The sequence below is a fragment of the Loxodonta africana genome, chromosome 4, assembly GCF_030014295.1.
Source record: "Loxodonta africana isolate mLoxAfr1 chromosome 4, mLoxAfr1.hap2, whole genome shotgun sequence".
NCBI classification, from domain to species: domain Eukaryota; kingdom Metazoa; phylum Chordata; class Mammalia; order Proboscidea; family Elephantidae; genus Loxodonta; species Loxodonta africana.
The window spans coordinates 120,420,980-120,493,068 of record NC_087345.1 but is presented as its reverse complement, the minus strand read 5'-3'; positions in this window follow the sequence as shown (position 1 = coordinate 120,493,068).

Sequence of the window (72,089 nt, the reverse complement as noted above, 5' to 3'; positions counted from 1 at the left end):
GTGACCTACCAAAGAGATTGGTCAGTTAGTGGACTTGGTGGGAGGACTATACCTTGAAATTGACATGGGGTTTCCTTACATAGGGCCAATCCCACAGAGGTTGAGGAGGACCTCACTACCATACAGAAGAGTCTGGAGCAGAGTACATTCTTTGTATCCTCAGTCTCTGTGCTAAGAATCTCCTAGACACAGAAGAGAGAGAATTGTAAAACTGGACATGGCACAAGATAGCTAGAAGGGTGACAACCACAGCAGAGGCTAGTGGCAGAGAAACTACAGCAGTAGTAAGAGCAGTGAGAGCCAGGAGACCAGCACAGTTGCAGTGGGCTTGCCGATCCAAGGAGCAAGAGAGAGCTGAGCACTTGGAAGAAGGCTTGCTGATGGAGTGGGGTGCCTCTGGGCACTTATTCACAAAGCTAAAGAGCTGTAACCCTTTCCCAAGCAGGACAGAGGCCCAGAGAAGGGCCTTTTGACTAGCAAGGCCAGGAGACGGGCCACCTGTCTGCAGACACAGTCAAGAAGAAGCTGAGAGCTATCTTGGTTGGAAGCTGTCCTGGTTGAAGAACTGTATCCAGTCTCCTGAGTTGTATCCCGTTACTTCCAAGTTGATCCTGTTCCCTAGTTGTAGCCTGTTACTTCTCTAATAAACTATGTAATTATGAATATGGTATGTGAGTTCTGTGTGGCCATTGCAATGAACTATCAAACCCAGCAGAGAAATAGCGCTGTGGGGAGAAGGGGCAGCTGGTGTCAGAAATGTTGAAAAAGTTGGAGAGTGGAGTTATGTCTGACCTCCGCCTCATGGGAATTAGCTTTGTGCTGATCTTGATTCTCATCCCTCCTCCTAAAGTTAGGTGAGGTCTAACACTAGTAGATCTCAGGGGCCAAGTGAACTAGATGCCTAGGGTGGCCCAGTGTGATTATTCATTCAGTTAACTCATGGTGACCTCATGTGTGTTAGAGCAGAACTGTACTCCATAGGGTTTTCAATGGCTGATTTTTCAGAAGTTGGTCACCAGAACTTTCCTCTGAGCTTCCTCTGGATCTATTTGAACCTGCAACCTTTCAGGTAGCATCTAAGCATGTTAACCGTTAGGCCAGTATAACCAGAGTTTGGTCCACCTTTCACACAGGCTTGCCGGTTTCCAAAGAAATGCTTGTCCAGGTGTGTTTTTTGGCTATTGCCGCAGAAGATGATGCATTTGATTGATGGCATGAGGTATCCTCAGATGTACTTTATACAGTGAGCTTGCCAGAGGTGGAAATTTAAGCTATGTACTACACAGTGGTGGACCATTATGAACACTTGTCATGTTTAAGGAACTGAAGAATTACGCTGTTTATACCAGTTAGTGTAGTATAAATTGAGGAGAATTTATAATACATGATGTTGCAAATATAGGAGACAGATTGTGAAAGACCTTGTAGGTTGTAATAATAATTCTGAGTTTTATTTTAAGAAGTATGGGAAGCCTTTATAGAAGACCACTTTTGCTACTGTGTAGTACATACATAACAAAGGGCAAGAATGGAAGCAGAGAGATGAAATAGAAGGTTGGTACAGCAGTCTAGGCCGAAGAGAACAATGGATTAGATTAAAGACAAGCAATAGGAATATAAGAGTTTGGATTCAAAATGCATGGGAATAACATAAATCATATTTGCTAATAAATTGAAGGTAATAAAGAAGTCAAAAGAAGAAACCAAGAATCTTTAAGGGTTTTGGCTTTGGGAATAAATGGGACTGATAGTACCAAGATAATACCACTTTGGTTTATGGAATGGTGGGGCAGAGGGGAAGCAGACAGGGTAAGACAGTAAACCTTTATATTGGGCAACTGGGGCACTGACCTGGGCCTCTTTGTTTTATACTAACTCTCCCTGTGCCCCTTCTGCTGCTGCTGCTTCTACAAGGATCAGGCACAATGATTCATCACCCTGTACAACAAAAGGAGTGGATAGTTTCCACTGAGGTCAAAAGTAATAGTTTACTTATCTGTGTATTCTCAGTACCTGTCTAAGATTTGCACATGAATGTCAGCATATAAATAATTTTCAGGTAAAAGTGGAGTAAATGAAGGCACACAACTAAATCCAGAACGATTTTTTTTAAAAATTAAAACCATAGAGTAGGAGGCCAAGATGGCTGAGTAGGTAGACCCTACCTTGGATCCCTCTTGCAACAAAGACTTGGAAAAACAAGTGAATCGATCACGTACATGACAATCTACAAACCCTGACCATCAAACACAGATCTAAAGAGTTGACCTGAGTCTCAGGTGAGCGAAAAGCTGCACCCTGAACCAGCGACTGCTTCTGGAACCTGTGACCCAGTACACAGCCTTGAGCCCTCACGGTTCCCTGGTGCCAAGTGGTGAGGCTGACAGTGGCTTGCTGAGGCTGGCAGGCACGGGACACAGCCCTAACCCCTAGCCCCCTGGGGTAACCTCCATAGAGACTCAGCCAGCACAAGCAGACTGCACACTGACGCGGCTAAGGAGAGAATGAACAAGCAACCACAGGGAAGCATCAACTGTTTTCAGAGCCTGGAGCCAGCGTCCCAGTCAGAAAACCTTGGCACCAGATTTGGACTGGGCGCAGGGGAGAAGAGCACAACATCCTGAGATGGCGCAAACCTGGGACGCAGCCCTAGCACCCTGAAGTGACCTCAGGGGAAGCCCAGCCAATGCACACAGGCATCGCAGCGATGTGGCTGACAGGAAGAGAAGTCACCGGGAGGCAGCGACTGATTTTGGAGCCAGGAGTGCGGCATCCCAGCCGGGGAACCGTGGCGCTGGGCTTTGGACTGGGAGCTGAGGAATTGACCGCAGCTTCTCAGACAGCACATGCACAGGACCGGGCTTGACCCTCAGGGGCAGTCTCGGCCCAGCCAACGCACACAGGCTACACGCCCCTTGGGAATCTCAGATAAAACAGTCCTCACCAAGTAAGATAAGTAACTTTGTCTATATTCCTGGGTGCTACTGTCTCCTATCTATCTGACCCCTCTCCCCCCTCCCCTTCCAAGGTGGCTTCATTAACATTGGAATTTCCTGGGCCAGAGAGTGAAGTGCTCTGTGGTTTTTTTTTTTTTTTTCTTTTGTCTTATCCTAACCCATTCTCCTGGCCTGAGAGAAGCAGCTACAAGAAACCCAGGGACCAAAAATCCTTCCCTGACTTCCCGAAATTGGACTAAAAATACAGAACCAGCTCCAGCCAAGCATATAAGATCAACAGTCTTGGGCTTTCATCCCTACAGGGAACAAGGTGGCTATTATAATCCAAAGGCAATTCTGATATGGATCTGACTGTAATTGTTTTAGCAGATTACTGGAAAGACAAGTTTCCCAGGTCGGATATCTCTACCTATTAAACATAACCCTCACAGACCCACAACAGGGAACTGAGGGCTGAAGCTCCACCCAAACCACCTAACCTCCAGCCATAGGGGTCTGAGGATACTGACATCTACCAATCTGTAGAGGTACATGAACTGGGTGCCTAAGGTACAGCTGCAGAGCCCACCCACCAAAGTGCTTTAGGAATAGAGACACATCTACCTCACTGGCACCTGGGGGAAGCCTGTCAGCATCCTGCCCCCCCGGAATGTGACCCCCTGCTGCTGCTAGAATCTGGTGCACACAACTATCACCACTACTCCTCTAAGCGAATAGGTGACAGTCTACCCCACACACTTGGTAACACAAAATCAGATTCTACTCAAGAATAGTGAATGGACTCTTAGGACTCTTAGGCTTATATTTCTGGTAACGGCTCTAACCACCTGGTCAGCGGACATAAGTGATTCAAAGGCTACAACAATCAAGACAGCGCAATCTAGTAGCCCATCTACGTATATTGAAAGAAAACAAAACAAGATAAGACTCAGTGAGCAAATATAAACTAAATCACTACAATATCTTATAGATGGCTCGGAGACAGCAGCCGATATCAAATCACATAAAGAAGCAGACCATGATTGCTTCTACAACTCCCCAAATTAAAGAATCAAAATCTTTCCCAAATGAAGGTAAAATCCTGGAATTGCCAGATGCAGAATATAAAAAACTAATTTACAGAATGCTTCAGGATATCAGGGATGACCTCAAAAATGAAATAAGGCAATCTACAGAAAAAGCCAAGGAACACACTGATAAAGCAGTTGAAGAAATCAAAAAGATTATTCAAGAACATAGTGGAAAAATTAATAAGCTACAAGAATCCATAGAGAGACAGCATTCAGAAATCCAAAAGATTAACAGTAAAATTACAGAATTAGACAACTCAATAGGAAGTCAGAGGAGCAGAATTGAACAATTGGAATGAAGAGTGGGGGATCCAGAGGATAGTTGAAGAAAAATCAAATAAAAGAATTTAAAAAAATGAAGAAACCCTAAGAATCATGTGGGACTCCATCAAGAAGAATAACTTGCATGTGATTGGAGTTCCAGAACAGGGAGGGATAACAGAAAATACAGAGAGAATAGTTGAAGATCTGTTGGCAGAAACATCCTTGACATCATGAAACATGAAAGCATATCTATCCAAGATGCTCATCAAACCCCATATAAGATTGATCCAAAAAGAAAATCACCAAGACATATTATCATCAAACTTGCCAAAACCAAAGATAAAGAGAAAATTTTAAAAGCAGCCAGGGATAAAAGAAAGGCCTCCTACAAAGGACAATAAATAAGAATAAGTTCAGACTACTCAGCAGAAACCATGCAGTCAAGAAGGCAATGGGATGACATATATAGAGCACTGAAGGAGAAAAACTGCCAGCGAAGGATAATTTATCCAGCAAAACTCTCTCTCAAATATGAAGGCGAAATTAAAACATTTACAGATAAACACAAGCTTAGAGAATTTGCAAAAACCAAACCAAAGCTACAAGAAATACTAAAGGAAATTGGTCAGAAAATCAATAACATCAGATAACATCATAACACAAGGTCACAGAACAGAACATCCTGATACCAACTCAAGTAAGGAAATCACAAAAACAAATTAAGATTAATTTTAAAAAGAAAACAATAGCCAAAACAGGGAATCGTTGAAGTCATTATGTAAAAGATCACAATAATCAAAAAGAGGTACTAAATACAGGAGGCACAGAACTGCCATACAGAGAGGAAAACAAGGCGATATAGGACAATACAAGTTAGGTTTTTACTTAGAAAAATAGGGGTAAATATTAAGGTAGCCACAAAGAGGTATAACAATTCCATAACTCAAAATAAAAACCAAGAAAAACATAACGACTCAGCAAACATAAATTTGACTACTATGAAAATGAGGAACACACAATTTACAAAGAAAAACATCTCAGCACAAAAAAGCAAGTGGAAAAATGAAATTGTCAACAACACACACAAAAAGGCATCAAAATGAGAGCACTAAACACATGCTTATCTATAATTACGCTGAATGTAAATGGACTAAATGCACCAATAAAGAGACAGAGAGTCTCAGGCTGGATGAAGAAACACTATCCGTCTATATGCTGCCTACAAGAGACACACCTTAGACTTAGAGACACAAACAAACTAAAACTCAAAGGATGAAAAAAAAAGCAAACAACAAGCAAAAAAGAGCAGGAGTAGCAATATTAATTTCCGACAAAATAGACTTTAAAGTTAAATCCACCACAAAGGATAAAGAAGGACACTACATAATGATTAAAAGGACAAGTGACCAGGAAGATATAACCGTATTAAATACTTATGCACCCAATGACAGGGCTGCAAGATACATAAAACAAACTTTAACAGATCTGAAAAGTGAGATAGACACCTCCACAATTATAGTAGGAGACTTCAACACACCACTTTTGGAGAAAGACAGGACTTCCAGTAAGAAGCTCAATAGAGACATGGAAGACCTAACTGCTACGATCAACCAACTTGACCTCATAGACTTATACAGAACAGTCCACCCAACAGCTGCAAAGTATACTTTTTTTCCTAGTGCACATGGAACATTCTCTAGAATAGACCACATATTAGGTCATAAAACAAACCTTTGCAGAATCCAAAACATCGAAATATTACAAAGCATCTTCTCAGACCACAAGGCCATAAAAGTGGAAATCAATAACAGAAAAATTAGGGAAAAGAAATCAAATACTTGGAAACTGAACAATACCCTGCTCAAAAAAGACTGGGTTATAGAAGACATTAAGGAGGGAATAAAGAAATTCACAGAATGCAATGAGAATGAAAACACTTCCTATGAAAATCTCTGGGACACAGCAAAAGCAGTGCTCAGAGGTCAATTTATATCGATAAATGCCACATACATGAAGAAGAAAGAGCCAAAATCAGACAGCTGTCCTTACAACTTGAACAAATAGAAAGCGAGCAACAAAAGAATCCATCAGGCACCAAAAGAAAAGAAATAATAAAAATTCAAGCTGAACTCAATGAATTAGAGAACAGAAAAACAATTGAAAGAATTAACAAAGCCAAAAGCTGGTTCTTTGAAAAAATTAACAAAATTGATAAACCATTGGCCAGACTGACTAAAGAAATACAGGAAAGGAAACAAATAACCCAAATAAGAGACGAGATGGGCCATATCACAACAGACCCAACTGAAATTAAAAGAATCATATCAGATTATTATGAAAAATGTACTCTAACAAATTTGCAAACCTAGAAGAAATGGATGAATTCCTAGAAAAACACTACCTACCTAAGCTAACACAATCAGAAGTAGAAAAACTAAATAGATCCATAACAAAAAAAGAGATTGAAAAGGTAATCAAAAAACTCCCAACAAAAAAAAGCCCTAACCTGTACGGGTTCACTGCAGAGTTCTAGCAAGCTTTCAGAGAAGAGTTAACACCACTACTACTAAAGGCGTTTCAAAGCTACCTAACTCATTCTATGAAGCCACCATATCCCTGATACCAAAACCAGGTAAAGACACCACAAAAAAAGAAAATTACAGACCTATATCCCTCATGAATATAGATGCAAAAATCCTAAACAGAATTCTAGCCAATAGAATTCAACAACATATAAAAAAAATAATAATCCACCACGACCAAGTGGGATTTATACCAGGTACGAAAGGCTGGTTTAATATTAGAAAAATCATTAATGTAATCCACCATATAAATAAAACAACAGACAAAAACCACATGATCTTATCAATTGAAGCAGAAAAGGCATTTGACAAAGTCCAACACAAATTCATGGTAAAAACTCTCAGCAAAATAGGAATTGAAGGAAGACTCCTCAACATAATAAAGGGCATCTATACAAAGCCAACAGCCAACATCATTCTAAAGGGAGAGAGCCTGAAATCATTTCCCTTGAGAACGGGAACCAGACAAGGATGTCCTTTATCACTGCTCTTATTCAACATTGTGCTAGAGGTCCTAGTCAGAGCAATTAGGCTAGACAAAGAAATAAAGGGCATCTGGATTGGCAAGGAAGAAGTAAAATTATCTATTTGCAGATGACATGATCTTATACACAGAAAACCCTAAGGAATCCTCCAAAAAACTACTGAAACTAATAGAACAGTTTGGCAGAGTCTCAGGTTATACGATAAACATACAAAAATCACTTGGAATCCTCTACATCAACAAAAAGAACATCGAAGAGGAAATCACCAAATCAATACCATTCACAGTAGCTCCCAAGAAGATAAAATAGGAATAAATCTTACCAAAGATGTAAAAGACCTATACAAAGAAAACTACAAAATACTAGTGCAAGAAACTAAAAACGACCTACGTAGGTGGGAAAACATACCTTGCTCATGGATAGATAGACTTAACATAGTAAAAATGTCTATTCTATCAAAAGCCATGTATACATACATGCACTTCCGATCCAAATTCCAATGACATTTTTTAATGTGATGGAGAAACAAATCACCAACTTCATATGGAAGGGAAAGAAGCCTCGGATAAGTAAAGCATTACTGAAAAAGAAGAAGAAAGTGGGAGGCCTCACTCTACCTGATTTTAGAACATATTATACCGCCACAGTAGTCAAAACAGCCTGGTATTGGTACAACAACAGGCACATAGACCAATGGAACAGAATTGAGAACCCAGATATAAATCCATCCACATATGAGCAGCTGATATTTGACAAAGGCCCAGTGTCAGTTAATTGGGGAAAAGACAGTCTTTTTAACAAATGGTGCTGGCATAACTGGATATCCATTTGCAAAAAAATGAAACAGGACCCATACCTCACACCATGCACAAAAACTAACTCCAAGTGGATCAAAGACCTAAACATAAAGACTAAAACGATAAAGATCGTGGAAGAAAAAATAGGGACAACTTTAGGAGCCCTAATACAAGGCATAAACAGAATACAAAACTTTACCAAAAATGACAAAGAGAAACCAGGTAACTGGGAGCTCCTAAAAATCAAACACCTATGCTCATCTAAAGACTTCACCAAAAGAGTAAAAAGACCACCTACAGATTGGGAAAAAATTTTCAGCTATGACATCTCTGACCAGCGCCTGATCTCTAAAATCCCTGTTAAAACTCAACCACAAAAAGACAAACAACCCAATCAAAAAGTGGGCAAAGGATACGAACACACACTTCACTAAAGAAGATATTCAGGCAGCTAACAGACACATGAGAAAATGCTTTCGATCATTAGCCATTAAAAAAAAATTAGAGAAATGCAAATTAAAACTACGATGAGATTCCATCTCACTCCAGCAAGGCTGGCATTGATCCAAAAAACACAAAATAATAAATGTTGGAGAGGCTGGGGAGAGATTAGAACTCTTATATACTGCTGGTGGGAATGTGAAGATGCTTTGTAATATTTCGATGTTTTGGATTCTGCAAAGGTTTGTTTTATGACCTAATATGTGGTCTATTCTAGAGAATGTTCCATGTGCACTAGGAAAAAAAGTATACTTTGCAGCTGTTGGGTGGACTGTTCTGTATAAGTCTATGAGGTCAAGTTGGTTGATCGTAGCAGTTAGGTCTTCCATGTCTCTATTGAGCTTCTTACTGGAAGTCCTGTCTTTCTCCAAAAGTGGTGTGTTGAAGTCTCCTACTATAATTGTGGAGGTGTCTATCTCACTTTTCAGATCTGTTAAAGTTTGTTTTATGTATCTTGCAGCCCTGTCATTGGGTGCATAAGTATTTAATACGGTTATATCTTCCTGGTCACTTGTCCTTTTAATCATTATGTAGTGTCCTTCTTTATCCTTTGTGGTGGATTTAACTTTAAAGTCTATTTTGTCGGAAATTAATATTGCTACTCCTGCTCTTTTTTGCTTGTTGTTTGCTTGGTATATTTTTTTCCATCCTTCGAGTTTTAGTTTGTGTCTCTAAGTCTAAGGTGTGTCTCTTGTAGGCAGCATATAGACAGATCGTGTTTCTTCATCCAGCCTGAGACTCTCTGTCTCTTTATTGGTGCATTTAGTCCATTTACATTCAGCGTAATTATAGATAAGTATGTGTTTAGTGCTCTCATTTTGATGCCTTTTTGTGTGTGTTGTTGACAATTTCATTTTTCCACTTGCTTTTTTGTGCTGAGATGTTTTTCTTTGTAAATTGTGTGTTCCTCATTTTCATAGTAGTCAAATTTATGTTTGCTGAGTCGTTATGTTTTTCTTGGTTTTTATTTTGAGTTATGGAATTGTTATACCTCTTTGTGGTTACCTTAATATTTACCCCTATTTTTCTAAGTAAAAACCTAACTTGTATTGTCCTATATCGCCTTGTTTTCCTCTCCATATGGCAGTTCTGTGCCTCCTGTATTTAGTACCTCTTTTTGATTATTGTGATCTTTTACATAATGACATCAGTGATTCCCTGTTTTAAGCATTTTTTTCTTTTTAAAAATTTTAGTTTGTTTTTGTGATTTCACGATTTGAATTGATATCAGGTGTTCTTTTCTGTTACCTTGGTTGTGCTCATATCTGATAGTATTGATTTTCTGACTAAACAATTTCCTTTAGTATTTCTTATAGCTTTGGCTTGGTTTTTGCAAATTCTCTAAGCTTGTGTTTATCTGTAAATGTTTTAATTTCACCTTCATATTTGAGAGAAAGTTTTGCTGGATATATGATCCTTGGCTGGCAGTTTTTCTCCTTCAGTGCTCTATATATGTCATCCCATTGCCTTCTTGACTGCGTGGTTTCTGCTGAATAGTCTAAAGTTATTGATTCTCCTTTGTAGGAGACCTTTCTTTTATCCCTGGCTGCTTTTAAAATTTTCTCTTTATCTTTGGTTTTGGCAAGTTTGATGATAATATGTCTTGGTGATTTTCTTTTTGAATCAATCTTATATGGGGTTCAATGAGCATCTTGGATAGATATCCTTTCATCTTTCATGATGTCAGGGAAGCTTTCTGCCAACAGATCTTCAACTATTCTCTGTCTATTTTCTGTTATCCCTCCCTGTTCTGGAACGCCAATCACACTCAAGTTGTTATTCTTGATAGAATCCCACATGATTCTTAGGGTTTCTTCATTTTTTTAAATTCTTTTATCTGATTTTTTTTCAGCTATATTTTTTTTTATATTGGTGTCAATTCCCTTATCCTCCAGATCCCCTACTCTGCATTCCAATTGCTTGATTCTGCTCTTCTGACTTCCTATTGAGTTGTCTAATTCTGTAATTTTACTGTTAATCTTTTGGATTTCTGAATGCTGTCTCTCTATGGATTCTTGTAGCTTATTAATTTTTCCACTATGTTCTTGAATAATCTTTTTGATTTCTTCAACTGCTTTATCAGTGTGTTCCTTGGCTTTTTCTGTAGATTGCCTTATTTCATTTTTGAGGTCACCCCTGATGTCTTGAAGCATTCTGTAAATTAGTTTTTTATATTCTGCATCTGGCAATTCCAGGATTTTACCTTCATTTGGGAAAGATTTTGATTCTTTAATTTGGGGAGTTGTAGAAGCAATCATGGTCTGCTTCTTTATGTGATTTGATATCGGCTGCTGTCTCCGAGCCATCTATAAGATATTGTAGTGATTTAGTTTATATTTGCTCACTGAGTCTTATCTTGTTTTGTTTTCTTTCAATATACGTAGATGGGCTACTAGATTGCGCTGTCTTGATTGTTGTAGCCTTTGAATCACTTATGTCCGCTGACCAGGTGGTTAGAGCTGTTACCAGAAATATAAGCCTAAGATTCTTATATTGTCACCAAGTGTGTGGGGTAGACTGTCACCTATTCACTTAGAGGAGTAATGGTCATAGTCGTGTGCACCAGATTCTAGCAGCAGCAGGAGGTCACATTCCAGGGGGGGCAGGATGCTGACAGGCTTCCCCCAAGTGCCAGTGAGGTAGGTGTGTCTCTATTCCTAAAGCACTTTGGTGGGTGGGCTCTGCAGCTGTATCTTAGGCACCCAATGCATGTACCTTTACAGAGTGGTAGGTGTTACCATCCTCAGACCCCTAAGGCAGGAGGCTAGGTGGTCTGGGGGGAGCTTCAGCCCTCAGTTTCCCGTTGTGGGTCTGTGAGGACGCTGTTTAGTAGGTAGAGATATCTGACCTGGGCAACTTGTCTTTCCAGTAATCTGCTAAAACAATTACAGTCAGATCCGTATCAGAATTGCCTTTGGATTATAATAGCCACCTTGTTCCCTGTAGGGATGAAAGCCCAAGACTGTGGATCTCATATGCTTGGCTGGAGCTGGTTCTGTATTTTTAGTCCAATTTCGGGAAGTCAGGGAAGGATTTTTGGTCCCTGGGTTTTTTGTAGCTGCTTCTCTCAGGCCTGGAGAATGGGTTAGGAAAAGACCAAAACACACACACACACACACACACACACACACACACGTACACACAAAACCGTAGAGCACTTCGCTCTCTGGCTCAGGAAATTCCAGTGTTAATGAAGCCGCCTGGGAAGGGGAGGGGAGGGATCAGATAGATAGGAGAGAGTAGCACCCCGAATATAAACAAAGTTACTTATCTTGCATGCTGATGACTGTTTTATCTGAGATTCCCGAGGGGTGTGTAGCCTGTTTGCGTTGGCTGGGTCAAGATTGCCCCCAAGGGTCAGGCCCGCGTCCTTTGCTTGTGCTGTCTCAGAAGCTGTGGTTAGTTCCTCCGCTCTCAGTCCAAAGCCCAGTGCCAAGGTTCCCCGGCTGGAACGCCACACTCCAGGCTCCAAAACCAGTCGATGTCTCCCGGTGACTTCTTCTGTCAGCCGTGTTGCTGCGCTGCCTGCATGCACTGGCTGGGCTTCCCCCGAGGTCACTTCTGGGGGCTAGGGCTGTGTCCCGTGTTTGGGCCGTCTCAGGATGCCGTGCTCAGCTCTCCTGCACCCATTCCAAAGCCCGGTGCCAAGATTTTTCTGACTGGGACGCTGGCTTCAGGCTCCGAAAACAGTCGTTGCTTCCCCGTGGTTGCTCTTTCTCAGTCTCTCTCACACAGGTCAACTCTTTAGATCTGTGTTTAATGGTCAGGGTTCGTAGATTGTCATGTATGTGGTCGATTCACTTGTTTTTCCGAGTCTTTGTTGCAAGAGGGATCTGAGGTAGCTTCTACCTAGTCAGCTATCTTGGCCTGCCTCTGGCGTTTTCCGAAAAAGTTAGAAATAGAACTACCATACAACCCAGAAATCCCACTCCTCGGAATACACCCTAGAGAAATAAGAGCGTTTACACGAACAGATATATGCACACCCATGTTTATTGCAGCACTGTTTACTATAGCAAAAAGCTGGAAGCAACCAAGGTGCCCGTCAATAGATGAATGGTTAAATAAATTATGGTATATTCACACAATGGAATACTACGCATCGATAAAGAACAGTGACGAATCTGTGAAACATTTCATAAAATGGAGGAACCTGGAAGGCATTATGCTGAGTGAAATTAGTCAGATGCAAAAGGACTAATACTTTATAAGACCACTCTTATAAGTTCTTGAGAAATAGTATAAACTGAGAAGAACACATTCTTTTGTGGTTACGAGAAGGGGGAGGGAGGGAGGGTGGGAGAGGGTTATTTACTGATTAGGTAATAAATAAGAACTACTTTAGGTGAAGGGAAGAACAATACTCAATACAGGGAAGGTCAGCTCAACTGGACTGGACCAAAAGCAAAGAAGTTTCCGGGATAAACTGAATGCTTCGAAGGTCAGCGGAGCAAGGGTGGGGGTTTGGGGACTATGGCTTAAGGGGACTTCTAAGTCAATTTGCATAATAAACTCTATTATGAAAACATTCTGCATCCCACTTTGAAGTGTGGCATCTAGGGTCTTAAATGCTAACAAGTGGCCATCTAAGATGCATCAATTTGCCTCAACCCACCTGGATCAAAGGAGAATGAAGAACACCGAGATCACACGATAACTATGAGCCCAAGAGACAGAAAAGGCCACATGAACTAGACTTACATCATCCTGAGACCAGAAGAACTAGATGGTGCCCAGCCACAACTGATGACTGCCCTGACAGGGAGCACAACAGAGAACTCCTGAGAAAGCAGGAGAACAGTGGCCTGCAGACCCCAAATTCTCATAAAAAGACCATACTTAATGGTCTGACTGAGACTAGAAGAATCCTGGTGGTCACGGTCCCCATGCCTTCTGTTGGCCCAGGACAGGAACCATTCCCGAAGACTATTCATCAGACATGTAAGGGACTGGAAAATGGGCTGGAGAGAGATGCTGATGAAGAGTGAGCTACTTGTATCAGGTGGACACTTGAAACTATTGGCATCTCCTGTCCAGAGGGGAGATGGGAAGGTAGAGAGGGTTAGAAGCTGACAAAATGGTCACGAAAGGAGAGACTGGAAGAAGGGAGCGGGCTGACTCATTAGGGGGAGGGTAAATGGGAGTATGTAGTAAAGTGTATATACAGACTGACTTGATTTGTAAACTTTCACTTAAAGCACAATAAAAATTATTAAAAAAAATAAGAAGATTAAAAAAAAAAACATGGCATGTTTAATTAAGGAATATCTCAGAGATTGTCTAAGTCAGTCCTTTTAGCTAATATGTATTTTAAAGGATTACTCTTTGGCAGAGTTTTCCTCTCAGTTTTTCATTTTGCTCTTAAAAATATATAGTATTTTAATTCAAACTACTCATTTCTTCTTAGTTACCATTTTGGAGTTTCATGTTTCATAAAGTCAACATGTTTCCTGACCTGTTATATCATTCCCTATGCCTAATGAATTTATCTTATTATTATTTTTTATAAATTATAATGTAGGTTGAACTTTAAATTTTCTGCATATCTTTTTAAGTTAAAACTATCCTTTTTAACTAGAAGTGAGTCTCATTTTAAGACTAAATGACTCTATGGTGTATTGGAAGACTGGCCTGGCAATCTGCTTCTGAAAGGCCACAACCTTGGAAACCCTATGGAGTAGTTTATTCTGCACACAGAGGGTCGCCATGAGTAGGAACTGACTTGACAGCAACAAATAACAAAAACCTGTCAAAATATTTTCTAGACTAATCTAACTAATTTAAGAATGTTTATAAATTGTTTAAAAGATTTTATTCATAAATAAGTGTTGCTGTCACCTCGTAGGAGCAGGATGGATCCCACACCCAAAATTTGGTTTGAATATAGAGACTGATGACACACACCAAGAGAATATGAAAAATGTATTACTCATAGAATGAAAGAAGAAGAGAGTAGGCTCCCAAGCAGATCTGAAAATAGCTTAAGAGCATAGGAAGGATAGTATTTTGGCCTTTATTGTATTTAGGGGGTAGGGTTGGGGTAAGGATCAGGACTTTATAGATTAAACTTCCCACCAGTACCAAAGGAGGGAACTCCCAGGCTTCCTTATTAACTTATCTGCAAAAGGGAAGGGGAGTGGTGAAACTTGAAGACTGTCAGTAGTTGGAGTCTTTATTACAATGAGAAATTCATATTTTTATGTATTTAAATATGGAAATGGATAGGTAAACTTATGGAAAGAATAATTTTGAGAATATCTTAAAAATATATATCATGTATTTCCCAATAATCAAACTAAATGGAATTAGTGGCTACTTAGGATTTCAGAAAGTTAGTTTAAGTTGCTGACCATTCTTTGAAAGTTTCAATCTTTTTTCCTCACAGTTCAGGATTAAAAAGAGACTAATTTATAATATGAAACATTCTAAAAGATATACCAGTGTTTTATATTAGTTTAAATGGTTTAATTTATATTTCATTAAACTACTTTAACTATTTTCCATCTTAAAAAAAATCTTTTACTCATTTTATTTAAATTGGACATTGGTACTAAAGTAAAATCACAAATTCACAAGAGTGTATTCTAAAATATATGAGGTTTTATTATAATTAAGAAATATGTTATATGACTTCTCTTTTTAATATTGACTCTAATCTTCTGACCTGGGTAAGCCCTAACTATATTAGCAGAAGTTAATCCTAAAACCTCAGCATTTCTACCGTAAAGAGAGAACAGAGGTTGAAAAGTTCCGAACCTACTCATGAGTTTACTGTTTCTACTTTTAGTGCAGGCCTGACCTCTCCCAGGCATAGGTTCTGAAGAAAACATTCACATGACTTCAGGGCTTTTAAAAACTTAGGAACTTTAAACCCTTGAGTTTGAGATGATTGATGGCCACACATTTCTTATTTTATAACCATGGTATAATGAAAATTGTGTTATTTTGACAATTTGGTGGTAAAACTCTAGAGAATGATCTTCTCTTAAATTAGTATAAACGGTCTGTTACGGGTTTAGGGTGCTGGTTAATCAAATCCTGGCTAACTAGGAATATACAGCTGGTGTGTGTGTGTGTATGTGTGTCTGTGAGTGTGTGTGTGCATGTGTGTTCTCTCCTGTTAGGATTGTTGCAACTTAAAAAAAATACGTGAAAAAAGTGATTTACAGGTGTAAACTGGCATGTATTGAAAGAACCTCGTGAAACTGGAGTTGGTATTGTTAGGCATCATTGAATTGGTTCTAACTCATAGCCACTGACTCGTAGCCACCCTAGGTACAACAGAACAAAACATTGTCCTGTGCCATTTGTATGATCATTGTTATGCTTGAGCCCATTGTTGCAGCCACTCTGTCAGTCCATCTCCTTGTGGGTCTTCCTCTTTTTTGTTGACCCTCTACCGAGCATGATGTCCTTTTCCAGGGAATAATCCCTCTTGATAACATGCCCAAAATATGTGAGACATCTTGCCATCCTTGCTTCCAAGAAGCATTCTGGCTGGACTTCTTCCAAGCCAAATTTCTTCATTCTTTTGGCAGTCTATGGTATTTTCAATATTCTTTATCAACACCATAATTCAAAGGCGTCAATTCTTCAGTCTTCTTTATTGCCCAGCTTTCGCATGCATAGGTGATTGAAAACACCATGGCTTGGGTAAGTCTTTAAAATGACATCTTTGCTTTCTAATACTTTAAAGAGATCTTTTGCAGCAGATTTGCCCAATGCAATATATCATTTGATTTCATGACTGCTGCTTCCATGGGTGTTGATTAGGGATCCAAGTAAAATGGAAATCCTTGACAACTTCAATCTTTTCTCCTCTTATCATGATACTGCTTATTGGTTCAGTTGTGAGAATTTTTGTTTTCTTTATGTTGAGGTATAACCCATACTGAAGGCTGTGGTCTTTGATCTTCATCAGTAAGTGCTTCAAGTCTTCTTCACTTTTAGCAGGCAAGGTGGTGTCATCTGCATATCGCAGGCTGTTAATGAGTCTTCCTCCAATGCTGATGTCCCATTCTTCTTCACAGAGTCCAGCTTCTCAGATTATTTGCTCAGCATACAAATTGAAAAAGTATGGTGAAAGGAAACTGGAGTATATACTGGTATTTCTTGCCCATAAGAAGAGGAAGAATATTTTCACTGTTGTATTGTTAGTACTTACCAAGCCCATTTCAAAAGATAATTTTTCCTTCAAGTTTTCCCTAATATATCCAAATAAAATGTTTGCATTTTATTTATCCCTCATTTATAGCATTTTGTCACATTACACCTTGATTACTATTATTTGAATTTATATAACTCTTTTTTTACTAAAGTTTTTAATACGATTCATTTTTAGATTTATATAATCTTCAAAGAAATACATATTAATTAAAATTACAATCTTCACAGCATTAAAAGATATGTAAGAAGGTGATCTGAGGAAGATGTGACTAGACCTCTGGGAATGAGAATAGTGTATGATAATATGTGTGTCCCATGATATGCTGACCAGAAGCCACCCATTGAAGAGGATACTCTTAATATTGAAGTGACTAAGGTGACCCAGCCTGTGGATTTTAGTCAAGCATCATCCATGTGCATTACATCCCAGTACAAAGAGTCCATGGCTGTAAGGACAAGAATTTTTCTCATCGCAACTGATCTTCCAATTACCAACGTTGAAGTTCCAGTTGACAATAGCAAAGACAAATACTGAGCTTCTGACCTGGCACAATTTCCTTGCAGTATTATCCATGGTGGCAGGTTGTTTCCGGTATCCTTTTGCATCATGGAGATCAGTGACTTATCCTCAGAGGAATAGATTCATATTACAGATATGGATTTGCCTTTCATGTCTGAAACATTTCTGTTAACACCACTATTTATGTCTTATTCTTTTCTATGACATTCCACACAATATTGGGGAACTTATTTCATGGCAAGATAATGGTGGAGTAATCTACTGAAGGCTCAATTATAGCCAGAATATACAAACTACAGGTCTGGGATGTTGTCCTATAAGATGTGACAAATGCCTCAAACCAGAGGCAAATACATGGTGCCGTCTAGTCCAGTAACAAAGGAACAGAGAAGAAAATGACCCCTTTCAATGATAACGTTTAATCCACTTACCTATATCTATAAATTTGGTCAGTTGGTTTGAAGCCCTAAAAAGAGAAGTGTTTCCATCAGGGCAGACAGGGAATAGAATTAATCAAAAATCCTATCAACTATTATTGAGTAATTTTATTATATTTATTTTAATTGTTATTTATTTGTGAATGATTTCCCAGATGGTTTGAAATATTATATTTATTATTTACCAACTTATATATTGTAATGAAGTAAAAAAAAAAAATACTATTTTGGCTGCTGGTGGCAGAATTTCTTTTATTGTAGAACCTTATCCTTGAGTTGGAACGTACTATGACAATTGCTTAGAGGAGAAAGATGATTCCCTGAGGGCACAGGGCAGGAGGTACACGCTCTGAAGAAGGAGGAAAAAAGATTCAGGGAGGGAATGAGGAAAAAGAGGGTAGTAAAAAGAAGAGGAGTGGACAATGTCATGTCAAATAACCCAGAGTAAAGCACAGATATAAAATTAAGATCGATTGCCTGGTGCCTGAAAAACTTTTAAGAATGGAGTTGTTTTTTTTTTTAATTCAGCAAGTACTTATTGAATCCTTATTGCATATGTACCTGCCGTTATTCTAGATACTAGAGATGCAAGGCTATAAAGCCCATAATGAAACTTACATTTTAGTTGAAGAAAAAGATAAATATGAAGAAAAATGAATAAAAAGAATTTTAGAAATCAATATTTACAAAATGAAACAACAGAATAGAGAATGATAGGATGTGTTTGATAGGAAAAATGGGCTGAGATGAATGGACAAAAGTGGTATTCTAAATCATTTCCATTGCTGCCGTGTAAAAGCCCTCTATCATCCTCACATTTGTATATCCTGCCATGGATTCTGCCACAGTATCCCAACTACGGGGATGAGGAGTGTCTAAAAGAGAAGCAGTGACAGCAAGTCTGAGGCTGAACTGATTGTGTAACATAAGCTCTTGGAATATATAGAACAGCACACACTCCCAACTGAATACTGACCAAAAGAAAGAATAGTTGGCATGCCATTTATGTGCATATAAAAAAAAAATAGTTCTTATGTATTTGTATTCTGTCTTATTAATCTTTTACCTATTTTATATCAATATTATACTCTATTAATATAAGCAACTTATTTTATAATCTGTTATAGTATTTGGTAATAGGTCTCCAAATATTTTATTCCTTCTTAATTTCTTGCTTATTTTTTCATATTAACTTTAAAATACTGTGTCATGTTTCAGATGTAATGCTGCTGGGATTTTAATTGGAATTTCATTATACCTATTGTAACAGAATATTTTGACTGGTTTAGTTAGAGTCAGGATGCTACTCAGGGAATCAATGCCCTCTCTTCAATAGCTATTGGTATCCAATGACCTGTGAAGTAAACAGGTTTTGATTTTATAACTGGGAAAGGTGAGTAGTGGTGAAGTGGAGCAGGGTTTGCAAAACAAGAAAAAATAAAAAATAAAGAGAAAAGACTCTGTCTGCCTACTCATTTGTTTACTGATTGATGACAAGAACCTGATGGAAATGATTCTTGAAATAATCTGAGAGGCCCTAGCAACATGTAGAGTTGCTTTGTGTCTTCTTTTCTTCTTCACTCTAAATTACTGCCAGGCCAGTTAGATGAAATTTTGGCATCTGTTTTCTATTTTAGAAACATAATTTGGCGTTTTCTTTTTTTGTTGGAGTTTTAGTTTGCCTTTTAAGAAGTTCCATAAGGGCAGCTGCAATATTCTAATAAAAATTATATTTCAACTGCTGGCAATTAAGGCTAATTAATATGGTTTGGGTTATAAAGAGAACTTATTAATTTTTGCCATCTGGCCTGTTTAATCATCCATGGCATCCTAGGCATTGTATTAACCTTTTATTAATATCTTCTCATACTTCCACATTTTTGAAGAAACTTGGAAAACTATGACACATAATTCATACGCTCATATGACAGCATTAAAATGTCATCTCAAATGTTGCCATTAAAATTCAATTTAAATCTTAAAAGACTGAATTGAATTGATTAAACTGATAAAATGGCTTAGTAAACATAATATGGTTAGCAGATGGCTTGACACATAGTAAGTGCTCAATAAATGGAAGCAATTATAAATAATTTTGAATGGGAAATGATACTCCATTTTTGCTGAGTATGTGATTGTTTATAATCAAGTACAGTTTTCAATTGGACTCTTGAATTTTCACATTTACAACTATTTGAAGTTATAAAATCTCTCACAAGACAGACTGTCAATGTTAAATGACACATTAGGAAATTAATAAGTAAAATAAGTCATGTTCTTTTTAATATTGGGAAAATGTGTAGTAGTATTGATTATTCATTTCTCTTCATTGGCTTTAGAGTTGTTTCTCCTACTCAGGTATCTATCCATCCCTTGATTTATCTAATATTTGTTCAGTGACTCCAACATGCCAGTGCTCAGTCCGAATAATGGAGTGAATCTCTATGAACTTGGCTTTTCTTCGTCATGATTTTTTTAATCAAAATATCCCAATTCTCTCTTATTCTTTATATATGCCCCCCTCATAATTCCTTCCTTATTGCTCTCTAACTTCTTTTCCCCCAAACCTGGCCTAATAAAGAATAGACTGTGATGGCATCATGTATACCTTCTTTCAGATAAGATCTGTAAACTTACTTTGCCCAGAGTGGCTAATCTGTAAATTGGGATCATATATTTGATAAATTAATTAAATGATGTCAAAATTTTGGTGGTTAAAAGTCAGAACAGATGAACAGTTTATGACAAGCCAGTGCAAATATTCTCACTTCCTTTTTTTCCCATCGTCCATTTGTGTATGTCCCCTGCAAATTTCCCATTTCTCTTGTTCATTCTATTGATCTTTTATGTTGTCCATTAAAATGTTACATTTTACACACAGTATTGTTCACACTTTACAAGGTTTTTATCACTTAGATAAAAGCAATCTACTGGATGCACAGCTGGTTCCCAGTATGATCTAATTGCTTTTGTGATATGTCTCAGACACCTAATGCCACACAGAACACTACTGAGCTTTTTCACATAAGTAAATTAAATTACTGGCAGATGAACTTGTTTTATAACATGTACCTGAAAAGAGCTTCAGCTCATTTAATGAGATGTCTAACATCAAATTCAATTGAAAGTGTGCCTGCAATCACTGGATACTTTCCATTGTGTATCTTATATCCCTGATTTGTCTTGGTTTATCACATATCTCTAAACCATAATTTTATGAATACTGATGTTTTAAATGTTCATGCCAAATTTTATGCCTTTATTTTAGTCGTTGAATTTTATTTTCGTTTCCAACATGCTAATCAAAATTTATTCTCAAACAGGTTTAACTGAGCTGTGTTTTTTTGTTGATGCTTTGCATGGTTATTTTATTGTTATTAATATATACTGTATCACTTAAAGACCATGAACCTTGATTTCTGAGAATTAGCAGAATGGTTTTAATTTCACATACATGCACCCTTTTCAAGGAATCATATTTTGTCATCTTGCTTTAGATCATCTTTAATTTCAATTATAAATTTAAATATTCCAGGTCTTATGCCATATTTTTAATTAAATATTTGCATAGTTTTACAAATGAGTGAACTCTTACTGAGTTTAATCATGTGAGGTATTTTGAGGTAAAAAGAAGATATATGTAGGCAAAGGGAGGCAGTAAAATCAAGTAGTGATCCCACCATAACGTATCTTCCGTCATCTTTCATTTTAAAAATTGAGATCTGTGGTGAAAATAACCATATTTACTACATTCATTATTTTGTATTATCATAGTCTAATGAAATATCAAGCAGAAACATGGATTGGATGGAAATTGAGGGACTGTGATCCCTGAAACAAAGGAAACAAGCAAGGCAGGCTCCACATTTACCTAACTGTCCCTGCAGCCACTTTCCAGTTTACTGCATTGTACAGAATTAAGTCCCAGCCAGAAAGAAGTGGCCTTAATGGCCTGAGGACACTACAGGCCAGAGTCTACAGTTGTCAAAAAACAGACCAAAAAATGTTGCTGACCAGTTAATCCTGACTTGTGGCAATCCCATGTGTTGTGGAGTAGAACTATACTCCATAGAATTTTCAATAGCTCTAATCTCTACAGAGGAGCTCTGGTGGTGCAGGAGTTAAGCACTCAGCTGCTAACCAAATGGTCAGCAGTTCAAACCCACCAGCTGCTCCCACATCTATGGGAGAAAGATATATGACAATCTACTTTCAAAAAGATGACAGCTTTAGAAACTGTTATGGGGCAGTTCTTCTCTGTCCTATAAGGTCGCTGTGAGTTGAATCAACTCAGCAGCAATGGGCTTTAATCTCTGTGGAAAGGAGCCCTGGTGGGCAACAGTTTAGTGCTCGGCTGATAACCTATAGATTGGCAGTTCAAACCCACCGAATACCCAGAAGCTACATGGAAGAAAGACCTGGCAATCTGCTTTTATAAAGATTACAGCTAAGAAAACACTCTGAGACGGTTCGACTCTGTCACATGGGGTTGCTGTGAGTTGGAACCCACTGTACAGCACCCAGCAATGACAACATCTTTATGTGAGTAAATCACTAGGCCTTTTTTCCGTAGCACCACTGAGTGGATTCGAACCACTAGTCTTTCAGTTAGTAGCCGAGCACAAACTGTTTACCCACCCAAGGGTTTCTAAGGTAAAGATTTTAGAGTGTGAGTGACTGCAGAAAGGTACTATCACATATTTTAAACTTATCAGGTGCAAATTTTAAAATTATGGAGAGAAAAATACTGAGGACTATAACAGGAACCTCATCTGTATATATGCCAGTAGGGATTTTTAGCTATCTCATCTTCCCACGGGGAAAGTGTTCTGTGTTTATAGCTCGCAGCCATGGAGCATGATCTTATTCAGGCCACCCAGGCTCCCTTCCTATCATTTCTTTTTTTTTTTTTTTTAATTTTTATTATGCTTTAAGTGAAAGTTTACAAATCAAGTCAGTCTCTCACACAAAAACCCATATACACCTTGCTACTCCCAGTTGCTCTCCCCCTAATAAGACAGCCCGCTCCCTCCCTCCACTCTCTTTTCATGTCCATCCCGCCAGCTTCTAACCTCCTCCACCCTCTCATCTCCCTTCCACAGAGGAGATGCCAACAGAGTCCCAAGAGTCCAGCCTGATCCAAGAAGGTCACTCCTCACCAGCGTCCCTCTCCAGCCCACTGTCCAGTCCAATCCCCATCCAAAGAGTTGGCTTTGGGAATGGTTCCTGTCCTGGGCCAACAGAACGTCTGGGGGCCATGACCACCAGGGTCCTTCTAGTCTCAGTCAGACTATTAAGTCTGGTCTTTTTACGAGAATTTGGGGTCTGCATCCCACTGCTCTCCTGCTCCCTCTGGGGTTCTCTGTTGTGTTCCCTGTCAGAGAAGTCATTGGTTGTAGCTGGGCACCATCTAGTTCTTCTGGTCTCAGGCTGATGTAGTCTCTGGTTTATGTAGCCATTCCTGTTCTTGGGCATGGAATTACCTTGTGTCCTTGGTGTTCTTCATTCTCCTTGCTCCAGGTGGGTTGAGACCAGTTGATGCATCTTAGATGGCAGCTTGCTAGTGTTTAAGACCCCAGATGCCACTTTCCAAAGTGGGATGCAGAATGTTTTCTTAGTAAGTTTTATTATGCCAATTGACTTAGGTGTCCCCTGAAATCATGGTCCCCAAACCCCTGCCCCTGCTACACTGGCCTTTGAAGCATTCATTTTATTCAGAAAATTTCTTTGCTTTTGGTTTAGTCCTGTTGTGCTGACCTATCCTGTATTGTGTGTTGTCTTCCCTTCACCTGAAGTAGTTCTTATCTACTATCTAATTAGTGAATACTCCTCTCCCATCCTCCCTCCCTCCCCCCTGTCATAACCATCAAAGAATGTTTTCTTCTCTGTTTAAACAATTTCTCAAGTTCTTATAATAGTGGTCTTATACAATATCTCTCCTTTTGCAGCTGACTGATTTCACTCAGTGTAATGCCTTCTAGATTCCCCCATATTATGAAATGTTTCACAGATTCCTCACTGTTCTTTATCGGTGCGTAGTATTCTTTTGTGTGAATATACCATAATTTATCCATTCATCCATTGATGGGCACCTTGGTTGCTTCCATCTTTTTGCTATTGTAAACAGTGCTGCTGTAAACATGGGTGTGCATATATCTGTTCGTGTAAAGGCTCTTATTTTTCTAGGATATATTCCAAAGAGTGATATCGCTGGATCGTATCGTAGTTCTGTTTCTAGCTTTTTAAGGAAGCACCAACCCAATTTCAGAAGTGATTGTGCCATTTTACATTCCCACCAGCAGTGTATAAGTGTTCCAGTCTCTCCACAACCTCTCCAGCATTTATTATTTTGTGTTTTTTGGTTTAATGCCAGCCTTGTTGGAGTGAGATGGAATCTTATTGGTAGTTTTGATTTCCATTTCTCTAATGGCTAATGATCGTGAACATTTCCTCGTGTATCTGTTAGCTACCTGAATGTCTTTAGTGAAGTGCGTGTTCATATCTTTTGCCCATTTTTTAATTGGGTTATTTGTCTTTTTGTAGTTGAGTTTTTGCAATATCATGTAGATTTTAGAGATCAGACGCTGATCAGAAATGTCATAGCTAAAAACTTTTTCCTGGTCTGTAGGTAATCTTTTTACACTTTTGGTGAAGTCTTTGGATTAGCATAGGTGTTTGATTTTTAGGAGCTCCCAGTTATCTACTTTTTCTTCCGCATTGTTAGTAATGTTTTTTATACTGTTTATGCCATGTATGAGGGCCTTCAACGTTGTCCCTATTTTTTCTTCCATGATCTTTATTGTTTTAGATTTTATATTTAGGTCTTTGATCCATTTTGAGCTCATTTTTGTGCATGGTGTGAGGTATGAGTCTTGTTTCATTTTTTTGCAGATGGATATCCAGTTATGCCAGCACCATTTGTTAAAAAGACTGTCTTTTCCCATTGAACTGCTTTGGGGCCTTTGTCAAAAGCAACTGCTCATATGTATCTGTTGTTGTACTAGTACCAAGCTGTTTTGACTACTGTGGTGGTATAATAGTTTCTAAAATCAGGCAGAGTGAGGTCTCCCACTTTGTTCTTCTTTTTCTAATGCTTTACTTATCCGGGGCCTCTTTCGCTTCCATATGAAGTTGGTTATTTGTTTCTCCATCTCATTGAAAAATGTCGTTGGAATTTGGATTGGAATTGCATTAAATATATAGATCGCTTTTGGTAGAACAGACATTTTTATAATGTCAAGTCTTCTTATCCATGAGCAAGGTATGTTTTTCCACTTATGTAGGTCTCTTTGGGTTTCTTGCAGAAGTGTTTTGTAGTTTTCTTTGTATAAGTCTCTTACATCTCTGGTAAGATTTATTCCTAAGTATTTTATCTTCTTGGCTCCCTCCATATCTTAATGAAGGCACCAGGAATGTAGGAGAGACACTCTACCCTGTCTCCTACTTTTGTAAAATCAGGATGTAGATTGCCTAGCTGTACTCTGCAATTGGATATATTTGTGTTATAATTATTTAGCACCGCGGTTTTAAAATTGACCATTAAACAGCCATAACTCTGTAAGTGTAAGGCCTTCACTATCATTAACAGATTGTAATTTTGTTCTTGAAAGGGTGACTTGTTCTTACTTGTTCAAGAGAATAATTTTTTCATTCTTAAACACACATCAGCTTTTTCTGTGCTGAGAAATATCAAGCTTTCCCTTATGTATGAATGTTGGTCCAAATGTTCCATTTACAGATGTTGGTGTTCAACTATAAAATGTTTTCATTTGCAGGAGCACAGAAAGAACTACCCTCTGATTAGTCAAAACCCAGTAATCCTACCATTGATTATGTTGACTGCTTTAGTTTTATGTTGCATTTCAGTGTTTATGGTAAGTCCACAAAAAGTATGCTTAAACTTGAGGACCTTTTACACTAACGGGATATTATTAAACTTGAGGACCTTTTACACTAACAGGATATTAGACTGTTGTTTTGGTTTTGTTGAGATAAGTAGACCTTTTCTACCATGACTTACTTCTGTCCAAAATTTCTTATTACCCAACTTCCTTTAACCTCATTTATGGGTCTAATTATCAGAAATATATACTTTTTTGTGTTTTTTTTTAATCAGAAATGTATACATGGAAGAAATTTAGTGCAGCCTATGCTCAAATTTGGTCTTATTGTCTAAACCGCCAGAAAACCCAGTGCCCTCGAGTGTAGCTACCTTAAATTATGTTGGGATCAATATGGAAAAGCAAAATACAAGAAGAGAGGGACGGTCCTAAGATGACGGTAAAGATGGTTTCAGTGTGAGTTAATATTATTTTGAAGACTTAGGATCATTTCATTAAGTTTCCTTATCTTTTGCCTTAAATTCTTGAAAAGACAACCATATTAATTCAGCCAAATAATCACTTCAGAATTTTAAAAGTCTATTGATTTTTTTCCCCTTCTAAAATCTCCCCAATAAGACATGTCTCTGGAGAATTCTATAAAAGGGCAAAAGATATCTTTGCAGGCTTGGTCTCTCAGACACTTGGCAGTTTAATGACTCATTGTGCTTATAAATGTTCCTCATTAAGCCTTTTTATTTTTATTCTGGAATTTAATTTATATCATTACGTTTCACATAGAATTTTCTCATTTATGCGACCCGATTCACACATCATTAAGTGTCCACTTATGCTGTTGATAGTCTTATAAACATCAAGTATGTTTTCTCTACTTGGCCTTTGATAATCTTCTGCAATAGACGTCTTCCTTCATATGAACAGAAATTATTTTTCACATGTAAGGTATCATTAATTTGGTGCGTGAAATCATTTATCATAAAATCTAACTTCAATTGCAGATGCACTAATATTGAGAAATAAGTATTATATTACCAACAGATAATACTAAAAATTAATTTTGTCCCTTAGATAGTTTTGCCCATGTCTTGTAAAACAACGTAACATTGAAGAGGCTGTTTGCTTACTGGGGTATTGCCTGAAGTTTCCCACAGCACAGCTTAATAGCTCAGAGCATAAAGATGTGCAATTCAAGGTTAACATATAATTTTAACTGCAACAGATACGAAATGACAAAGTAAGTTGTCAGATCAAAATGTAACCTTTCAAAAGAAAAGCTATGAGAACCAGTTCTAGGGGTTCTTGAACCATCTCATCTGCTTTGAGAATGTAAAATAATCAAGTGAAGCTTTCACAAAGAAATCTTGTCTGGCAAGGGACTTTGCCTCTCAAAGAGCCTTTACTTCTGCCAAGGATGAAGATGTGGGCTCCTCTCTCCTTTACTTCAAGCTCATAGACCGAGACTTCTGTGGTACATCTCAGTTAGAAATATACTCTCTAAAATTTTCAGACACAGGACACTGGGGCCTGACTAGTGTCTGAGAAGGTCAAAGCCAACTTTAAGCTGGGATATGACTTCTTCCTGGAAAATCTAGAGAGCATGCAAAAGGATAATGAACTGTATTTTTGTGGCAAATCCAAAGAGTACTATTGCTATGAGACAGGTCTGCATTCTGAGAGTTTTCAGACATGAGAGGCCTAAATGTTTCACGGGGATGAGAGTCACATGCAATTGGGCCACTGGAAAGAACCTGGAGGTGTAATTCCTGTTACCTGGGGCTAAGGAAGGACCCATGGTCATCCATGTCAAGGAACTTCAAAGGAAAACAAAATAATAACCCTGGAGTCCTGCAGAGAGCTAGCTTTAACCATCTGTTAGGGCTGGGAAACTGGAAATGGTCCACAAGTAAGTATGATTCCGTCACCTTACCTCTCCCCCTTCATCTGCTCTAGATCTGGTGGAAGGCAAAATTACAGCTGACTGTGGAGAACCTGAAACAATTCTGAGCCAAGAAAGGCAAATCCAAAGTCAAGTTTGGTGTTTTTATTTCTGTACAGAACTTGACATTCTAACTGCTCAATTATGATAGCATTTAGAAATTAAAATGTCTTGAACAACTTAGCTTTAAGCAAGCAGAAGAAACATGGAACCCACCAGAGCTTTCATACAGAGCCAAAACATTTTTTACTCCCAACTAACTAAATTTTAAAGAGGTAATTTTTATGTTGTCATGAGTTCTGTTTATTCAACATGATCATTACATAATTTTTGGAGGATTAAAGAATAGTACTTTGAATTACTGAAAATATATTGTACTTTGTGGATAATAATGGTATTAATTTCTCATATTACAAAGTTTTCCAACATTATAATATTAAGTAAAAAATTTTATTTTAATAAACATCAGAATTTGGACTTAACTGCAGCCTCAGACCAGAATCAATAATATTAGTTTTGTTGTTCCTAATTATTTTGATTCAACAAGTATCAGATACAAACTTTTGAGAAGAAGGACTATGTCTTACATTTTGTGCTTCCCCAGAGTAGACCTAGCATGATACCTGACAAAATATATGACCTTTCAATGTTTGATAATTGATTCACTTATGAAATGCAGCCTGTTGGTTTTGATTAATCAAATATTCAAAATAATAAACATTCATGTTTCTTGCTTACGTAGTATTTTTTAATCTTCTTAAGAAGCTATGAGGGAGGATTTTATTATCTCCAATTTCAGAAATGAAAACATAAGATCAGAAAGTTTAATTAATTTCCCCAAATCACACTACTGGAAGATCTAGAAGTGGAAACTGGTCCAATTGACTCCAAAGACTACATTCTTTCCATTATACTGTATTACATATAGTAAGCCAAATTGAATCAGTAACAAACCTACATATTATAAATATAGTGAATTTAAATAAAGTCAAGCCTTCAATATATTACCCAACTAGATCACCTTACGAAATTAAAAAAAAAAAAAACTAAAACCTCTCGTAGCTGTCAACTTTGTTTTTTGAAATGGACAAAAACTTTAAGTTCTGACTTGCACAGTTTAGTACAAATGAAGGAACATTCTGGAACACAATTGTCTTGGAAGATTTATAAAAGATAGAAAACATCCATTTATTCACGTACACATCGATTAATTTATCAAGCATTTTTTGGGCCAACTGTGTGTCCAGCAGTGTTCTAAGCTCTGGAGTTTTCACTGTGAATAAGATGAACTCCCTATTCTCATGTAACTTAAAATAATCACAAAGAAATAAACCAACAAAAATGACTTTAAAAGAAAAAACCAAACCCATTGCTACCAAGTCGATTCTGACTCATATTGACCCTAAAGAACTTTAGGTGATATTAAACTTACTAAAACCTTCCATGTTACAGGCATTTTCTAAAACAGAAAATGGTATTTAAAAAAATGTTTGAAGCGAAGTTATTTATTTAAAGATTGAAACAAAACTACTAATGCCTTGGCTAAGTGGGTTTCATGTAGTAACTACTTATGACATAAGACTAAAAAGTGGTACTTTTATATTAATGGTATGTATTTTTTATATTATGAAAGTATTAATATTCTTAGCAGCAATACCTCAGATCACCACAAGATGGTGATATTACTCTATAAAAACAAGTCCTGGCTTCAAACATTGTTTCCCAAAGCAAAACTGAAGGTTTGCTTTTTACTATCTGAAAGCAAAGATGGGGTTTCTAGAATATTTGACTGTTGACATCACATTAAAGAGTGATTATTCCAAATTAATATATATTTTTTAAATCTACGAGTTATTTTAAAACAGCAGTGTGAAAAAATGAATCAACTAGAGCTTTGGCAAACCTTGAAGTTTCTTAAAAGTTTTGATCCAACATGATTGTAACGTATCTGTTATATTTACACAGCAATTTTTTTTTTCTTCTTTTTAAGGAGTGTTCACCATATCTGTTTGGCTGCTCTTGATAACAAGTAGTGGTATGGGTCCTGTGTCCATATGTTCTTCATGTTTATATGTCAAAATAAATATTTTTGTACAAAAAGAGATTATCTTGATGGCTTCTAATTATATTGAATAGGTTATTTACTTCAGGCTGATATTTATAAGTGTCAACAGCTATGAACAGAACTTGGAAAACATTCCAAAGTAATCGTATGTATCTTTCCTGGACATTAGATTTAGTGCCTCTTTGTCAGATGGTGTACTATCAACTCTACATCCTGCTCACTCCTTCCTACATTCTCTTCTCAATCATAAGAGAGAAGTGTGGAACTTTATTTCCTAAAATTCCTTTCCAGGGTTGTCCTAGGTCAAAATCTAATAATGAGAGGCTGTGCCTTGAGATTCGAAAGCCAGAAAAGAAAAAGAAACCATTATTTTCTGGTGACAGTTGCAAGCAGGCAGATGGGCAAGCAGCAGATGCGAGGTTTGCAGTAGCTTCCAGAATGAGTTTCTGCATTCCACCTATCTCAGCGCTACAGGCAGTTGGAATCAGCTGGTTGACTCCCTGAGATTGTTCCTTTTGACAGCATTTTTTACGTGAGCTTCTGTGAATTACCCATTTGAAGACAGCTGCGACCATTGACTGCAACATGATTTTTGTAACCTCTAGCAGCAACTTCCCTGCCTTTTACTCCCCAGTCACTTTCAGTGGATATGTAAACCTCTGATTACCTGTTTTAGTACAGGTCCCTCTTGAAATGCATAGAGTGATATCTGCTTTCCTGATTTAACACAGACTGACATACTCCTATAGACTCCAAAGAAATAAAATGAGACCAGACCATGTGAAACTGTGTTGATATTGAATGTGGTATTAGATTACCAAATTTAAGTATATGAGGTTACATGACAACCTCAGAAGTGCAGTTATAATAATCAAAACAAACCTTCACATTGAGAAAAAAGAAAGGGAGGCACACTGAACCAAAGCAATTGGAAATTTCCTTCTGGGCAAATGTTGCAGGAGTGCTTATCCTAAGATAAGGGACACTCCTCATTTAGGCCTCTGTGCTTGTTTCGGAGAAGTAGCTCCTTGGCCCTTGTTCCTTTGATTTAACTCTCCAGCTGAGTATTCCTTCATTTTTCATTTGCCTCTTCGGGCACATTTGAAGAGATCATTAGAGAACATACTTGCTGCCAGCAGAAATTTAGGAAACCTAAACTGAAGAGCCTCACACTGTTTTTTTTTTTTTTAAATTGAAGAGCCTCACACTCTTTTATTTTAGGTTGGTTGTACTTTTACCTGTATAGCCTTCTTAAATACTTTATTGGTCTTCTGTTCATTTCTCTTTCTTTGCATGAAATTGCCTTTATTGTACTCTTCTTTTTGAAGAATATTTTCACTAGGTATAAAATTCAGTGCTGGTGGTTGTTTTGTTTCACACCTTGAGAATATAATTCCTTACCTCTGACTTTCATTGTTTCTATTGGAAAATCAGTTATCTTTCTTAGTATTGCTACTTTTAATACAGTTTGTTTTGTTTTTCTGCCTGCATTATACAGTATTTTGTTTGAGTTTAGGGAAGTTTATACTATATTATTATTCTTACATTTTATGGCATTTTTTCAATCTGTAGCTTGAAGTATTTGTCAGTTTTGGAAGTGTGTCAGTCATTATATCTTTAAATATCCCTTCCATTTCATCCTTATCCCGTCTCTGGGATTCACATTACTTGTGAATGTTATACTTTTATTTTTTAATGGTATCCTCTTTGTTTCTTTTCTTTGTGTGTGTGTGTGTTTCCTTGTCCTTTTTACTTCTCCATGCTTTATTTGGATATTTTCTTCTGGCTTCTCTCCCATTTTCTAATATTCTCTCCTCCAAAGCCCACCCAGTGAGTTTTTAATTTCAGTTATTTCCTTCCCTGTACCCAGTTGCAATTAATTTTTGTTCCCATCTCAAGCGCCTTATAACAGCTAATATACCATTTATCTCTACAGAATTGGTTTATCTGGTTATTTCATATAAATAGAATCATATAACATGTGGTCTTTTGGATCTGGCCTCTTTCACGTGCCAAAATGTTTTTGAGGTTCATTCATGTTGTGCATCAAACATGTATCAGGACATCTTTTTGTTGCTGAGTAGTATTTCATTGTATGGCTATACCACAATTTCTTATCCAATCATTAGTTGAGGGACGTTTGGATTGTTTCCACTTTTTGACTACCTTCGTTATCTTTGAGCCCTGGTTGCACAGTGGTCAAGAGTTTGGGTGCTAGCCAAAGGTCAGCAGTTAAAACCCACCAGCCGCTCCTTTGAAACTCTATGGGGCAGTTCTACTCTCTCCTATAGGGTTGCTATGAGTTGAAATTGACTTGATGGCTATAGGTTTGGTTTTTTTTATTTTCTTATCTTAAACCTTTGCAGGTTTGAATTTTATTGTTGTTGCAAATAACTTTGCAGTGTTTCACGAAGTATGTTCTATGGATGGCCCGCATCTTATTTTTCCTACTTTGTTTTTTGAAATGAAAAATTCCTAGACTTCCTTCACTTCAAATTTCTGAGCATTAGCCTAGATATCATAATTTTTAATAAGTCATGTAGGTACTTTTGCTCACCAAAGAGTAAAAATGTTTAGTTTTTCCTAAATACCTTTGCTCTCAACCAAATGCTGTAAAAAGTATTCCCACAGAGAAACCAAAAACCAAACCCACTGCTGTCAAGTTGATTATCACTCATAGCAACCTTATGGGACAGAGTAGAACTGCCCACATAGAGTTTTCGAGGCTGTAATCCTTAAGGAAACAGACTGCCACATCTTTCTCTCACGGAGCAGCTGGTAGGTTCTAACCACTGACCTTTTGGTTAGCAGCTGAGTGCTTAACTATTGTGCTACCAGGGCTCTATCCATAAAGAAGAGGTACTTAATTTCTTATTTTTTCATGTACTCCTTAGCTATCTAGTCAAGCTTATGGACACCTTTTACGTATAATACTTTTCAACGCATACAATAAATCATGTAGTATTACAAAGAAAACGAGTTATTTTTTGAAACCAAATTATCAAAATGTTGAAAAGCAAGTCTGTGATATAATGAAATTGTTGCTCCTTCCATCTGCCATTGAGTTTGACCCCTGACTCGTAGTGACTCCATGTGTTACAGACTAGAAGTGCTCGATAGGGCTTTCTTGACTTATCTTTATGGATGCAGTTCACCAGGCCTTTCTTCTGTGGAGCTGCTCGGTGGGTTCAAACTAGAAACCTTTATGTTCACAGATGATTGCAACTCCTTATGCCACCCAGGCTCCTTTTGATGTAATAATACATGTCCTTTTTTTTATTACTGTATTAACAAAGAACTGTAATTTTGAAGGAATGCAAGGGATAAATAATATTATGAGACAACTGCAGTAAGAATTGTGTGATATGAAAATATTCATGATTTTCTATTAGAGATAAAGTCACTGGTTATGGTAATATTGTACCACAATAGTTTGTTGCCTGTGTTCATAATTGAAGTAAATGTATTTTACCTACTATAAAAACAATTACACACATATATATTTTGCAGTCCAAGTTCATAAGTCACTTTGTATCCATGGAGGCAAGAAATTGAACTGTAATACACAAATTTTACATTATCTGTTAAGATATTACATGTGGTTAGGGGCTTGAGCAGAACACAACATATGTTCTTCATTTTTATTTTTCACCCAATCAAAAAATACATATTTGACAGGCCTTTCCTGTGCCAAATACTTTGCACAGTTATTTAGATAAAAAGTGCAGGCTCTGCCACTGAACTGACCTCAGTTTTCTCCCCTTGCTGCCACTAACTCACCATGTATCTTTGAGTAAGTTATTTAAACTCATTAGAGCTAATTTTTCTTATCTGTAGAATGGGAATGATAATCACAACCACTACTTGAGATTTCAGCAAGGATTACGTAAAATAATGTGTAAGTATGTAAATTGCATAAAATATTCCCTGGCACATAGTAACATTCACAAATATTAGCCATTATCAGCAACATCAATTTATCTTTCCCTGGCCAAGAGGGGATTGTAGCAACTGAGAGGATGCTAAACGTACGATTACCAAATAAATATATAATTATAAAGTAGCATAACTGTAGAAACTTATACATGGAGTTTTGAGAAGGCAAGGAGAAGAATGTGAATCAGAAGAAAATAACCCCAAGAAGCTGTTGGTTGAATGAGGACAAGATTTTTTTTTTACTTGTTTTATTTATTTATTTTTTCAAAATTAAAAACTGCCGTTAGAAGTTTTGTTGTTGTGGGGGCAGAGCCAACATGGTGCTTGCTAAAGACAGAAGTACCACAGCAAAGATCAGAAAAACTAAGTCAAACAGAGACAAACAATGCAAGAACCCAAAGCATCAAATAAAGCAATAAAGAACTCAACCAAGCACCAAATGGAGTAAGAAACTACACAGAACAGAGAGAGAAGAGAGATACGGAGTGGAGGTCCCCTATGAGCTAACACAGCTCAGATTCGCCATCTTGGACTCCTTAGCCACCAAGATAGGCAGACAGAGAGTACGGAAAGGCAGCTTCACGGAGCCCCCAGCAGGAGACAGAGCACCCGGTAACCAGGGAAACATGCTTTCTCAGCCCCCTTCCTTCTTTCTCCTGCTCGGCCTCCGCCACTTCCCAGCAGGCTGCAGTCACTTGGCTGTGGAGGTGCTGGCTCCCTGGACCGCTTGGATTTGCCCGACCCACATTGGCTAGCTCCGTTAGTACCATTTTCTTGTTGCTGCTGTTGCTCTTTTGGCTTCTTTTGGTTTGTTCTCTCTCTTTCACCTCTTTCCGTTCCTTTCTCTCGAACACCTGGCTCCATGTGCCATCTCCACTTCTTCTTAGCAGTGAAGCACCTCTCATCTGGGGAATGCTTCCCACACTGCCACACTGGTGGCATCTCTGGGGGCATTTATTTCTTTTTCTTCATTTCTCAGTTTCCCGTCTCTCTCCACTTCCCTTCTTTTTCTGTCTCCTGAATATCTGGCACTGTGTGCCGTCTCTGCCCCCTCTAGATGGGCTGTGCCATGCGGCTTGGGAACCACTTTCTAGTTCTGCACTGCCACGCAAGTGGGATGCCTGAAGGCATTTCTTTTTATTTTCTTTCTTTTTTTTTCTTTTTGTTTTTCCTCATTTCTGGGTTTCTCATGAGTCTCTACTTTCCTTTTTTTCCTGTTTCCTGAATACCTGCTGTATGCCATCCCTGCCCCATAAAATGGGCTGTGCGGTGCCTAGTGGCTTGGGAACCAGTTCACTGGTTCACGCTGCCAAGCCAGTGGTTTCCCTTGGGGATTTTTGTTTTCTTCTCTTGATTTCTTGTCTCCCTTTACCATCCTTCCCTTCTTTTCTCCTGAACACCTGGCACTGTGTGCCATCTTTTCCCCTTCTGTATGGGCTGTGCAGTGCCACATGGCTGGGGAGCCACTCCCCTAGTCCTCGCTACCACACTAGTGGGCTCCCTTGTGGCATCTTGACGGGCTCTGCCTCACTGCCTGGCTAGAAAGCCACAAGTACAAAGCTTCCCTGGGTCTGCGCCACTCCAACAGCAGGCTCCCTCATCACTTTTTTTTTTGGCTCCTGTTTCTCTTTCCTCTTTCTCTTTTTCCCACACTCACTTAGTTCCACACATCACAACCTCCCTGCTCTGTCCTGCCTATCTGCACCATGCACTGAACATTGCACCCCCGAGAAGCACAGGAATAGTCTACCAGAACCTGCCCTGCACTCACCCTCAGCCCAGCTCTGTTGGGTCCAGTACATGCCACAAATAACCCATCCCAGCACCCCCATTCTGCTGGACCTGCCCTGCTGCATGGTAGCTGAGTGACTGGCCCTGTCCATTGAAGAAGAGGGTGAGAAGTATAGTGCCCACAGATGAGCAAACAACAAAGAACGCCCAGCCTACCTGCACAGACATAACCAAATAAAACAGAAAAGCAGGATGAAACAAACAAATCTACAGTCAATAAATGAAGAAAGTAACTACTGAATATACCAAAAATAACACAATATCAAAACATATATAAAAAAAGGATTCTTCTAGTAAAAAAAAAAAAACCAGTAGGCATCCAAAATAAAATACCAGATGACCTTCCAGTAGAAGAAGAGGACTGGAACTTACCTGATAGGGAATTCAAATCTCTACTATTCAGAACTATCCAAGAGTTGAAGGAAAAGCAGACAAAAATGAGGAAAAAATAGACAAAATCGTGGAAAAGGCAAATAAAATCATGGAAAAGACAGACAAAACAATGGAATAATTCAGGAAAATAATACAGGAACCAAATGTTGAAATAAATTCACAACTAGAAATCAAATAAAAATAGCAATTAGAAATCCAAAGGATAAACAGCAAAAGTTCAGAAATGGATAGCATCATAAAAGGTCTGAGGAACAGGTTTGAAACAATGGAAGGCAAGATCAGTGAAATTGAAGACAGATCCTTGGATACCACTTTGAGGAAAACTCAGACGAAAGAAAAAAGAAAAATGAAGAAACCCCGTGAATGAAGTGGGAAACAATCAAAAGCAAAAATTTATGAGTTATTAGAGTTCCAGAACAGGCCGAGAAAATGGAAAATACAGAGAGAATCATTGAAGAATTGTTGACAGAAAACTTCCCTAATATCATGAAAGATGAAAAGCTCACCATCCAAGAAACTCAACAAACCCCATATAGGATAGACCCCAAAAGAAAATCACCAAGGCATATAACAATCATGCTTGCTAAAAACAAAGACAAATGAAGAATCCTGAGAGCAGCTCAAGAAAAACAAAGTCACATTCAGTGGGGAAACAATAAGACTAAGCTCTAATTACTTTGTAGAAACCATGCAGCAAGAAGGCAATGAGATGACATATATAAAACCTTGAAAGAAAAAATTGCCAACCAAGAATAATATATCCTGCAAAACTCTCACGCAAATATGATAGAAGTATTTTCTGTTGCTGTTATAAAAATATGTGGCCATTAGGAGCCCAATTTAAATATCCAGGACTGTGGGGGAAATTAAAAGGCTACTAAACCTCATTCAATAAAGGTAACTAGCACCCTTTAACTGAACTAAGTTTTGAAAAGCACGTGGGCATTAAGAAAAAAGGAAGTCACTTTCAGGTAATAGAAATACTATAAGCAAAGGCAACAAGACATGAAAGTGGCAGAGGAAAATGAGGAAATACTGTGTGCTCTACTTGTGAATGGAGAATATAGTTTATATTGCACAATAAAGGATATGTGGTTGATATGATGAGTAAAGACTAAATCAAGGACATTTTACTGTGCTCTATGCATTCTGACCCAGGGTAGTGCAAATGGTTAACACATTCAACTGCTAACCAAAGGTTGGATGTTTGAGTCCACCCGGAGGCACCTTGGAAGAAATGTCTGGCAATCTACTTCCAAAAAATTAGCCATTGAAAATTCTGTGGAGCACAGTTCTATTCTGACACACATGGAATTGCCATGAATTAGAATTGACTCAATGGTAACTAGTACTATGCTTTCTGAGATCAGAGACCATAATGTATTCATTTCCACATTCCCAGTGCCTCGCAAAATATGTTCAATGATTAATTATTAAAATATTTGAAAAGTCACAGATACCACTTTAGTTAGCAGTCTATTGCACTGTTCCAGGCAGGAAATTATGAAGGCCTTATCCACGACTTCAACTGAACCCATTGCCATCAAGTCAATCCTGACTCATAATGACCCTTTAGGGCAGAGTATAACTGCCTTATAGGGTTTCTAAGGCTGTAATCTTTATGGAAGCAGACTGCCATATCTTTCTCTGACAGAACAGTTGGTGGGTTTGAACTTCCAACCTTTTGGTTAGCAGCCAAGCAATTAATCACTGTACCACCAGGGCTCATTATGACCTTAACCAGTACCTTATAATCGTACTGGAAATATAGATGAGGGATGAGTATTAGTGACTCACTGACTGTAGGGCTGAATGCAAGAAAGGATTGAAAAATATTTCCAGTATTCTTTCGAGGAGTAGCCAGATGGATGGTGTTTCCATTAAGTTAAACAAAGTTAAACAGAAAAATAAAAAAGAGAGAGACAGGAAAGAATTGGTGGTGCTGGGAACAGGAGTAGTTTGAAGTTATCTTTTCAATCCTGATCATGTTAACTTTGATCCATTAAAAATTCAGATGTGTAAGGGAAGAAGTGTAAACTAGGGGCAGTGATTTAGAAGTCATTAGCATAAAGTTAGTAAATAAAGTCCTGTGAATGGATGTGATTTGTTAGTTTAACCATATAAAGTGAGAAAAAGATAAAAAGAGTAGGGATTCTGGGGCCCATCAACATAAGAGAAGTAGCTGATGAAGTAGACCCAGCCGAGAAGACAGTAATAAATGGCCAGAGAGTTCAGGAAATCCAAAAGTAAGAGTCACAAAAAATAAGAGCTGTCAAAGATAAAGAGTGATGGAGTAGGAAATAATGCTGAAGACATCTATTAAGATAACAAAAACCCTTCAGTGGATTTGATAGTCAAAGTCAAAGAGCTGTGGCTTAAGAAACATTTTAATGAGATAAATAAAACTTTACTAGTGCTTCTTTTTTATCTTCAGATTCACTCTCTTTCTAAAAATACAGCTGTCCTCATTAAATAGGAAATTCTTGAAGGCTGTAAATGACATAAACATAGGCCAATCCATTAATTTTGTTAATGCTTGTTTACTACCATATTTCTACGTGATTTGGATTAATTCATCTGGCATAGGATTTTGTGATACAGAAGAATAAATCAATGTAATTTTCCACGCATGTTGGGAATATTCCCAATAAAAAACCCTCAATATATTCAAACCCTTTACTCAAAAATTTTAATTCTGTGATGAATTAACAATACGATCAGAGTCATCTGCAGCAGTTTATGTGTAAGAATATTTCTTGCAACTCTATATTAATGAAAATTTCTAAAAAATATTAGAGTTTAGAAAGTGATAATATAGCAGCAATCAAAATGTAGAATATTTAATGATATATAAAAATTTCATGATAATCTATTAAATGAAGTAGCATGTTGACTATTCAAGGTATTCAAAGCCACCATAAAGAGACCTCACCATAAAAGCACTTCAGGTTATTGTAGCAGTACCTTTTCACTCTAATGCAATCTCTTTCAACTTTTCTGGAAAATATTCATGGAGTTATAGGAAAGAAATATATTAGTAATACTAATATTAAAAGAATGATATGGACAAACCTAATGACAGAATCAAGAAGGAAACTCCATTAAGTACTTCAAAACAAAAACAAACAAAAAATGACTACTTCACTTTGTGAAACAGACTTTTTTTCATAAACAAGTTGTCAAAACCTTTCACAAGTTCCCTACTCTATGCTCTTGAACTCAGAAACTCAGGGACTATACAGTTCAGAAATATGGGCCATGACTTGAATGTGTGAAATCATCTTATTCTGGAGATACCCAGAATTCTGCCCATCACTATCATTTATTACATTTAAAGACAGTAGAACAGTAACAAGGATGGTGGATTGGTGCTTTGGTATTGTGACAAATGTTCAACAGCTATTTATTGAACTCCTATTGTGTGCTACACACTATTCTGGGCGCTGCAATAAAATAGCTAAAAAAAAAAAAAAACTTCCCTGAAACCTATGTTATAGTAAAAGGAGACAGGCAATAAGGAAAATAAATAATACGTGTATCTGTAGGCAGTACGCTGTAATGAGAAATAATAAAGAATGGGTGATACGTAGATGGGGGGTACATTAGAGTCCAAATTATCTACTTGGAAATATCTTCAGAGCAATATTGGATTAAATAAACAAATTGCAGAAGATTAAATAGAGTATAATAACAAAGTTTTAAACCTGCAAAATTATTTATTTATGGAACTTCTAGGTAGAGAAAACAGTTATGTGTTGCAAAAATTTGAAAATATTCATCAAATTGGTAAACATTGGATCCACAAGAGTTATTATTTCTAAGAAGAGAGGTGTGTGAGGTTGGGGCAGCCCAGGAGAACTTCAAGTGTATCTGTTGTGTTTGGCCTGTGTTCAAAAATATCTGAAGGAAATATGACAAAATCATTAGATAATGCTTAGTGGAAGATATGTGAGTGTTCATTGCATTATTCTCTATTCCTACAGGTTTGCCCAGCTTCGTAGTGAAAATAATTACAAGAACTAAATTTACTTATGCTTTCATCCAGATAGCAACATCATTAGACATTGATACTTGTGATTGTAAATTTTAAAGTTTGCACAAAAATGAGTTCCGTTATATCATTTAGAATCGCAAACTGGTTGAACTAATCAGATTCTAAGAGATGTGGAGGTCAGATAGTTCCAAAATGAATAGATCAAAACAATTTAACCATAGTAGCACTAACACTTGTATAGTGCTTACCATTTACCATGTTCTATTTACTTTACTCATGTTAACCAATTTAAAAGTCCCATAACCTATGAAAGGAGCCCTGGAGCCCTGGTGTCACAATGCTTAAGCACCTGGCTGCTAACTGAAAGATCCCTGGTTTGAACCCACCAGCCACTCCATGGGAGAAAAGACCTGGTGATGTGCTCTTAAAAGATTACAGTCTATTCTGATCAGCACCTGATCTCTAAAATCTACATGATACAGCAAAAACTCAACTACAAAAAGACATATTACCCAATTAAAAAAAGGGCAAAAGATATGAATAGACACCACTAAAGAAGACATTCAGATAGCTAACAGATACATGAGGAAATGCTCACGATCATTAGCCATTAGAGAAATGCAAATCAAAACTACAATGAGATTTCATCTCACTCCAACAATGCTGGCATTAATCCAAAAAACATGAAATAATAAATGTTGGAGAGGCTGTGGAGAGACTGGAACACTTATACACTGCTGGTGGGAATGTAAAATGGTACAACCACTTTGGAAATTGATTTAGTGCTTCCTTAAAAAGCTAGAAATAGAACTACCATACGATCCAGCAACCCCACTCCTCAGAATATATCCTAGAGAAATAAGAGTCTTTACACTAACAGATATATACACACCCATGTTTATTGCAGCACTGTTTACAATAGCAAAAAGATGGAAGCAACCAAGGTGCCCATCAATGGATGAATGGATAAATTATGGTACATTCACACAATGGAATACTATGCATCAATAAAGAACAGTGATGAATCTGTGAAACATTTCATAACATGGAGGAACCTGGAAGGCATTATGCTGAGTGAAATTAGTCAGTTGCAAAAGGACAAACATTGTATAAGACCACTATTATAAGAACTTGAGAAATAGTTTAAACCGAGAAGAAAACAATCTTTTGTGGTTATGAGAGAGGGGAGGGAGGAAGGGTGGAAGGGGATATTCACTAATTAGAACTACTTTAGGTGAGGGGAAAGACAACACACAATACAGGGGAGGTCAGCACAACTGGACTAAGCTAAAAGCAAAGAAGTTTCCTGAATAAACTGAATGCTTCGAAGGCCAGCATAGCAGGGGCAGGGGTTTGGGGACCATGATTTCAGGGGACATCTAAGTCAGTTGGCATAATAAAATCTATTAAGAAAACATTCTGCCTCCCACTTTGGAAAGTGGCATCTGAGGTCTTAAACGCTAGCAAGCAGCCATCTAAGATGCATCAACTGGTCTCAACCCACCTGGAGCAAGGAGAATGAAGAACACCAAGGACACAAGGTAATTATGAGCCCAAGAGACAGGAAGGGCCACATAAACCAGAGACTACATCATCCTGAGACCAGAAGAACTAGATGGTGCCCAGCTACAACCAATGACTTCTCTGACAGGGGACACAACAGAGAACCCCTGAGGGAGCAGGAGAGCAGTGGGATGCAGACCCCAAATTCTCGTAAAAAGACCAGACTTAATGGTCTGACTGAGACTAGAAGGATCCCGGTGGTCATGGCCCCCAGACCTTCTGTTGGCACAGGACAGGAACCATTCCCAAAGCCAACTCCTCAGACAGGGATTGGACTGGACAATGGGATGGAGAGGGATGCTGGTGAGGAGTGACCTTCTTGGATCAGGTGGACACTCGAGACTATGTTGTTATCTCCTGCCTGGAGGGGAGATAAGAGGGTACGGGGGTTAGAAGCTGGCCAAATGAACACTAAAAGAGAGAGTGGAGGGAGGGAGTGGGCTGTATCTATCATTAAAAAAAATTAGGGGGAGAGTAATTGGGAGTATGTAGCAAGGTGTGTATAAGTTTTTATGTGAGAGACTGACCTAATTTGTAAACTTTCACTTAAAGCACAATAAAAATTAAAAAAAAAAAAAAGATTACAGTCTAGGAAGCCCTATGGGGGCAGTTTTACTCTGTCCTGTAGGACCTCTATGGGTTGGAATAGATTCAAAGGTACACAATAGCAACATAATCTATAACATAGTTGCTATTCTTATCCCAGTTTTATAGATGAGGTCGCATAGCTAATAAGTGGCTGACCTGAGTATAGATTTAGGAATTTTGCCATACCCTATTATACCTTACTACCTATTATTATGTATGTAAAACACCCACTAAAATCCTTGGAACATATTAGTTGCTAAATAAATGATAGTATTTATCATTTTTTATTGTTACTGATCCAAGATGACATATTCTTTAGCATTGGAGTTTTGGGTGGTGGGAGAAAATAAAGGGTGGTCGGTCTGATAGAATTACAAAGTAAATCTCTTTCTCCTTCACCTTGGATTCCTGCTCGTTCATAAAATATGTTATTCCACTATTTTTGGATTTTTGGAAAGAAAAATTTTCTTCTCCTGTCCTCTCACTAGCCCTTTCTGTGTCTACCAGTTACTCAACTACTACATCCTAATCCTTCTCCAGTCCTTTTTCCACATTGCTATCAAGTACCCTTCTGTAATGAAAATCTGATTAACATTCTCCTTCTGAAAACCTTTCATTTGTCTACTGGATAAATGTCAGACATTTTGCAAAGCATGCACAGATTTCCATGAATTTATTTCAGCCTGTCTCTTCAGCTTCATTGCTCATGGATACCCTTTGGAACATACTTCAGATATATCAAAGACTTAAATTGCTCACGTTTATAATGCTATTTATAACTTCTGCCTTGGCAAAGTTTATTCTCTGTCTGAAAGTTATAAATGCATCTTTCAAATATCCATTTAAGTGTCTTCACTGAAAATCTGAAAGAGAGTTAATTAACGTTCTCCATGATCATTTACATAGAAAAATATTGTAGCACTTACAATACTTTTTCCATAAAATTTTATTGCAAGGATGTCTCCTATATTAAACTGTGACTACCTTTAGGGTAGAGAAAGAGTGTACTCATAGGTTAAAAAAAATTGAAAGATCTTTCCAATTAAAAGGATATTAATTTCTGACTATATTAGTAGAAAGAAAAGGGAACATGTGAAATCACATAAATGATTCATTCATGAAATCAACATGTAATTGTGAGTGCTATGCACTGGTGCGATTTCTCACCTGGTCATATTATACTGAAACTACAGATCGTCAAGAATTAAAGGTAAACAATTATAAATTCTAATGAGAGGAAAGCCAGATTATAAATATACATATATATAATACATATATTGACAATATATAATCAGCAGTAATAGATGACAAAAGGCAATGGTATGCTATTTTTAAAGTGCTCAGGGAATATAGCTTTCAACTGAATTTTTATATCCATCTATGTTATAATTCAAGAAAGTTAATGAAATAAAGATATTTTCAGACAAAGTAAGTTTAATTCACAGATCTACAGTGAAAGACTTATTAAAATATGTACTTTAGAAGGGAAGATATTAAGCCCAGATACAATAGCATTACATGAAAAATAGGGTAGATTGAATTAACTATTGATCTGTAAGACACAGAACAGCTAGTTGGGGAGTGATTAAAATGGTATAACTAGTATTCTAATTGGTGGTAACAAGAAGCATGAAGGAAATAAAATCTCTATTCTTTTAAAGAAGAAATAATGGTTCTGTATAAATTCATATTTTCTCAGAAAAATTATGTATGTTACATATTCAAAGATAACTATTGAAAGAATAGATGTGTACTCTATCAGTTCTAAAACAACAGGGACATGGTAATAAGATAGAAAGTATTTGTCCAACAAATGCAAAAAACAAGAGTGAGAAATATAAAAAGATAAAGATTAGGATGGATAAGTAGAAAACACAAAATAAATCCAAAGAGATGTATAATTGCAGTAAATAGGTCATATTTATCTATTTAAATAAAAAGATTTTAACAAAAATCTAGACTTAACCTGCTCACAGAACATATGGTAAAGCCATACCTCACAATAAAAAGACCAAAAAAAAAAAAATCAAAAAATTCAGAAAAACACTTTTCAAAAGATACCTAATATAATAGCAATAAAACCAGATAAATTTGAAAAATACATATGTACTAAGTACAAAAAGAGATACATTTGAATTTAAGGTAAAAATTAGAGAAGTAGAGTAGGAAAAAAGGCATACTTCAACAAAAGATTGCAGTAGGCTTCCTCGTGGTCACAGATAAGTCGTCCTTTCTGAGTACCTGGAATTTTGCACTTCTTAGCTCCATTGGTAGGATGGAAGGATGGAACTAATTCTGGGTAATGAAATGTATGCAGAAGTGACCTGTGTTCATTCTGAGCGGAAGCAATGCAAGGCCAATGCGTAATTCTCCATCCTGACTGTTCTCTGTCACAAGACTAAGGAGACTGTATGTTCTAGGTCAGATCATTCCAATAGAAATACAGTAGATAATTTAATTTTCTTGTGTAGTAAAATTAAAAAAAAAAGTAAAATGAAACCAATCAAATTAATTTTAAAGTTATGTTTTATTTAAGCCAAATATTTCCAAAATATTATCATTTTAACATTATCAATATAAATTATTGAGTTATTGGGTTTTTTTCCATAATAACGTTGAAATTCAGGGTGTCTTTTACACTTAAACCATATTTCATTCAAACTAACCACATTTCAAGTGCTTAATAACAACATTAGTTGCTATTCTATTAAACAGCATAGTTTTGTGTGGTGGATCCACCATGCTGGTACCACTACCATCTGGGATTGCTGAGTTAGTTTACAGATGATAGTTCCCCTGAAAAATCCACTGGTTCCACAAGAGATTTTATATGAGTAAGAAATAGCAACAGAAAATTTTTGAGTTGTTTTTACTGCAGCATAATTTATACTACCATAAAAATACAAAGATAGTAACAATCATGACCTGTGCACATAAATATATAGCCTTAAACTATATAGAGCAAAAAGTGGCATAATTCTAGGAATAAATCATCAAACTAATCATTCCAGTAGGTTTTTGTGCATCTGTGAAAAAATTATAGATCAATAGCTGAAAAAATTAATAAAGTTACAGAAGATTTACATGAACAAAGTTGTATATATATATAACTACACCTCACAAATAGAGAATACTCATTCTTTTTAAGCATACATGGAGCATTTGCTTATAGTTTTCATATGCTACTGTCAAAGGAAATATCAATACATTTCAAAAATTCAATTTATATAGACTGCTCTTAGCACATGTGATTTTATTGTGGTACAAAACCAAAGAAAGACAAAAGTGTTATAGGTTTGGAATCTCAAAATCTTATATAAATTCCTCCAAGAGGGTAAAGAATAATTATAATGTATTTTACAAATTCAGAATGGAAGAAAACAATTAGTGCATAATAATACATGCAAGATGCATTAAGCAGTTTTTAGTGGAAATTTTACCATCTTCAATGTATTTATTAATAAAACAAGAAACCTTGAAATAAATTATTAAGCAGTCAACTCAAAAAGCTTAGAGAAGAACAGAATAAACCTAAGCTTACTAAAAAGGAAGATAGAATATTTAAAAAAAAATAGTATAAATTAATTTAAAAAAGATTGAAAAATCAAAATCCTAATTACTTTCTTCACTCTTAAAACATATTATTCTGAAGAAAGATAAAGAAAAATTATATCAGCTGTACTGTGTGAAAAATGTCTTGGAACATACAGTATAATTTTTATTATATTTGATGTATGCCTGCTGGCTTATTGTGTATAAATATATTCCCATACATGAATGTGTAAAACTCAGCTATGCTTTTATGTTTATATGTGAAAATGTGTTTTAATTTTGGAACATATCAAATAAACTCTAGTGATGTTACAAAATACTCCCATACAACCCCCTACATCTCACAATATTTAAACAGTACCAGATATAGAATGGGTTGGTTACATAAGCAAAAAATTACTTCTTTTAGTTCTAAGATGGATTATAATTATATTGAAATGAACATTTGGTACCAATGTATAAAACCTCTCTTATCAAAAATTTGATTATTATTGACTTGTTTTTGGGGGGGTGGTAGGAAAAGTAGAGTCTAAAATTAGAAACTGGAGCTTTTCAAAAGCTAAATAGTCATGACGATAAAAATAGTATAATGCATCATAAACATTTTCCTGCTAACATACAGAAAATATCCCTGGGGAATTGCTACCATTTTATGTAGCTTTTGCTCTGTAATATTCTACAAGCAACCCAGTGAACAAGCTTGCAAAATTAGCAATTCCACAGTAGATGAATACTGCACAATCCCTAAGATACGTTATGAACTAAATCCGCAACATAGAATTTGAGTCGTTTTAATGGATGAACTAGATATTTAAGGCACAACATGATGAAATGACAAGTTCCTTGCCTTAGATATCAGTTCTTAACAAGGCTGATAAGTTGATATATTAATTTCAACCAGGCAGAGAGATAGAGCAAGGGGAAATTGGAAAAAAGAAATGTCAAGACTTCGAATTATCAGATACAGATACTTATGAATAAACCAAGATATCCTCAAGTACATAATAGAGAGAAACAAAGGAAGCTATCTAAACATGAAGTGGAACTTGCCATTTACCATGAAAACAAAGATGTGTGATGTCTTTTAATCAATACGTAAAGTGTGATAGTTCTAAATGCCCTGGTTATTTTCATTTCAATTCAACACACATTTCTAAGTAGCTGTTAGTCTCCAGGCGTTGTGAAAGATACTGTAGGGGCACAAAGATACAGAGTTGGAATGAGAGTCCCCAAAAGTTTCTAGCCAAGTAGAGAAGACAAGTATGTGAGCTCATAAAACCTGAGAGCATGATGATAGCACAATTGAAATATGTATGTGGAATTATTATAGAATAAAAAGAAATTTACAGTCTAGGAATCAGGAAAGCTTCCTGTATGAGATGACATCTGATCTAGGTTCTACTCTGGGTGCTGAGCAAAGAGCTTGTCCAAAGACCAGGCAGGGTTCAGAGAGTGGCTGAGTTACTGACTGTAAGCAGCTAGGTGTTGCACCTGACGGATCCTGATTGTTCAGTACTCTTTGGACCACGATCTTGAGTAAGGTGACAACTTATCTGAGCTTTGGTTACCTTATCTGTAAAGAGAGGATTGTTGATACTCGTACACCAGTGTTCATTGCAGTGCAATAACCAAAAGTTAGAAACAACCCAACAATCTTTTCAACAGATGATTGGACCAAAAAAAAAAGGAAGATTATTCATCCATAAAGAGAAATAACGTTCTGATATATGCTACATGGATGAACCTTGAAAACATTATGTTCAGTGAAATAAGTCAGACAAGAAAGGACAAATATTACATGATCTCACATATATGAAATATCTAGAATAGTCAAATACGTAGAGACAGAAAGTAGATTAGAGAAAGGGAAATGGGAGTTACTGCCTAAGGAGTACTGAGTTTCTACTTGGGGGGATGAATGATTTTTGGAAATGATGGTGATGGTTGTGCAACATGTTGAATGTAGTTATTGTCACTGAACTGTGCACTTAAAAATGGTTAAAATTGCAAAAAATTTTGTTTTATATATACATACCTCCACAATAAAGCAAAACAAATACATAAAACACAAAAACAGTGCTGCTGTGGTAGCAATCAGGCTTTTAGAAATAGAGTTTAGGAAAATGATGACTCCGCTATGAATAACTAAAAGGTAGAAACATTTGCATGTAGAATTAGGGCATAAAGTAAGAGAATAAGAGAATGAATGTTCAAAGATAAAGACAGTGCAATAATAGGAGACTCCTGAGATATTAAGGAGCCCTGTTGGCACGGTGGTTAAGCACACAGCTGCTCTGTGGATGAAAACCTGGCATACTGCTCCCATAAAGATTACAGCCTAGGAGAAACCCTATCAGGCAGCTCTACTGTGTCCTACAGAGTTGCTGTAAGTCGGAATAGCCTTGTTGCCAAAAGGCACAGTAGCTCCACAGTCTCAGTATTGACATTTTTTTCTTCTTTCTTTTCCTTTTGTAACAATTTGGTAGTTGCGTACCAAAAACAAACAAAAAAACTTATGTGTTGTAGTATCTAATTGTGGTTTTATTTGCATTTCCCCAATGGCAAACAATATTGCCTTAGGCTGGGTTCTCTGGAGAAGCAAAACCAGCGATTCTTATGAATAAATATATAGAGAAATTTATTTCAAGGAAATGGGTCACGCAATCGTGGAGGCTGCCAAGTCCCAGATCTGTGGGTCAGGTGATGGGCTGCAGGCTGATCCTGACTTACGTAGTTGCAGGGGCTGACAACCCAAAGGCTGCAGGTCAGGCAGCAGACTGCTGGCTTCTGAAGTCCCAAGAACTGGAGGTCAGAGGATGACGAGAAGAAAGCAGGACAGAGAGCGAGCGAGTCTCACTAGAACATTCACTTACATCATGAATTCAGGCCACATCCCTAAGGAGACACCTCTTCCAACTGATTGGCTGCTCACATCAGATCACAAAATGGGAGATGCATAGTGCCTGCCAAACCACTGAAAATTATAGCCTAGCAAGTTGACATGTAACGTTAACGATCACAAATGTCAAGCATCATTCTTGAGATCACTGCCATGATATATATTTCTAGGTGACACTTCTCTTTAAATATTTTTGATGATATATTGGCTTGGCTTGTTAATAATGAGTTTGGAATGTTCTTTATATAATTTAGACTCAAAGCCTTGTTGCATGTGTGATTTGCAAATATTTTATTTTCTCCCAGACTCTTGCTTGTGTTTTCATTGTCTTAATAGTGTTTTTCACACAGGAGAATTTTTATTTTAAGAAGTTCAACTATTTTTTTTGTAACTAGATCATGTTTTTTTGTGGTGTATCTCAGGAAGCTTTACCTAACCCAAGATCACAGAGATATTCACCTGTGTTTTCTTTCAGACATGTTAAGATGTTATATTTTACATGCAGATCTAGAATACATTTTGAGTTAACTGTATTTCTTGTATAAGGTACAAGGTATGCTTCAAGATAGTGATGATGATTATTACTATATTTTTGCATAAGGGTTTCCAGCAACATTTGTTGAAAAGGACTACCTTTTCACCCTCACTTACCTTTGCATCTCTGCTAAAACTCATTTGCCAACATGTCAGATCTATTTCTGAGCTGTCTGTTCTCTTTCATTTGATCTATGTGTTTGTCCTTTCACTAATGCAATATCATCTTGATATTTGTTGCTTTATATTAAGACTTGAAATCAGGTATTGTGAGTTCTCCAGTTTTGTTCTGTCTTTATTGGCACATAATTCAAATATGAATTTCACACTTTAAAGTGTACAATTCAGTGGGGTTTTAGTATATTCACAAAGTTATCCAACAGTCACCAATTTCTGAACATTTTCATCTCTTCAAAAAGAAGCTCTGTACCCATTAGCAGTCACTCACCATTCTTCTTCACCTACCCCTGGCAATCACTTATCAAATCTTAGTACCTATGTGTTTATCTACTCAGGACGTTTCATATAAATGGTTTCATCCAGTATGGAGCCTTTTGTGTCTGGCTTCTTTCACTTAGCATAATGTTTTCAAAGTTCACGCATGTTGTAGCATGTATCAGAACATTATTCCTTTTATGGTTGAACAATTTTCAATTGTATACATCTTAGTCCCCCAAGTGTCTGTCAGTTTATAGTACTGTGGGGGCTTGTGTGTTGCTGTGATGCTTGAAGATATGCCAGTGGTATTCAGAAACCAGCAGGGTCCCCCATGGAGGACGGGTTTCAGCTGAGCTTCCAGGCTAAGACAGACTAGGAAGAAGGACCTGGAAGTCTACTTCTGAAAAGCATTAGCCAGTGAAAACCTTATGAACAGCAGTGCAACATTGTCTGATATAGTGCTGGAAGATAAGCCCCTCAGGTTGGAAGGCACTCAAAAGATGACTGGGGAAGAGCTTCCTCCTCAAAGTAGAGTCGACCTTAATGATGTGGATGGAGTAAAGCTTTCAGGACCTTCATTTGCTGATGTGGCTTGACTCAAAAAGAGAAGAAACAGCTGCAAACATCCATTAATAATCAGAACCTAGAATGTATGAAGTATGAATCTAGGGACATTAGAAATCATCAAAAATGAAATGGAACGCATAAACATCGATATCCTAGGCATTAGTGAGCTGAAATGGACTGGTATTGGCCATTTTGAATTGGACAATCATATAGTCTACTCTGCTGGGAATGACAAATCGAAGAGGAATGATGTTGCAGTCATTGTCAGAAAGAACGTTTCAAGATCTATCCTGAAGTACAGTGCTGTCCGTGATAGGATAATATCCACACGCCTACAAGGAAGACCAGTTAATATGACTATTATTCAAATTTAGACACCAACCACTAGGGCCAAAGATGAAGAAATAGAAGATTTTTATCAGCTGCTGCAGTCTGAAATTGATTGAAATGCAATCAAGATGCATTGATAATTAGTGGCGATTGGAATGTGAAAGTTGAAAACAAAGAAGAAGGATCAGTAGTTGGAAAATATGGCCTTGGTGATAGAAACAATGCCGGAGGTCGAATGACAGAATTTTGCAAGACCAACAACTTCTTCATTGCAAATACCTTTTTTCACCAACATAAACAGTGACTGTACACATGGACCTCGCCAGATGGAACACAGAGAAATCAAATTGACTACATCTGTGGAAAGAGACAATGGAAAAGCTCAATATCATCAGTCAGAACAAGGCCAGGGGCCGACTGTGGAACAGACCGTCAATTGCTCATATGCAAGTTGAAGTTCAAACTGAAGAAAATCAGAGCAAGTCCACGAGAGCCAAAATATGACCTTGAGTATATCCCACCTGAATTTAGAGACCATCTGAAGAATAGATTTGATGCATTGAACACTAGTGACCGAAGACCAGACTAGTTGTGGAATGACATCAAGGACATCATCCATGAAGAAAGCACGAGGTCACTGAAAAGGCAGGAAAGAAAGAAAAGACCAAGATGGATGTCAGAGGAGACTCTGAAACTTGCTCTTGAGCATCGAGCAGCTAAAGCAAAAGGAAGAATTGATGAAGTAAAAGAACTGAACAGAAGATTTCAAAGGGCCTCTCGAGAAGACAAAGTAAAATATTAGAATGACATGTGCAAAGAGCTGGAGATGGAAAACCAAAAGGAAAGAACACACCAAGCATTTCTCAAGCTGAAAAAAGTGAAGAAAAAATTCAAGCCTCGATTTGCAATAGTGAAGGATGCCATGGGGAAAATATTAAACGACGCAGGAAGCATCAAAAGAAGTTGGAAGGAATACACAGAGTCATTATACCAAAAAGAATTAGTCGATATCCAACCATTTCAAGAGGTGGCATATGATCAGGAACTGATGGTACTGAAGGAAGAAGTCCAAGCTGCTCTGAAGGCATTGGTGAAAAACAAGGCTCCAGGAACTGATGGAATATCAATTGAGATGTTTCAACGAACAGATGCAGCACTGCAGGCGTTCACTCGTCTATGCCAAGAAATATGGAAGACAACTTCCTGGCCAACTGACTGGAAGAGATCCATATTTATACCTATTCCCAAGAAAGGTGATCCAACAGAATGTGGAAATCATAGAACAATATCATTAATACCACACACAAGCAAAATTTTGCTGAAGATCATTCAAAAACTGCTACAGCAGTATATCGACAGGGAACTGCCAGAAATTCAGGCTGGCTTGGAACCAGGGATATCATTGCTGATGTCAGATGGATCCTGGCTGAAAGCAGAGAATACTAGAAGGATGTATACCTGTGTTTTATTGACTGTGCAAAGGCATTCAACTGTGTGGATCATAAAAAACTATGGATAACACTGTGAAGAATGGGAATTCCAGAACACTTAATTGTGCTCATGAGGAACCTTTACATAGATCAAGAGGCAGATGTTCAGACAGAACAAGGGGATACTGCATGGTTTAAAGTCAGGAAAGGTGTGCATCAGGGTTGTATTCTCTCGCCATACCTATTCAATCTGTATGCTGAGCAAATAATATGAGAAGCTGGACTGTATGAAGAAGAACGGGGCATCAGGATTGGAGAAGACTCATTAACAACCTGCATTATGCAGATGACACAACCTTGCTTGCTGAAAGTGAAGAGGACTTGAAGCACTTACTAATGAAGATCGAAGACCACAGCCTTTAGTATGGATTACACCTCAACATAAAGAAAACAAAAATCCTCACAACTGGACCAATGAGCAACATTATGATAAATGGAGAAAAGACTGAAGTTGTCAAGGATTTCATTTTACTTGGATCCACAATCAACAGCCATGGAAGCAGCAGTCAAGAAATCAAAAGACACATTGCATTGGGCAAATCTGCTGCAAAGGACCTCTTCAAAGTGTTGAAGAGCAAAGATGTCACCCTGAAGACTAAGGTGAGCCTGACGCAAACCATGGTATTTTCGGTTACATTATATGCATGTGAAAGCTGGACAATGAATAAGGAAGACCGAAGAAGAGTTGACGCCTTTGAATTGTGGTGTTGGCACAGAATATTGAATATACCCCGGACTGCCAAAAGAATGAACAAATCTGTCTTGGAAGAAGTGCGGCCAGAATGCTTCTTAGAGGTAAGGATGGAAAGACTGCGTCTTACATACTTTGGACATGTTGTCAGGAGGGTTCAGTCCCTGGAGAAGGACATCATGCTTAGCAGAGTACAGGGTCAGTGGAAAAGAGGAAGACCCTCAACGAGGTGGATTGACACAGTGGCTGCAGCAATGAGCTCAAGCGTAACAACGATTGTAAGGATGGCGCAGGACTGGGCAGTGTTTCGTTCCGTTATGCATAGGGTTGCTATGAGTCAGAACTGATTTCACGGCACCTAACAACAACAACGACATACCTCTTAGTTATCTAATGCTGTTATAGCAGTAACACCACAAGTGGGTGGCTTTAACAAGCCAAATTTTTATTTTCTCACAGTTTGGGAGGGTAAAGGTCCAAATTTAGGGAGTTTTTTTGAACAAATATCTGTTCACATAATATGCCCATTTTTAAATTGGGTTGTTTGCCTTTTTTGTTGAGTTGTAAGTGTTCTTTATATATTTAGGACATATTTAGGATGCAAGTCCTTTTGACACTTATAATTTGAACATACTTTTTCCTATTTGATGAGTTTTCTTTTTACTGGTTTGACAGTATCCTTTAAAGCACAATTTTTTGTTGTTTTGATGTATTCGAATTAATCTATTTTTTGTTGCTGTTATTGTTGATTGTGCGTTCGGTGTCGTATCAGTAAAACCATTGCGTAAATCAAGGTTATGAAGGTTAACCCTGTACTTACTTTTAAGAATTTTTATCTTTAGGTCTCTCACCCACTGTGAATTGCTTTGTATATGATATGAAGAAGAGGTCCAACTTCATCCTTTGACATGTAAATATGCAGTTGTCCCAGTACCACTTGTTGAAAAGACTGTTCTTTTCCCAATGAATTGTTTTGGGCACCCTTATCCAGTATCAGTTGATCATAAAAAAAAAAAAAAATTTTTTTTCTAACTGTGTTTATTTCTAGACTCTCAGTTCTATTCCGTTGCTATACATTTCTATCCTTATGCTAACCCCATACATTCTTGATTACTGTATATTTGCAGCAAGTTTTGAAATCAGAAATTCCAATTCTTCCAACTTTTTTGTTCAAATTCGAGTATTTTGTCTTTTCATGATCCCTTGGATTTCCATATAAATTTTAGAACCAGCTTTTCAATTCCTGTCCCCCCCCAAAAAATACAGGTGGAATTTTCATAGTAATCGCATTGAATTTGTAGATCAATTTGTGGAGTATTGTCATCTAAACAGCAGTAGTTCTTCCAATCCATGAACATGGTTCTCTTTCCACTTATTTACATAAAAAAAAATTTTTTTTAAGATTCATTGTAATTTTTAGTGTACAAGTTTATCAGTTCTTAGATTAAATTTGTACCTTAGTGTTTTATTCTTTTTTTTTGCCATTGTAAAGGGAATTTTCTCAATTTTATTTCAGCTTTTCATTGTTAATGCATAGAAACACAATTTATTTTTGTATATTGATCTCATATTCTGCAGCCTTCATGAACTGGTTTATTAGTTGTTTATTTATGGATTTCTTAGAATTTTCTATACACAAGATCATGACATCTGTGAATAAAAATAGCTTTGATTCTTTCAATTCCAATCTGGATGCCTTTCATTTCTTTTTTCCTCTTCCATTTCCCAGGCTAGAACCTCCAGTACAATGTTGAATATTAGTGACAAGAGTGGACAGACTTGTCTCCATCCTGATCTTGGGGAGAAGGCATCCAGTCATTCACCATTAAGTATGAGGTTGTTTTATAGATGGCCTGTATTAGGTTGGGGAAGTTCCCTTCAGTTCCTAGTTTTTCTAGTCTTTTATCATGAAAAGTTATTAGAATTCATCAAATGCTTTTTCCGTCTCTGTTAAGATGATCTGTTAATAGGGCACATTGCTTTGATTGATATATATTAAACCAGCCAGCATCCTGGGATGAATCTCACTTGTTCTTGTCGCATAAGTCTATTTATATGATGTTGGATTTACCTTGCTAGTATTTTATTGAGACCTTTTGCATCTATGTTAATAAAGGGTGTTGGTCTGTAGTTTTCTTGTGATGCCTTTGTCATGTTTTGGTATCAGGATTAATACTGATGTCTTAGAATGATTTGGGAATTGTTCCCTACTCTTCTATATTTTGGAAGAGTTTGTGAATGAATAGTGTTAATTCTTCTTTAAATGTTTGATAAATCTATCCATGAAGCAGTCTAGGCCTGGGCTTGTTTATTTGGGAATGTTTTGATTACTAGGTCAATCTCTTTACATGTTATAGGTCTAGTCACACTTTTGTTTCTTCTTGAGTCCTTTTCAATAGTTTGTCTCTCTCTAGGAATTTGCCCATTTCACTAGGTTATCTAATTTGTAGGTGTTCAATTGTCCATCATATTCCTTTATATATGTATTTTTCATTTCTGTAAGCTCAGTAGTAATGTCCCATTTTTCATTCCTGATTTTATTAATTAGAATTTTCTCTCTTTTTTTCTTTAGTAGCTCAGTTAAGTTTGTTAAGATTGATGATCTTTTCGAAGAATCAACTTTTGGTTTCATGGATTTGTCTCTATTGATTGTCTATTCTCCATTTCATTTATTTCTGTCTGCCCTACTGAATGTCTTTGGGTTACTGATTTCTAGTTTAATTCCATCATGATACAAAAACATACTTTGTATAATTTCCATTATTTTAAAGTTTTTTTTTTTTTTTTTTTTTCCAGTGGCTCATTTTATGGTCTATGTCCTGGAAGTTCCAAATTTACTTGAAAAGATGATGTATTTTCCTGTTGTTGTATGGAGTGACATATAAATATGAATTATGCCAAGTTGGTTGATAGTTGTTCTGGCCTTCTGTATATTTTCTGTCTACTTTCATATCGATTGTTGAGAGAGAAATGTTGAAGTTCTAAGTATAATTTTTAATTTATCTTTTTCTCATTTTAATTTCATCAGTTTCTACTTATGTTTTGAAGAGGCTTTGTTTACTGTATACATTTATATATCCTCTCAGTGAATTTACTCTTTTATTTTTCTGTAATTTCCTTCTCGTTCCCTGATAACATTTGTTGTTCAAAAGTCTACTTAGTTTGATATTATTATAGTCACTTCAGCAGTATTTTCATTAACATTTGAATAGTATGTCTTTTTCCACCCTTTTACTTTTAACATATTTGTGTTTTCATATTTAAGGTAGTTTTCATGTGGGCAACATACCATTGGGTCTTGCTTATTTTTTTAATCCACTCTGACAGTTATAATTGGTGTATTTAGATGTGTTCAGTTCCTAAATCTTTAGCTATGCTGCTTTCTATTTTTCCTGTGCATGAACAGCTACAGTTTCATATATGGAATTAGGGGATCCCTTTCTTCAGCTCAGTCCTCCACAGGATGCTTCCTACACTTTCTAGCCTCTGAGACCTCCTTTCCCATTCTTTTGGCCAGAATCAGGACTTCTCTCAGAGTTTTAGATGCCTGACCTCCTGCTACACATTTTCAGAACTGAAGCATCAATTCAAAAATAGCCAGGAGAAAAAATATAAGAGATAAAAAGAGACAGAGAGACAGAGAAGCAGAAGAGAGATAGAAAGGTTCCCTCCTCCCCCTCCCCCCGCCCTTACCCACTGGCCCACAGGGACTCATTTTCTCAGTTCCACCTGCCAACAAGATTTGGTTTCTTTCAGAGTGTTTGCCTCATGCCATGCCACACAGAGTTGGGCCTGCCCTCAAGTGAAAACTAGAAAAAAAAGGAGGGGCGGGGAATTGGGAAATTCACCCCCACTAGAGTCACTTCTCAAGTTCGTAATATTTTCTAAAATATTTTTTTCTGTGATAAACATGTCAGTGCCTAAGTCAAGGAAATCATTGTTAATACATAGTACTTCAGCTTCTAAAAAATAAAATCCTTTTGTTAAGTAATAAAAAGTAATAAAAACCCCTTTAGTGAAGTAAACAATAGCTCTTTTATATATTTGCTTTTAAAGTTTGCATCTTCCTGAAGTAAATTTTTTTTTTTTCAAGAAAAATATTCATATTTTCTTTCACACTCAGGCTACCAAAAACATGCAATATATTTCAGGCTCTGCATCATTAGGACTAGGTAGCGACTTATAGCATCTGTTTGTTATAAAGCTCAGTATACCCTCAAGACATACTCTTCGTAAACGTTGAACACCAGCAATACTGTTCATATTAAATTGGGCTGCATGAATAATACAGAAGTCATGAATTTAAATTATTACTGGTATTCACAGAAAATGGTAGTATTTCAGCCTTTGAATAACAACTGAACTTTACTTCTAGAAACTGAAGTTGTTACATTGTAAATCAGAATCATGCCAGGGTTCCAAGTTATTTCTGATATTAAAACCACTCTAAGGTATTTCAGAAATACTGTTCTATGTCATATCTCCCCTCAGAAAAAAAGTGAAGTTTACTTTTGCAAGACAATGAAAACCTTTTAAATGGTTTGTTTTGCACATTCTTAATTTTCTAGGCAGGGAGAATAAAATATGTAGCAGACACTGAAATATGCACCTGACCTAGAATATATGAGTAGATGGATTCATAAGCCACCATCAGGCATTATAATTCAACACAGCCTCAGGACAAAGTATGCTTTTTTCATGAAGTTGCCTAACAATTTTTTTCTCCACCTCCAGATTTTCTCTCTATTCTTTTTATTACCCAGAAAGTGGGGTAAACAAGATATTGTGAGCTGAATTTATGAGAAGTTATCAGTCTGAAAAATTTGAAGTTTAGAATCATTGTTTACGTTGTTAACCTTGCCTGTGAGGCCCCCTTCCTTCTTGATATCTAGACTGTACCCATCGCATCACAAGTTCAGTTCAGTGTAGGGGTATCGAAAGCATAGGGGCTTTAAGGTCAGAGTAACTTGAGTTTTGATTACCTCTTTTCTACATGCTTATCCAATACAAACTTTGATGTGTTGTACCTCTCAGAAACTTAGTATTCTGACTTAGGAAGATCAACCAACACTCACTTTCACAAGTAGGTATCTAAAGCCCGCAAAACTTAAAATCTGGCTTATTCAGACTCACAAAACCCCAATTGCCTGAATCCGTTTTTCTTTTATATTCCCCTGACTTACTCACTGATCAGATACAGAAAGAAGTAACCAAAAGGATGAACTTTATCACAACCATTGGAGAGTCTGCTTGAACGCTTGCTGCTTGTGATTAAGCTGAGTCTAGGTGAGATCAAAGGAAGATTTTAAGAGGCTCTCCTAACCTGGGGTCAAGGCCAGCATGTTCTTCTATCATATTTTAAATAGCCCTTCAAAGTAAACAAAATTTTTCTTTCAAAACATACTTACTTTATACCCCAGAGGTGGTTTCTTCCCGTTTGCCAATTCCATTTATAGATCAATATGCTTCCTCCTACATAGGCTCGCTCTTGAATTTCATGCTATTTGTCCATAAAATACTCTCCCCTGCTAGTACAGTCATCTCTTGATCTCATAGGTTTGGTCCCTCATTCAGGGGTTCACTGAAGACTTAACCCTTGATTAACAGTTTTCCTTTCTATATCCATTTCTGGTATAATTCACTGTTAGTGCAACTTTCATATAGATGACACAACCCACCCCACAATCTACTTCAAAATTCATTAATATCCCTCCTTCCAATGACTTTTGACCCCAATTTATCTGAGAACCCAATTCTCATAGTGACTTTTAGATAGACTTTGATGTTAGAAAAAAAAAAATTAACCTATGAGGAAGCGGTTTTAAACATTCTACTCCCAGATCACTACTTACCATATTTCCAGTTGTCTTTCAGAAATAATTCTTCAACTGCATTTCAGCCACCAATCCATTCATCCTACTGCTTTCTTACTATTCATAAGACAATCCTGTCCTCACATCAAGATCTGAGAATTTTTAATATAATTTGTTTTGTTTGTAGAGATATTAGTAGAAACATATGTAATTGATATTAAATATTAGAGCAATGCACAAAGGAATATTTGTATCCTTAAAAACTTGAAATTCATATCCTTAACCCTGAAGAAGAAATAAACAATATGACCCAAATGATTAAAAAAAAAAAAAAATGAATAGCAAAAGAAATTGAGGAATACAAAGTAGTAACTAAAAGTAAAAATAAAAGTTTAAATATAGTATTCCATGGTGGGGTGGGAGATGATAAATTTAAGAGTTATTTGGACTATTAGGTTAGCTGGATAAGCTGTTAGGTGAGTTAGTAGTTTATCAATTATATTTGCTCATAGAATAAATAAAGTATTAGCTAACCTATTCCACAAAGAAAGGAGAAAAACAAAAGTATAAAAAAAAAAAAGTTAAACTAGGAAAATTTTAAAAAATCACAGAAAATTAAAAGAATTATAAGAGACTACTGTGACAATGCTGTGTAAATAAATTTTAAAACTTGAAATAAATGAATGACTTTTTAGAAAAATAAATTACTGTGACTAAGCCAAGATAAAAAGAACACCTAAAATCAATTTATCCCTATAAAAGAAAATTGAAAAAAAAACTTTCTAATAGCTATATTGGTATCTCCTCCAAATATAGTTTCTACCAATTCTCAAAGAACTGGCAGTTTTTTAATTATTTCAGTTGCAGAGCACAGGAAAAGAAGTAAAACATTCTAGTGCTTTTTATGAAATCACTGTAACATTTGTTATGACACCCAGCAGAGCTACCACCTAAAAATCTACTATAGCTCAGTCTTACTTATGCATTTAAATGTAAAACTCTGGAATGAAATACAAGTATTACCACTGTTTTATTCCAGGAATGCAAAGATAGTTAACTATTGATAAATATATTAATATAATGTACTATATTAATAGATCAAAAAAAGAAAGCTTATATGAAAAGACATGTGAAATATTTAAATATTCTATCTTGATTTAAAAAAAAATGATCTGGCAGACAGATCTAGTTGTCACCCAATATCTGCTCTCCCATTCACCCTCAGGGTAAGAGGATACCTGATTTGTGTTTAGGTCCATGGCTTACCAGAATAAAGACAACATATCCCAGCCTCCCTTGCAGGTAAATGTGGCTATGTAATTATGTTTGGGTCAATGGAATATGAGCAGAATGTTGTGTGCAGCATATGGCATGTGCTCTTAAAAAGAGAGTGTGCTCAAACCCCTTCCGCTCTTCCCATTTCTGAAATATGGGTATGATTTTAAAACATCTTGCATCAGAGAAATGAGGGCAATACTCTAAGATAAATAAATAAAAAGACAAAAAAAAAGAAACCAGTTTAACCAGACAGTGTCCCATTTCCCTACAGTGTCTCAGAGAATAAACGAACTTTTATTGTGCTTAAACCACAGCTATTTAGGATCTGGCACTGGGCTGGGTTGGGATGTTCCAATATCTGAAATTAGATTGTAATTAGTATGCTTATATGTAGATGTATTCATTATGTAAGTTCATGTAAACACATATAACGGAAAAAAAACTAGAAGCGCTTCCATTAAAGTCACAGACAAAACAAGAATGTACCCTATCAGCACTACATTTATCATTGTTGTAGCAATAATCACAATTTGCAATTATGCTAGAGCAAAATATTCAAAAGCAAACTGTCATGGATTGAATTATGTCCCGCCAAAAATGTGTGTATCAGTTTGGCTGGGCCAGATTGCTGGTATTATGTGATTTTCCTATAAATTGTTAATCCTGCCTCTGTGATAAATCCTGCCTCTATCATGTTTAGTTGTGTTAGTGAAGCAGGACTCAGTCTACAAGATTGGATTGTGTCTTGAGGCAATCTCTTGAGATGTAAAAGAGAGAAGTGAACAGAGAGACTGGGGGACCTCATATCACCAAGAAAGCAGCACCAGGAGAAGAGCGAGTCCTTTGGATCCAGGATCCCTGCGCCTGAGAAGCCCTTGACCAGAGCCCCCTCCAGAGCCGACAAAGAGAGAAAGACTTCCCCTGGAGCTGACACCCTGAATTTGGACTTTTAGCCTACTTAACTGTGAGGAAATAAACTTCTCTTTGTTAAAGCTGTCCACTTGTGGTATTTCTATTATAGCAGCACTAGATAACTAAGACACAAACCAATAGCTGTTGAGTTCATTCCGACTCATAGTGACCCTATAGGACAAAAATAGAACTGCCCCATAAGGTTTCCAAGGCTGTAAAATATTCAAGGTGTGATAAAGGGAGAAGATAAAATTATATTTCTTTGTAGATTATATGATTATAATATATAAAATTTAAGATGATAAATTGGAAATAAGCATAAATTATATGCTTTTTAATTTAAAAAGATAAATAGCAGTACAAATAAAGCATTTGAAAAACAAGTTAGAATGTACTTGATGTGCTGTACTTCCAATGACAATTTTACATTTTTTATGTGAAATTTAATTTATAATTGTAACTGATGTTTGTGTCTTATGCTATGGTAGGAGCCCTGGTGGTGTAGTGGTTAAGAGCTTGGCTGCAAACCGAAAGATTGGCAGTTCAGATCCACCAGCTGCTCTTTGGAAACCCTATGGGGCAGTTCTACTCTGTCCTATAGAGTCACTATGGGTTGGAACCAACTCGACGGCACCTAAGAACAATTGTTCATTTTCTTTTTTATTGTACTTTAGATGAAGGTTTACAGAGCAAATTAGTTTCTCATTAGACAATTAATACACATATTGTTTTGTGATATTGGTTGCCAACCCAACGACATGTCAACACTCTCCCTTTCTCGACCTTGGGTTTCCCATTACCAGCTTTCCTGTCCCCTCCTGCCTTTTCATCCTTGCCCCTGGCCTGGTGTGCCCATTTAGTTTCGTTGTTTTATGGGCCTGTCTAATCTTTGGCCAAAGGGTGAACCTCAGGAGTGACTTTAGTCCTGAGTTAAACAGATGTTCAGGGACCATACTCTTGGGGTTTCTCCAGTCTCTGTCTGACCAGTAAGTCTGGTCTTTTTTTTGTGAGGCAGAATTTTGTTAGAAACCTAATTTTTCTGATACCACAAACCCAAACCAAACCCACTGCAATCAAGTCGATTCTGACTCATAGCGACCATATATATAATATCTTGCAAATTTATATTATAAGCCAATTTAAGTCTTGAGTAAGCTAGATTTAATTAAAAAAAAAAAATTGCCCTTTAGTTGATTCCAACACGTAGGGTTTTCAATGGCTGATTTTTTGGAAGTAGATCACCAGGCATTTCCTCTGTGGCACCTCCAAGTGGACTCGAACCACCAAGCTTTCTGTTGGCAGCCGAGTGTGTTAACCATTTGCACCACCCACGGACTCCAGCTTTCATAAAGTTACTATCAATTCTCATCATTCTTTGTGACCATTAATATAGAGAGCTCTCATACTCAGTAATATCACTTGTATTCTTCACAAGTGAGAATTAGAAGAATTTCAAGAAATATTTGGTTAAATTTTCTGAAGTCTAATAAGTGTGTTGTTTTAGAAAAAATGGTTTATAGAATCATTGGCTTATACTTTACTACAAAGGAAGAGAAGACTAAGCTTAATGTTTTTATGTAATAAAAAATGTAGAACTCAAAAGATAATCATGCAACTTATTATGTTGGAATAACGTGTCAGAATTTCTTATGCATTTCTTCTAAATAATTTTCTTAAGATTGTTTTGATGATAACAAAGTAATTATGAGAACCCAAGATAGCTGGGAGAATATATGATTTAGCTTTTGTAATGCACTTATTTTTGCTCCTACTTAATAGGGGTCATGTGCCCATTTAGTGGGATTTTATTGGAAATAAAATGATAATTCTAGTTGGTCTAACAGTGATAATGAAATCACAACAATTAATACATCTTATTTGGTTCCCAGTAAAAAAGAGTTGTATTTCTTCTTTATGTGGTTAAAACTAATTCAGATTTACAAAATATAAGATTTCAGATGATCAGTTATTTACATTTTCAGTAATGATGTGGCTTTTATGGGGTACAGATATGTTTTGATAATACAAATTTTAAAATTCTATTCCTAAAAAGTGTTTTAAAGTTTATTTTCTCTTTTCCTCCACATCCAGCCCTCTGTATTATCATTGTTTCTCAGTTATATATATTTTTTTCATTTCCATGGTAACTATACATGTACACAATGAAGTATTAAAATGATTCTCTACCTGGTCTACTATATTTGCTTCCATTCTGTACTAATAAGTCTAAAATAATCTCCGTAAGGAGCTTCTTTTGTTATATTACTTACCTGCTTCAAAACTTTTAATGACTTCTTGTTATCCAGAAGATGAAGTATTTACTTTTTACCTGGGTATGTGAAGATCTTTTCATTCTGCCTCTAAAATACATGAAATGATCAGCATCAGCATGAACCCTTTACCATTACCAGGTGCTTCAGTGATCTAGATCAGGAATCTTCAAAGTGTATTCTACAGAATGCTAAGTCAGTAGACTCTTAAAATCAGTTGTTGAGTGGACTCTGACTCATGGTGTCCCCATGTGTATCAGAGTAGAACTGTACTCCATAGGTTTTCAATGGCTGATATTTTGGAAGTAGATCTCCAGACCTTACTTCCAAAATGCCTCTGGGTGGACTCACACCTCCAAGCATTTGCTTAGCAGCCAAGTGTGTTAACTATTTGCCCTACTCAGGGATTCTATGAACACCTAGTTCTACTTAAAAAAAAAAAAAAAAAACAGGGTTTTAGACTCTAAATTTACAGTAGTAAAAAATATAACGAAATCTCATCTTTTAGAAATATAACTTTTCCTAAGGAAGTTTGATAATAAACAAGTAAATAAGAAATTTCAGATCGTGTCAAGTACCATGTAGATAATTAAGCAGGGTAATAAAAATGAGTTGGAGAGTGCCAGTGGGAAATATTAGACAGGGTGTTGGTGATGCATCACTCTGAGACTGTGCTATTTTAACTGAGATCTGAATAAGAAGGAGCCAGTCATGTGAAGATCTGAGGAAAATAATTCCAGGTAGAAGGATGAACAACTAAAATATTCCAAAGTAGAAACAAGAAACATGTTCTACATTGGCATGTTCAAGAAAAGAACTAAGGTCAGTGTGCCTGAAGTAGACTAGTAAGTAAGAAGGAGAGATTGGCAGGGCCTGGATTGTTTAAAAACTTATGGGCTGTGTTGATGAGTTTGGATTTTAAAGGCTGGAAGAGAAAATTGTGTGCATTAATGTATTCATTCAACAGATATTATGGACACCATAAAGTAGGTATTATTATCCAGCTGTAAGAAGATGACTTTTCTGGGGTCTTTATGGATTGTTTGGTATGTTCATCACAGTCTCTCCACTCTGGCTGGTAAGAACTCAGATACTTCTCAGCCATGTGTAGTGGGCTTCTATAGTTATTCAGCTCACAATTCTCCATTGGTTATTCTTTTCCAGAAGTTGTTCTTTCTTTAGTCTTGTGGAGATTCACCCTATACGTTCACCAAAAGATCCAAGGGCTCTCTATAAAGGTTCTTAGTGCTGCTCAGCTTAGCTCTCTTCTCTCTAGCACCCAGTTCTTCAAATTCCTGACACTTTAATCATCCAGAATTACTGGTACTTTTTTTTTTCTATTAATTGTGCAAGACTGCTGTGTTCTATTTGGGCTCCCCTTTCTGTGCTACCATTTCCAAACTGCCTCTAGGTAGAAAGCCAGGGTGATCATGGGGATCACACTAGTTATTTCTCTTCCCTCAGGGAATATAGTACCATTTTGACTGGACCAAAACCATTTTCATGGAAATTATATTTCACATAAACAGTTTTAATCAGAACATCATGAGTGTATATCAAAGGGCAGAGATTGTATTCCACGCCATTCTTTATCCCTATTGCTTAGTTCAATGTGATGGAGTTCATGTACACCCCATAAATGCCTGATCATTCCATATATGTTATATGAGGCATGAGCGGATGTAAAATAAGTAGAGTGTAACCGTTGGAATCAGAGAGCCCCAGACTAAAAACCTGTCTCTTCCAATGACACCGTGCCTTTAATTTTCTAAGTCTCAGTTTGCTTTACTATAATTTAGGATTAATAGGAATAATAATATCACATATTGAGAGAAGTATGTAGAGTGTCTGGAATAGTTCTTGGTGCAAATCTATTTTAAAAAATGTCCTTTAACCTTGAGGAGCTTTCTGTTTAGTAAGGTTACTATATTAAGATGAACTGGGACCTTTACTATTGATAGAAAAAAAAATTCAAATAAATTGCAGTTCTTTTTCTAAAATAAAATCTGACCACTTTTTTTTTGTTTTTTGAGTTTTTTTTTTTTTTATAACATTGAGTTAAAGGCAAAAGGCTAATTATAAGATTAGTTACTCTTATCATGTTCACAGCTATATCTTGCATTACTGTTCAGTCCAACCCTAAGACATCTGTGCACTGCCATCCATATGACTGAAGTATTTATTTGCTACTGGTGAACAGAAAACATATGGGTTACACCTACAGAAATCAGATATGAAAGAAAGGGTCTTAGTAGCTTTGACATGAAAGCACAGAAAACAACACATGGTAATTTTGTCTCCAAATTATTTGATGTAATATTAAATCATCTGCTTTGGTATTGTCCTTTTGTTCAGAACTAAAATGTATTCCTGAGCTTTACTCACTTTACAGAAAGACTGAATTATGGATTTGAAAGAAATAAAAAATTCCTTTCCATCTGAGCACTTTAATCCATCCTATGCAACTCTGATGAACACCTATGGAGAGAACTGAGTTCAAGAGTAGACTCACTTCAAGAAATCATTTATTCTGAGTTTTTCACAGATATTCAAGTGATTCTCCTAAACGACTTAGGTAAGAGTGGTTAGGAAAATGAGGAACTGTTTATAAGGAACTGTAAAAGTGTCTTGAGACAACCCTGCTACATTAATCTTTGGATCTTTGTGGGTGAAAAACTAGGCTTGCAAAGTGTGTGTGTGGGTGTGTTTGTGTGTCCATTCACCCACCCACATGCTCTGAAAGCACAAAAGTTTTGAATCTTTTGATGTTGATTTCATGCCAGGTGTCAGGTGTTCCAACTTATGATAAAGAAAGACAGCAAGCTAGAAAAAAAAAATGAAGTGCATTAGAGCAGAGAGCATCTTGGATTTGGGAAGAACACTTGAAATTTTAAACCCAGCATTACCATTTTGTAGCTGTGTGACTTTGGTGCAAGACCCTGAATTAATGTATTTGATCTGAGCCCCTTAAATTCAGCAACTCGTCTGTAAAATATGTGTATATACGTATATGTGTGTGTGTGCACGTGTGTGTAAATGGACTTCCAGTTTCTGCTTCCAATGTAAAGAGCATGAAATTTGTCATTCCCATCCTTACAATAAGAGAAAGTTGGACAAACTAAAAATCAACAAATTTTCTTAGACTCAGCAGAAAACTGAGGGTGCATGGAAAACTGCCGCCCTGAAATCTGGAGGGATAGACATATCTAGATAGTTGCAGCTGAGATTTTGTCACTTGGAGAGGAAGCTGCTGGAGCAATAAAGTGGTAAAAATACTTACATGATAATTTTAACTAAATACTGAAGGCTGAATACGGACTAGCATGGGTAAAACTCCCAGCAGCCACAGTCTTAGGGGGACCTACAAATTTTGTGAGCTTTCCTTCTAGGAACTTCATCAGGTTCTCATGGTAAAGATCTGAGAATGATCCCCTAATGGGTCTGTGAGGAACAGGGAAAAGTAATGATTGTGAAATATGCCCAGAGCTTTCTTCATGTCAAAAGCTTACTCTAAAGGGCAAAGACTTTGCCAGAGCCTTTTCTCAGAAGGAGTGGTGGTATTCTCCCCACCCCAGCCCTCTCTAGCCCTCCTTTCTCATATAAGGGAAACACGAAAATAAACATATTCAACAGGGTCAGGGTTTCAAGGACATAGTCTGGGAACACTATAGCCAGGAAAGAGAGTAGAGGGAAGAGGGCAAAAAGCTATACCACTGTAGGAACACTTGTGAAGGTGACAGCCCAAATATACAAACCCACTGAAACACTGAGAGTTAATCTGAAGATTGCAGAATGCAAAGAGAAAAAACAACAAAACGGAACAGAATATACAAGTGTATGAAAATATCAAAAGTTGTGACATGTGTAATTGGAATACCAGAAGGAGAAGGAAAAGAGAAAGAGAAAGGGGAGCAGAAGAAATACTTGAAGTAATAATGGCCAAATTTTTTCAAAAATTAATGAGAATCATCAGACCACAAAAGCAGGAAGCTCAGAGAACAGGAAGGAGGATAAACACCAAAAAAAAACAACCAAAAAAAAAAAAAAAACCCACAAACCTAGGCATATCATATGCAAACTGCAGAAAACCAAGATAAAGAGAAAATCTTGGTAGAAGCCAGTGCTAGCAAAACACTCCCCCCCCCAAAATTCCTCATACCTACAGAAAAACAAGATAAGAGTTACTGTGGACTTTTTGTCTGAAACCATGTAAGCAAGAAGAGAGTAGAGTGAAATATTTAAACAGTTGAAAAAAAAAATAGCAACCTTAAATTCTATATCCATAAAAATTATCCTTCCAAAGAAAGGAGAAATATTTTCTCAGACAAACAAAAATTGAGGAAATGTATTGCTAGCAGTCTGCCTTACAAGCCGTGTTAAAATAAGTTCTTCACACAGAAGAAATTAATATATGTCAGAAACTTGGATCTTTATAAAAAAGGAAGAGTTGGAGAAGGAATAAACGAGGGTAAGGTAAAATCCCTTATATTTCTTAATTGATCAAAAACTAACCATAAAAAAAAAAACATAGTCACAATATATTGGGTGATTATAACATGGATAAGAGAACAATACCACAAGGAACGGAAGGGAGGAATTGGGAATACTCTGGCACTGTATGTGAAGCAGTACGATGTTATTGGAAGGTAGACTTGGATTAGTTAAAAATTTATTGTAAACTATAGGTCACTCACTATTTTTTTTTTAAGAAGTATAATTGATATACTCAGTAGATAAAATGAGATCATATAAAATGCTTAAAACCAGAGAAGGAAGGAAAAAAAAAATAAAGATGGGGACAAAATGAAGAACAACTGCAACATATAGGTAATAGTTACAAAAATGGTGTGTATTAATCTGACCATAACAATAATCACTTTAAATTTGAATGGTATAAGCACATCAGTTAAAACACAGAGAAAGTCAGAGTGGATTTTTAAAACTATATGTCATCTACAAGAAATGCTTTCAATAAAAAAAATTTAAAAAACCTCTGATTAAAGATATACCATACTAATTCCAATCAAAAGAAAGCTTGAACAGCTATATCAATTTAAGATAAAACAGACATCAGAACAAGAAAAAATTATCATGGATGAACAGGAACATTACATAATGGTACAGGGGTCAGGTCTACAAGAAGATACAATAATCATAAATGTGTGTGCACCTCACAACAGAACATCAAAGAGCTGAAGCAAAAACTAATAGAATTGAAAGATGAAACAGACAAATCTACCAGCAGAGTTGCAGATTTCAACACCCCTCTGTCACTAATGGATAAATCAAGCAGACAGAAAATCAGTAAGAAAATAGATGACAGATACAGAGAGAGGAAGAGATAGAGACAGAGTTGTAGCAAAATAATATCCTATAGTGGTTGGGCCACTTACTAGCTGTGTGATCTCCTGTTATCTCAAATTAAGTACCTCAGTCATATAATAGGAATAATAGCAATATAATGCATAGGGATTTGTGGGGGATAAATAAAATAATGAAAGTGAACTTCTTACCAGAGTGCTTGACACATAGTAAATTCTCAATGAAATGTAATAAACATTATTTACAAAAACATTTAAAAACTTCCGTGTATCATACCAACATGCATTGTTAGTAACTGCAAAACTCAAAGGAAGTGTAATGATGTTCTATTTACTTGTTTTGGAGCTTTAAGGCATTAGACAGGCTATTTGAAGTTGCTCTGCTATATTCTTTCTTCCTCAGGAAAAATGATAATATGAGGCGGGGGCGGGGGCGGGGGCAGGAAAAGAAGACAAACCTAGAAATAAACCATACCTTAAATAGAATTTGGATACCTAGTGGATGTTTTTAAGATCATGATGGAGAAAATTTACTCCTAAATTAGTTATTTTGTTTTAGAGTAGCAGTGTTAGAAAGTTTCCAAACAATCTTAAAATGCATATTTGTTGTATGCAAATCCCAAAGTGCATAATTATTTTATGTTAACTGGAAAATAGATATTTATAGAATTTAAAGAAAGTATTTTTCATAAAGTTTAAAGAAGAATTTATGGGGTATCAGTTCCTCAATTTCAAAATGAAACTGAAGTGATTTTGAAAAGTTTCCTAATCTTAGAAATTTGAGCCTAATTACACCTCTCAGATGAAATGCTAAGTGGAGATTCCAAGGAAAATAGTACGACGTTCTTAGATATACACGATCACAAAATTGCTTATGGTGTAAAATGTAAAACAAAGTTACATCTCTCAAATGTAAATTTACAATTGAACATAATAACTGCAATTAAAGCACAATATCTATTATTCAAGCAATTGTAAGCTTAGTCTATAAAATTTTTATGAAGTTTTGTTTTAAAATGGCAGAAATATTTAAACTGAATGTTTTTGATTCTCTGGAAGCATTAATATAACAGGACAGATAAAATAACACATTTGAAAAAATGCTGTATTTATTTTGGATTAGTGTTTTTCATAAATGTGTTCCCTTCAAGCTCATAAAATTCAAGTAGCTGTCAAAATGAATTTGATCCTCATTTTGTACTGCCTTGAAAAACGTTCTTTCACAACATAGCTTATATTGACAAAATAAACATATTGTGATAAACTATAGTTTATCAAATAATCTATTTTTAATAATGCCTACAGTTTCTTAAGGTGAAGCAAAAAGAATTGTTTAGCATTGGATAAACACAATAATCAATAAGTTGTATTTTATGATCCAACTGTTAGAAATATATCGATTTAGCTCTTCTCTTACTCTCAATTTCTTGGTAAACTTTCTTATGAAAAGCAAGTTGCTTTCAGCCTGTCTAAAATCTAGCACTTCAAATTATTCATTTACCTCCCATTTTCTGGCACCATGGTGCATAATTTCTTTTCATTTGCCTTTACAGTTCTGACAAGCCCACCAGGATTCTTGCTAAAGATCAAGAATAAAAGGCTAAGAAACACCATTACGTTGTCAGATCCCATACAAAAAAAAAAAAAAAATGCGGAAGGGAGTGCGAATGTTGTGAATGATGGAAATACCAGTAGGCTTTTTGTCTATGACCCAGAATTCTCAAGAAGGAATATCAAAAGATTGTTTGCCCTTCAAAACTTCTCTTTTGAGATAAAAACGAACCACATAAGAGTTAGATGAGTTCAGTCTTCATTTAGTAAATAAAAATGGACAATGTCTATTATCAGCTATTTTGGAGAACTATAATAGCATTATTGAAGAATTAGATTTCTGACTAGACAGTCAGCCACTCTTGGAGTATGTTTTTCTTTGACAAGCACAGTGGATTCTCTGCCTGGTGGAGGTGTTCTGGCCAAAGTCAAAATAAGTTGTAAATGTAACCACCAATAAAATTTTAGAGCTCTACATAAGGTGCACAAAACCATACATACTAAAAAGAATAGCAATTATAAAAAAGGTAGTGATTTTTATTGAGTGGAGAGCAGAATTTTTTGAAGTATAATGTATGCGTTTTTCAAATTTACTAAAGATTATGAAATTACTTGCCAAGTTTTGCTGGCTATACTCCCTGGTTATATTTCTGTTTCTCCACAACTCTGCCAAAGCTTGATGTTAGCAGATATTTTCATTTTGCCATTCTAATGATTGTGAAATAGTATCTTTTGTCGCTTTAATTTATATTTTCCCAAATATTATAAGTAAGATTGAGCATTTGTATGGCTCTTCACTAGGATTTCCTATGTTACATATTTTTCTCATTTTTCTATTCTGTTGATTTAGAAATTTTGGGTACTAGTCCTCTGTGAAGTATGTGTTGTGATAATTTTCTCCCAGTCTCTGATTCATCTATTGATTTTTATTGAATCCTTTAGGAAAACATTTACTAACATAGTCATATTATTGTAATTTTTATTTTAGGGTTGGTGACTTTGTGTCTTATTTAAGAAATGCTTTGTTATCACAGGCTGTATATTATCCTCAAAATTTTTTAAAATTTTGTTTTTCTCATTTAGCTCTTTCATCCATCAGGAACTATCTTTTGTAGGTTTGCTATGAGGTAGGATTTTAATGTTATACTTTTCCACATGTTGTTGCTAGTTGCCATCAAGTTGATTTAACTCATGGTGACCCCATGTCTGCAGGGTAAAACTGCTCTATAAGGTTTTGAAGACTGTGACCTTTTGGAAGCATATCTCCAGGCCTGTCTTCTGAGGCATGCCTGGGTGGATTCCAACCACCAACCTTTCAGCAAGCACTTAACTGTTAGTGCCACCCAGGAACATGTACTTTTCCACATAGAAAATCATTATTCTTTGCACGATTGAACAGTCCATCTTTTACGTATTGACCTGCAGTGCCTCCTAATTCATGGGATTGACATTCCATTTGTTCACAGGTCTATTTCTGGGTTTTTTCATTAATTAAATTGTTTCATTTTCCCATGCCAATATCAGCATTCACAATGATATCATCTGTGAACAATGATAGTTTCATGATTTCCTTCCCAATCTGTATGTTTCTTATTTCATTTCCTTATCTTACCACATTAGCTAAGATTTCCAGTATAATATTGAATAGGAGTGTGGGGGGGCATCATTGCTTTATTCCTGAGCCTAGGAGGAAAGCATCTTGTTTCTCACCATTAAGTACGATGTTAGTTATATATTTTTGTAGATTTTTAAAAATCAGGTTGAGGGAATTCCCCTCTATTCCTATTTGCAGAGAGTTTTTATCATGAATGGTTGTTAGATTTTGCCTTTTCCTTTCTTGTAATGTCTTTATCTTGTTTTGGTATCATGATAGTGATGGCTTCATATATAAATTAGGATGTTTTCCCTCTGCTTCTATTTTCTGGAACAGATTGTGGGAATTGGTATCTTCCTTAAAATTTTGGAGGGAGTCACCAGTGAAACCATCGGGACCTATTGCTTTCACTTTTTTTTTTTTAATTAGGTTTTATTAAATGTATTTTGCTGTTATTTTGGGGAATGCATATCATTTTTCTCACATGACTTTGAACTGACAGATTTCCACATATTAGCTGTCCTCATTAAACACTACCCAAAAAAACCACTACGTCGTAAAATATCACACTATTTGCTAGTACACTTTTGATTAATAATTCAAATGTTCAGTGCTTAGTTATTATTTCTTTATTTTTATAATTTTGGTTATTTCTTTTAGTAAATGATCTATTTCACAGAGTTCTTGACATTTATTGGCGTAAACATCTCAATAATTACATCTTTATATGCCTTTTTTGTTTCATATATTGATAAACTGCCTTTGTTATTTTATTTTTCTGATGTCTTGCTAAAAGTTTTTTTTTTAATTATTGTAATTATATTATCCTTTATAAACAATCAACTTTGGTTTTGGTGATCTTACTTGTATGTTGTATGTTTTGTTTCACTTTTTTATATTTTGCTATTTTCTGTTCTTTATAATGCTCATTCTTCTATTTTCTTCCGGTTACATTCTTATCCC